Genomic DNA, 72,089 nt, shown 5'->3' with positions numbered 1-72,089 from the left:
CAGGGATCGCCCAATCGTGCCGAAAAATTGTGGACGCAACGTCTTCAATACGTCGCACAAATATTCTCATCCAGGTGTTCGTACAACCATCAAGCTTATAGCAGAACGGTTTTGCTGGCCTGGTATGAATAAAGACGTGAGGGAGTAGGCACGCTCCTGTGTAAGCTGCCAAAAATCTAAGGTTATCAGACACAACAAATGTCCCTTAGGCTCTTTCAAAACTCCTGATGCTCGTTTCGACCACAGTCACCTGAATTTGGTAGGACCATTACCAGATTCGAATAGATACTCTTGCCTCTTGTCCTGCGTAGATCGTTTCACTCGAGGGCTAGAAGCATTATCTATCAAGGACATCACTGCTGGAACAGTGGCCTTCGCTTACAAACGCAATGCGTTCAGTTAAACCTGTTTCCATTCGACCGCAATCAACTGATAGTTTTGTCCAACCTGACTTACGTTATTGTACACGCTTATTCGTACGTCGAGACTCGCATCAACGAACTTTCGAGTCAGCATACGAAGGACTTTTCAAAGTTCTTCAACGCGAACCTAGGTACTGTATAATCGACCGCTGTTCGTTGTAAGAAAATCTGATGGTTAGTTACATGTGTGTGGAGACTCCTCGATTGGGTTAAATGAAGCACTGCAGGACCATTTATTCCCTTTACCCAATCCAAGAGGATTTGTTCACTAAGTTGAGTGGATGCTCCATGATTTCGAATATTGATTTTTCGGATGCAGTGGAAGAACACGTACTGAGACGAGCCGAAAATGCAGAAGATCCACTGAAAGTATAATCTCAGCCATGACAAGAGACGAACAGGCCTTGGGTCCGACTGCACGTCAATTATGCTTGAAGAGGTAGATAAATACTCTGAATGGCCTGAAATCTGTACTGTATGAAGACCGTCTACATCTGAAACACTATTACGTCTCAGACAACTATTTAGTTGGTTCGGAACAACTGATATTTAGGTTTAAGATAACTGGACGTGATTTACGTCGTCAGAGTTTGAGCTCTGTAAACAAAATGGAATCAAACATAATAAAACTTTTCTGTTTCAACCTCAGTTAAATCACCTACATACCGCGGGAATTTGTATGAACCTCCTGGACTCCCATAGTGTACAGGCATCAGCTTCTTGATTTCCGAAGGAACCCGGCTTCACCATGAGGAGTCATAACTCTTTAAAATGAAGTCCTTCTAAATCTCACGGCAGAGTTTAAATGTTTTTTACTTATTTTTCTGGTTAATGCTTTTAGGCCAGTTATTTTCCTACGGGATGAGATCGCTAACCCCATACCCAACGCGGATCCTTTGTGCGGGCTTGGGACCAGAAGTAGCCCTAGAGGGGCTAAAGGCGGAGGTATCTCAATCAGGCGGGCATGCAGAAAAATATGTTGATATTTTTAAGTGACTTCCCTTAAAGATGGGAGGAGAAGATAACGTAGAAGAGGCTCTGCAATAATTTCTAGTTTCTCATAGAATTAGACCTAGTTCAAACTGTCAAGACGGAAAACCACCAACCGAAATAATATTGCACCACCACCAGCACCATCAGAAGTTGAAATGGGAGGAAATGATTCGAAATAATTAGCTGGCTTGAGATCATCAGAGGAACGGAAGCAAATGAAACTTCTTTGAAATATACCCAAAGGTGAAGTCACACAATCAAACTTTGTGAGGGAGGTGATGTGTGAGCGAGAATGATAATGATCGGTTGGTTGCCAAGTCAAACTTGTAGATAGTCTGACAGACGTTAGATGAGTTGCATATTAGCCTACCCTTAATGTTGTTGATTGATTGTTGACTGTTGTTGGTTTGTGTCAGACTATTGTCGATTTTTGGTGTGGACATATATTTACGTTCTAGTCCGGCTAATCACGTGTTCTTGATCTGAGTTGTATTGAAGTCCTGTAGAATAGACACTGGGAGGGAGTCTAGTGCAGATATTCGTCTGAGGCAAATTAACATCTCATTGGTGTAGACAAGGAAACTTCCAACGTCTCAGAAGACATATCAGGCCAGTACAAAAGCCGAGAACGAACAGAACACACGTGCCATACATATCTCACAGCGTCACCAATTAATAGCGGTAAACAAATCCTTGAAATAAATAGTTCTGTAAATCTTCGACATTTGATGCTGACCTCATTAGTCTCGCTGGACTGACCTAGCTGAAGGCACTCGGTCAAGCATCCACATCAGACCACGAGTGGATACGTCGTGCTACTCATTTCCTATAGCCGATATCCAGCTTAGATCAGACGCTTCTCAAAAATAACCTCAAGGCCCTTCGTTTTCACACTTCCAATTTGATTGAGTTGGCATGCTTCGATGATAAAGGTGTTACGTATAAAAGCGATGTCTAACTCCGAATACATGTGGCATCTCTAAATTCTTGGAACTTGTTCATCGAAGCAGTGGTATCCAGAACTTCAATTGACCATTTCAAGAGAAGACTGGAGACTCACAGAAGCTTCGTAAGGCAGGACTGACATAGGCCGTTAGCCTTCTGTCCCTACCACATAAATCTGAATCGAACTAGTGAATCACCGAGTTTCCCCACCAGTTTTCAGTCTTTAGTAATAAAGATAGTAGGTTGGTGAACCTCTGTTAATCCTGACATATTGCCTTCCAGTGAAGGTCCAGCTTCTCCCTGAAAATATTCACTGATGAAGCTGATACCACTTGTTTGGGTAAGGCGTTCCAATCATTGACTACTCGATGAGAAAAACGGGACCCCACTTTAACTTTATTATATCGCGGTTTATGAACCTTCTTGCTATGACCTCAAAGATTATTAGTGCTAGAGGGAGCAAAAAGGTAAGACATATTAACACCCAAATCATAATTAAAGATAAGAAAAGCCAGTATATGGTCACCTCGTGTCGTACGGTACGACAAGGGGAGAAGGTTTAGGTGCTTTAAACGCTCATCATAATGGAGTCTAGAAAGATACTTCGCTAATTTCGGTTACACACACTGGACACGCTCAAGTGAGTTAGTAGCCTTTACCAGAAATGGGTTAGCTGCTTGGATACGGCACTCTAAATGTGGTCTTACGTAGGTGGGATATAAAATTCGAAACGTTTCCTCGTCAAAATATTTGAATTGGATGGGACTAGAAAAGAAGGCCCAGGATAGAGTGGGTTGGAGAATGCTGGTCAGCGGCCTATGCTCCATTGGGAGTAACAGGCGTAAGTAAGTAAGTAAGTAAATGATAGTACTTGAAACATTGTTAGTAGTAGAGATGAATAAAAAAAGAACACAACTAAAAATGAATCTTAAATAAGAGAGATTAGTTCAGCGAAAAGAGTTCTCCCCTTTTCGGCGAATTCATTTTCAAAGCGGTACAATCGCATATATCTATACTTGCTTTCACAGGATGATAATAATACTGATAATAAACTTCACATCTGCATCAGACCCACCACGTTCATCAATGATGCTGCCCAAATACTTAAAGGTTTTTCCATCTTACAAATCTTCTCCGTCAATTGTGATTGGATTGGTGAATTCTGTGTTGTATCGGAGAATCTTGCTTTTCCCTTTTCTAGTCATAGGCTATTGTAAAGAATTTCGACAATGAATTTTAATATTATGGATTAACTGTAATTGCATAAGGATTGATAACCAGGAAGCATCGAAGAGCTTTTTCATCTAAGTATGAAATCTTTCAGCAGTATGTACTGGACAGGGCACTGAACCTACATTTTTTAAGACGAAAGAAAGGCAACTGTATTGCAGACCACTGAATTGATTTTTAATTATTTACATTTTTGAACTCGGTCAATTGGTGACATGACTTGATCAAAAAACAATCCTAATTTAAGTTTTGTTTCCTTCTAAGTAGTCGTTCTGAGTAGTGTACATTAACGGAACTACATGATATTAGATTTACGATTAGTACATATTCTACTTCAATCATTTAGTAATATGCTAGAATAACTACCATTCAATAGTTGTTAAGAAAACTTCCAATTATCTAATCGATTGGATGAAATAAGGGAATTTCTAATCACTCACTCAATAGATTGTTGGAAAACACTATCGAATTTTCTCTGTAATATTTTGTCAAAAGTTATAATTGCACATGATAGACTCAATGAATACGGCCATATCACATGAATAAGTGCACATTTTAGATCAAAACCAAATGATGGAATGAACATTGTTGGTGAATAAACGCTAGTGGTCTGGAGTTAGCTTAATTATCCGAGGGACATATATAGATATCCCTTTGGATAAATGAGTTATATGAGTTTGTAATAGTTTTCATACAGTTAGCTACGACAGTTTTCTATCCGTCTTTTCTTTGTCTTCTAGTTTCAAGCATCAGGTTGAACTTGAGAATATAATAGAAAACTTGAATATGAACATCAACCGGATTGAACGACCTCCTAGTCTAACACCATACACATATTGGTAGTTTCAAATTCATTTTGACTTCCCATTATTACTACAGAATATTTTGTAGGTTTTATGTAGATTGTTTTCGGACATTATTATTATTATCCTTAACAGAAGTACAAAGATTTCTTTATTGATTTTCATGAAAGAAGATTGTTATGTAATTTAGTATATACATTCTGTACTATTTATGAATGATCATTATCAAGGCAGTTGTGTTCAGATAATAGTTGAATAATCACAAGTAATTAAGTACAGTAACTACATAATTTTCAGAATGGGTTTTGTGGAGAGTTTTAGAAATTTCACAGGTTGAAATCATGAGTCAGTTGAAGCTAGAACACCATTGAAAACCTGGAAGCACTGGACGGCCGTTTCGTCCTGGTATGGGACTCCTCAGCAGAGCGCATCCACGATCCTGCACCACGCGGGACTCGAACTCAAGACCTAATTTTCATTTATTTCTCGAATATAACAACAAATTTATTAAAGATATCACATAATCAAATTTAGAAACTAAGTTTCGATTATTTTATCATTAGTTTCAACTAAAAAATTATTATCGTTATAAGCTACAGGTGGAATACAGGACTCACGTTTCGTTCTAATTTGGACTCGTTGACTGGATGCATCTATATCTTGGAGTTGATGTTCACTCTATGACTCCAACCCAGTACCGTTCGCTTCAAACGCCATCACGTTTTCCACTTAGTTATTGAGCCCCTAAAACCACCTGCTTGTTCATTTGCATGAAGTTTTAAATTCGCTTGATGTTGTTTACTTGCACACGTGGGTTGCTATCAGGGCTCAGTAGATAAGTGAAGAACGAGATGGCGTTTGAAGAGAACGGTACTGGGTTCGAGTGCCGGAGTGAACGTCAACTCCAGAATGCAGACACATCCAGCTGACGAGTCCCAAATAGGACGAAACGTGTGTCCTCTATTCTACTGCTAGTCACTGTCCATCTTTGCTTATAAAGGTTGTGACTTAAGGCTATATCGAGGCAATCCGTACAGGATGCACATGTGCTAATAAGAGACTGATCAATTGCACTCCTAAATGACAATTGGAAGATTTCAAGTAAAACAACACCGAGTGAATAATAACCAAAGTTTTAATATCAGCGATGATATAAAAAAAAACAATCAGTCATAGAGAATATGAATCAAGAATCAAGAATTAATTTGTAGGACAAAAGTTATGAAATGATTTTGAAACTTAAGAATCTAAAAGAAAAGATGAGTAGATATACGATTCTGAATCATTTTAATCAAAGTATGAGATCTTGATCAAATATTTGGCATCTACTTACATGTTTAAGTCTAATAGTTAGTGACTTTAAGAAATGATGCCATGGTTGGGTTGGGTTCGGTTACCATCAGATTTCTTACAATCTGTTTCTGTGTCGGTTAACATTGCGCATTAAAGTAGAGGGTGGGGGGGGTTGGATTCATAATAGTGAACAACCATGAATACACAGAAAATAAATGTTAGGATAAGATACATTGAACCACCTATCGAATCCTACAACATTACAAATGAAGAAGTTGTGTTTTTTTTTCAGAACAAAGATTATAATACGTAAATCATAAGCTCAAGTTCAATGAAACTTGAGTAATTCAGATAGAATGTTAATGCAAAGTGTATCATTTAAAGATGATTTACAATGAATTGATCATTTAATCTCAAATCTGATTTACAATAGCACATTAATTGTAAGAAATCTTTGAAGTGTAGAACATACAAATGAATCTAATTTCCATGAAATCATTTCATCAATCAATCAATATTCGAAACAATTCCCAACGTCGCACATGTGAACACATACAATCATATATACGCGGTTGAGGTTGACATTGAGGCCACGGCAATTAAGATTCCCTACCATCCATTTCTAAAAAATTGGTGGACTTGTTTTGCAAGTTTGTGCTCAAGTGATAATGAACAAACATTTTGTTACCTTTAATCATTTTGTAATTAGTCGTAAACTGTTCATCTTTGTAATCTGATTCGTTGAAATCGGAATCGCCTCTAGAGCTGTGATTGGATGTCAGAATTTGCATTTTTACACTTGAAATTTAATGAGAATGAATAATTCTTTTTGTTTCATGTTAGTCTTGTAAGAAATTAAGAGATTTTAAGAAAAAAACACCAAGTTTGTGCTGATGATGTCGTTCAGAAGAACGATGAAAGATCCATGACCGAACCATCCAGCTCAGAGAACAAAACTCCACCAAAACCAACTTCAGTTCAATCCTACTGTTAGTGAATGTGTATAGTGAGATAAATTTTTGATTTCCAATCAAGCGATTTCATGTCAACCATTAATTAAAGTCGTTAGTTATGTTGCCACAACTACTTAGATGTATCACATTAAAAGAAGGTTGAGTGAAAAAGGGAACTGAAAATCGGTTTGACTATTTGATAATAGTGATTATTGAATGAGGTCGGTAGTCAAATGTTGAATACCCAATTAATAAACACATTGAACAAGAACAAACATTGATGCAGAATAGTATGAATCCATATTTGTTATATCCCAGTGAAGATTAAATTACAGGTAACGCCCGAGGCCTATTAATGGACTAATATTCTATAAATATTCTTATTGTAAAACTATTGAATAATTAGATTATGTATATTTATATTCCTCTTATTACAAGCTTTATTTTGACCGATAATTTTCTTATTGTACGATTTACGATTCTTAAGCTATGCTCAGTCTATTATTCACTGTCCCCCTTGTTCACAGCCACTTTTGGCTTATTTGCGTACACATGTTATTTTCTATTTTATGGTACGTTGTGGTCTGTCTGTCTGATTGATATATAAACCGAGCATGTCTGAAATAAACGATCTGATCTGATCTGATCTGCTCTGCTATGATTCGATTCATATTACAGAAGCTGTTATAGTGTTCTGGACTGAAGTGGATGGGCTAGGAGGACATAGGACCAATAAGGACGCTAAACTGCTCATACCGGTTGAACGTCATTGGTTTGACATAGTGCAAAGATTGTATAAGCCGGAACCTGATTGGTTGATAAGTCGCGTGATAGAAAATTCAGACATCCAAGGTCATAACAATATTATTTCGAGGTTTCTCGTCAGCTGTTTACAAATCTCGAAATAATATGAATTCATACTATACTGCATCAATGTTTGTTCTTGCTCTATTCAAATTCATAAAGGGAACCAATTGCATGAAATAAACAAATTATACACCGAAGTGTGTACATAAGTTTGTTTTTTTTAGTAACACAAATGGTCTGTTCATCGGAGAAACAAATCAACTGTGGTTCTGCCTGTAATTTCAACGGCGTTGGTGGTAGTCTACCGTGAAGTACTTGATAAACATGGCTATAAAGTGAACTGCATTGTTCCTCAGACATTCGCCTGACTAACGCAATCACTGTATTCTTCATGCTCGGCTGGCTCACTTGCATTGGAAAATGATTCTCAACTGCAATATGAGTCAGATAAGTATCAGAGTGTAACCACCTAACACAAATTGACTGTACGTTCACATCAGTAATACTGTGTGTACAGCAAGCCAATATATGCCGACATGGCAAACCGTTTTCAATGGAAAATGAACAGGAGCAGCGCATGGAATCGCGGTGTACATTGTAAGTGCCCGTTGCGTCCACAGCTGTGAATAAGTCAACAGACATTACAGACTCCGTTATAGGAGTGCGCAGGTGTCGCTTCAGTACTTGACATGCAGCTCGTGTCAGTCCTTCCTGAAGTCCATGCATTGCTGGCTCTTGACCGATGTTGGCTTTTATCCGGCAATCTGATGTGTATTTCTGTAATCTTGCTTCCATCCAATATCCAGTGCGAAGTAGCACACTGAAAATAGATCTCAGCACCAGTGTTTTTCGACTCAGTTGATGCATCTTCAAAATTCGATGACTTGTCTCAACAAAATTGTAGACCATTTGTGTTTTCTCGGTAATAGGTGGTCTCTGACATATCGAGCAAACGTTCCGTCCGATATTGTTAAAACTACAAAATAATGTTATGCACATTTTGATTTACCTTTCGACCGTTCGACTGAACATCAGCCGAAAAAAGTTGTATAATTTCTGATCGTACCCTCTACATTTACGGTTATTGGGTTAATGTTAGTGGACGGTACACTTACCCTCTTTATCACATTGCGAACAAGGTGTACACGACGCAAAATATGGTGAGCATTGGGATACACCTGCATGATGGCAGCAGCTATTGCAGGTGAATCATCGGTCACAATGATTTATCTAAATGAGTGTTTTTGTAATTTTAAACCGTTATCAGGATGAAACGCGCATGATGATCAAGTAGACTTAATGATTGATATCGTGCATAATGATCAGATGAGTTCTGTGAATGACCAACACAAATTCATGTTTAACTTAATTAGTCTTTCAGTGGAAAAGGTTTATTTATTTTAACAAATTTGAATTATACTACTGAATGATGATTGAGTAGTGATCAATGTTATGCTTGTCTAATTCTTTACTGATCATCGAATCTTATCGATATAACCATTAGTGTAAGTAGTTGAGTTGTTAGTTACTTGGACTTAGTAAATAGAAAACCTTCTTGACGCAAGTTTCATGCTGACTAGCACTAGTCATGTAAGCCTACTCGTAACCCTTAGTGGTACTGATGCTCTCAATAACATTCAGCTTCATATTTTCAGATTTTATTATTGAGATATTTAGGTCACGAGTGATCTTCTGTGAAACTAAGATATTTGAACTGATTAACGTCCAACATGGTGCCTATCTATTCTTTCAAGTATTGACGACGAACGATAAACATTTAGAGCACTTTGTTGGCATTCATTGATTTACACATCTAACTTCAGTGAACATTTCGTTTCAGGATGAACATTTCAGATTGACATGCATGGGTTCTTAGGTTCTTTACGATGCTCCATCTTGAGACTAGGAAGATAATTCTTTAATAAACATTTCGGTGGGGAACATGTGACCAAAACTGACCTCGTGTTTAGCATGGGACTGCATCTCCTTACGATGCTCCACTGACTTGTGGGTTAGACCTTTAGGTCAAAGGCTCGGGGAGTGGCCCCCTAAGATAACCACCTGCTTCGGTTTGGGCACCCGGGCAGTATCACAGCCCACATACAAATGATGAACTCTTTATGTCTATGGAAATTACTTTTGTCGCTTTGAAAAACAATCATTTGATTCAAATTATGATCACCACAATTATTGTCATTATTAATACTAATATTATTATTACTACTATTATTGTCATTATTATTATTATCATCATTATTATTATTATTTTCCACATTTTTCACCCTCTTTTAAACTTATACAGCGGCTCGTCTTTGGTGGAAATTCGACTGTATCTAAACGTTCTCGAGTCACTGTCCGGTTAAAAATTGTATGTTACGACCGAATACGAGGACTGAAGCAGTTTTTCTGAAACCACGTGCACCATTCAAACTGGCTGCCTTCAACGTTCGCACATTTATGCAGGTTGGACACCCGATAGGGCTGTCTATGTCTTTGGAAAGTCTTAATATTGATGTTTGTTGTCTATCCGAGACCCGTATTCAAGACTCTGGTGAAGTACTTCAAATTTGATCTCCATCTGTCGCTTCGAAAAGCTTGTTTTACGTGCGCTTATCCGGGGACCCTGTGGCATCTTCGTCTGGTCTTGCTGGCGTTGGTGTCGCACTAAGCGCTAGAGCTGAGGCAGCACTAGTCGATTGGATCCCCATTAACAGTCGGTTATGTGCTGTTAGATTAGAAAGTTCCATCAAAGTGAGAAGAAACCGGCGTGAGAAACGATGTCTTTTCGTCATCTCCGCCTATGCCCCGACAGATTGCAGCCCGGATGCAATCAAGGATGAGTTTTACCACCAGTTATCAGTTCTTCTCCAGAAAGTGCGTTCGACGGATATTGTAGTACTAGCCGGAGACTTGAATGCTCAGGTCGGGCGTCTAGGCACAGAAGAGAGTCGTTTAGGTGGCCGATGGGGACTCGTTGGTCGCAGGACAGATAACGGGGACCGTCTACTGCAACTTTGCACAGACCACAACCTGTTTCTGGCTAGCACTAACTTTCGGCACAGTCATCGCCGATGTGCCACCTGGCGTCCTCCCTCTGCATCTCAAGCCTGGACTCAGATTGATCACATCGCGATCAGCTACCGCTGGCGTGGTTGTGTACAAGACTGCCGATACTTTTGGAGTACCTATCTGGACTCTGAACATGTCTTGTTCTGCGCCAATCTTGCCTTACTTTTCAGTGGCCAACGAAGTGACCGCCAGCAAAGGATTGATATTAGCAAGCTAGTTGCAACTTCTGTTGCGAATAAGTATCGAACCGAGCTAGCCTCTAGGCTAGCTACCACTCCACCGAAAAGTATAGATAAGCATTGGTTGCAATTGCATGACGCCATGAAAATGGCGGGAACAGTCAGTTGTGGGTTTGCGAAACGTCCCGCTTTTAAGCACTGGGTTTCTTCTGGTTCCTTACAACTCATTGAAGCCCGTCGGTCTACTCCGGGTGACCGTGAGTTTGACCATAAACGAAGGATGTTACGTAAAGAAATTGGGCGAAGCTTGCGTAAGGACCGAGAAGCCTGGTGGTCGATGCGTGCTAACGAGCTGGAAGCAGCAGCTGCATCTGGTAATTACCGAAAGCTCTTCCAGCTCATCCGAGCCACTGGCAGCAAGAAGTCTGGTGTGAGTGAAACAATCTGCGAGGATGATGGGATGCCAATCACTAACATCCATCGACGTCTTGGACGATGGGCAGAATTTTTCGAAGGGCAGTTCAACTGGCCTGCTGCTCCGGCAACATCGGTCAAACTGTCCTGCCCTCCATGGCCGGTGACGACTGATCCACCACACGAGGAGGAAGTCCGCAAGGAACTCCAACTCTTGAAGCGTTACAAATCACCTGGCCCAGATGACTTACCTTCGGCTCTTTTTAAAGATGGTGGTGACTTTCTGACTAAGGAATTGACGACGTTGTTTACAAAGGTTTGGGAACTAGAGTGTGTACCAACGTCATGGAATGAGTCGATAGTTGTCCCTATCTTTAAAAAGAGTTCACGTCGTTCCTGTAACAACTATCGGGGGATAAGTTTACTTCCGATTGCGTCCAAGCTATTGGCTTCCGTCATTCTTCGTAGGTTGTTCAAAAACCGAGAAAGATTGACTCGCGAGGAGCAGGCTGGGTTTCGTTCTGGTCGAGGATGTATTGATCATATCTTCACCCTCCGCCAAATGTTAGAACACCGCCATACTTTTCAAAGGCCAACAATCGTAGTGTTTCTTGACATCAGGGCTGCCTTCGATTCGTTGGACAGGACTGTTCTCTGAGATTGTCTATTGAAGAAGGGTGTGTCTGAGAAGTTTATTAACATCCTAAAAGCCCTATATAAAAACACCTCAGGCAGAGTGAGTTCATACAACCACCTCTCTCCATTGTTCCATTCGAGCAGTGGGGTTAGGCAGGGTTGCCCAATCTCACCATTCCTCTTCAACTTTGCCATCGACGACATCCTGGAAACAGCTCTGATGAATGTAAGTAATGGGGGTGTGGATCTGTTGCCTGGAGAAAGACTTCTCGACCTTGAGTATGCGGACGATAATGCCCAAGGCATACAATACGCACTTAATCAGTTGGCAATCAATGTCCGTAGGTATGGAATGTGCTTTGCACCTTCTAAGTGCAAAGTACGTCTACAAGACTGGCAGGATTCTAATCCTGTACTCACCCTGGATGGTGAGCAGATAGAAGTAGTCGAGAAGTTCGTGTATCCGGGTAGCTGCATAAGTGCTGGTGGGGGTGTGAGTGATGAGATCAATGCACGAATAGTGAAAGCCAGAGCGGCTTATGCCAATCTGGGCCACCTTTGGCGCCTTCGTGATGTTAGTCTGGCTGTAAAAGGTCGGATCTACAACGTGTCGGTGAGAGCAGTTTCGCTCTATGCTTGTGAAACCTGGCCTCTCCGAGTTGAGGACGTTGGACGACTCTCTGTGTGTTTGATCATCGCCGTCTCCGAAGGATTGCTGACATTCAGTGGCAACACCATGTCATTAATTCAGAGGTTCGGCATCGTGTGTTCGGGCACAGAGATGATAATTCATTCGTTGTCACCATCTTGAAACACTGACTTCGGTGGCTTGGACATGTTCTCCGAATGTCGTCCCAGAGAATTCCACGTCGTGCATTATTTGCCGACTCTGTGACTGGTTGGAAGAAGCGGAGAGGTGGTCAGTGTATGACATGGTGTCGTGGTATGAAAGAAAGCTGCAAAGGACTGGCTTGTGTCAGTCGTTCACGACTCCCTGGTTGGGGTCCGAGAGATGGTGCTACACAGTGGCTAGAGACGTTATCAGATATGGCTCAGAATAGAAGCCAGTGGCGATCCTGCTGTAACCTTCTTTTACTTTCTTCATAAAAAGTGGTTGTGTCTCCTTTACCTGAAAGATTTCTTCTGATTGTACCTTTTCGTTCCGTCGTTACTACCGCACTAACTTACTCCAATCTCTTCGTCATTGTGCTCTTTTCGTTTTGCGCTCCTTAGTTTTTATTCTACTTCTCTTCGATTTCTCATTGTTTTGTGTGGCGCATATATATTGGCGCTCTCTTGTACCAATATTCATGTGTTCAAATAAATAATAATAATAATTCACTTACTAGTTTGTATCACAAGCTAATTTCAGTTCAACAACATTGGACTGTTATTTCATCCAAGTATGCAATAAGTCAGAAGTGCGTCATCATGACCTTGGCAATAGTCATCTGTGACAATGAACGACAACTGCGTAATACCGCCATTACACTGAATTTACGAATATGAATCACAAGGTATCAAATCACTGGTCTTAAGATCGACTCTTGTTGAAGTCATGGTTGTTCATTCGTTAAGAGTTCCATATCACCACCAAACATCTGTCTAATACTTCATCCTTGTCAATGGTTATTTAACTGAAAGTCAATTCATGATGTGAGCTAAAACTAAACTTCGTTCAAGTGGATAACTTAATTAAGATATTCAACTGTTTCAGAACACAATTCTGTCTTTGAACCATTCATTACTTCCATTTCTTGTTAATATCCACTTGCGAATTCCTTTCTCATTAACAAATCGTCTATCCATTTGCAGTCATTTCTAAAGACTGAATAAACCGTTTTATGAGTAAACTTGTTTCATAAATAACTACCTAACTAAACACATGTAACAATTTGAATTGCTCTCATATACATAAGAATCAACATAGACACTGTTTAATGAGTTTTAGTGCAATTGTCTTATTGGCAAACAATGAAACTATTTCTTCTCTACCTCTGTGATATTGAACAATGAATTCCTCCTTCAAATATTCATTCGTTTCAACTCACAGTGATCTTTTCTTGAAATAAGTGGATTACAGATTGTTCATTTCAATATTCCAGGTTGAATGTACATTATTCAATCAATTGTCTTATTATTATTATTATTCTTGTTCATTTTGTATTGTTCGTTTGAGTTTTCCCATCGATGTTTAAGACTGCAAGTGATCAGTTTCTTATTGAGAACATTAAGACGAACAATAGAAAAGAGAGTGTAAACTTCACCTGATTGTACAAGCAAGTGACTATCAGATGTTATTAGCTAAGTGGATAATACGATGGAGTTTGATGCAAGTCCCAGAGTGAACACTCAATCTGAGATGCAGGTACATCCAGCTGACGAGTTCCAAAAAGGATAAAACGTGCGTCAAACTGGATCCCACTGCTAGCCACTATCCATCTTTGCCTATAAGGATTGAGACTTTTTAGTTAATTCAACAATAATAAAATGATGTTGAGTGACAGATTGTTCGGAACTATGAAATATGGGAATAACGTTAATCAGTGGCTAGTGAAAAGTCTGTTAACATAACCATAGTCCATACATGATGGCTTATCATCCACTTGATGATTCTGATGGATGGATTGAATAAATGAATAAATAGTTGAAACTACATAGAGCATCCAAATTTATGAATGAGTTATTATTATTGTTTATAAAGTGATTGTTTATCAAATCACTTTAATCGTATTCTATGTAAAAGGACAGTAGGTAGTTAATGTCCAGCCCCTCTAGACCAATTATGGAAGCAGCTGCACACTTTCCAACAAGATGATGTATTGCGTTTGATCGATTTTCTTGAATTCGCCTGATAATGCAAAGGCCTTTGAAAAGCTTGCATTTAAGAATAAGATTTGATAAACTGAAAATTCTGTCCGATTTACCTGATTGAATACACACAAAACACCAATGTCTATCATTTCTGTTACTTCCTATACAATCTTCAAAGTAAAATTTACTATTTTCTATTCTCTGTGTAAATTATTTGAGCATTTAGTTAATGAGCATATTTCTGTTGAACTCAAGTGTCTACAGAAACATCATTGATTATAGTTTGTTGTTGTCTACCACTTCATTTCACCTCGTTAATCAAACAATATGGTATTCTCTTTACTGAATACTGTATGGTGGGCGTAATATGAATCTTAATTAGAATAGAATTTATCGCATTCCAATGATGTGCTTATGTGACTGACCTTCACCTACATTACATTCACGGAAGTAAAATGAGTGAATTTCTCATCTCACAAAACATTGATACTTTTCTAAATATAAAATGACGTGAAAACAATTCATTTGACTGTCAATTCATAGAAAGTCTCACTTTAAATATGAACGAACACTAAGACCATTGGCCATCAAATTTCGAGTGAGTTGACTGGTCGTTTACTCATAGAATCATTTGGTTTTCACCTTCTCTAAAATCAAGAGAATGACATATTAAGAGTATTGACTGAAATCAAAGTGGTGAATAACTATTGTATGATGGTAAATAATTTGATCAGTTCAAAAGTTTTAAGTGTGGAGCTATGGAGATTGTCACATTTTTGATTGAGATCAGGAATCGATGAATGTTAGACAACCATTGAGAACCTGGAATCGTCAATCGGTCGTCTCGTCACAGTACGGAACTCATCAGCAGTGAGATTCGAATCCAGCATCATCGGTCTCACGTGCGAACACTTAACCTGTAGACCATTGAGTCAGCCGGCATCCAATGGTTTTAATGTCTAATTTCAACTAATCCACGGTATTGTGCGACTGTCCACTATTGCCTTCAGTGAGTAAGTGCATTACAACACACATGGATGAAATGCACTGATCACAGCTTCTCACTAGAACTCCATGGAATCCATCTTGAAACCAGTCCTTAGTCATCACATGAAGTGGATTTCAGCGGTTAACATAGCAACAATTTCATCATAGAATAGCAATGTTTGGAGAGTATTTTACAGTCAGAGTAAACTTATGCTTGATATTATCTGTCCACTATTCCGTACACAAATATTTTTGCCGCATATGTGTCCGTAACAGTCTGTTATCGATTATTCTGTGTACATTCACAGTATGTATGCATAGTCCATAGTACATATCTCAAGTCTCGACGTAGTGAGATTTTACGATAAAGAAAATCGGATATAAAAAGCGAACAGCAACGAAAAGCACCTAGTAGTGTGCGTAATTGTGTCGGATATTTTGGGGATCGGTAAGCTGTAAGTGAAACTTGTCGCTTCATGTCTTGTCAATAACTATTGACATCAGCCTAATATCCAAGACGCTCAATACCAGATATATGAAATGAACAATTATTTGAATACACTGCAAATGCTTTTTCAAGCAGACGACTTGAGGAAATAGTAAGTCATTGATCATGATATATTTTATGAGAACCGAAAATATATAAATCAATTGAAAAATGTCAACGCCTTTTACATCACTGACTACATCACAGATCATTTCATGGAATATGGCTGGAGAACAACTTAAACCGAAAAGAGGGAATTAGTATTTGGATCGGCCACAATGAACGGCTACTTACCTACGGCTCGTACTCCTCGAGGAGAGCACAGGTCGCTCACCAGCACACTCCATCTAAACCTGTTCTCGGCAATCCTTTCCACTTCTTACCAGTTGTTATTCATCCTTTTCATATGTGCTTATATTTCACAACGTAATGTGTTCTTTGGAATTCCGATTTTACGTTTCACTTCAGGATTCCAAGTTAAGGCTTGCCTCATGATGCAGTTTGATTATTCACGTGATGTATGTCCTATCCATTTCCATCGTCGTTTCCTAACTTCCTCTTCAGCTGGAGACTGGTTTGCTCTCTACCACAGAAGAATGTTGCTGATGGTATCCAGCCAATGGATGTTGAGTATCCTGCGTAGACAACTATTTATAATTACTTCCACCTTCTTGATGAAAGTTGTAGTAGTTCTCGAAGTTTCAGCTGCGTACAGTAGAACTGCCTTGACGTTCGTATTGAAGATTGTGAATTTGATATGAACTGATGGACAGTTGTTTTGAGCTCCATATGTTGTTCAATTGTATAAATGCGGTCCTTGCTCTGCCAATCCTCGCCTTCACGTCTGCACCTGAACCTCCTTGTTCATCGATGATGCTTCTCAGGTACATGAAAGATTCCACATCTTAGAGAGATTCTTCGCGAAGTATGATTGAGTGGTTGTCCTCGGTGTTGCATTTGACGATGTTGGATTTTTCCTTGTGTATACTGAGATCTACTGATACAGAGACTGCTGCATTTGTTCGTGTGTATGCGATAGGAGGACTAGGTGATCTGCGAAGTCCAAATCGTCTAATTTATTCTGAGCTGTTCATTCCATGCCATGTTTTCACTCATATGTCGAGGTCTCCATAATCCAGTCGACCACCAGAAGAATGAGGAAGGGAGAGAGTGAACAGCCTTGTCTGACTCCGGTCCTTAATTGGAATGCATCTGTCAGCTGTCCTCCATGCACCGATTTGCACTGTAGTCCGTCTGGTGAGATCCGGATAATATTGATAATCTTCTCAGGAACTCCGTAGTGTCGAAGAAGTTTCCATAAAGTCCTCTTATCCACACGATCAAATGCCTTTTCATAATCAATAAAGTTGATATACAGTGACGAGTCCCACTCAACTGACTGTTCGACGATGACCCGTAGTGTCTCAATTTGGTCTGTGCACGATCGATCCTTACGGAATCCAGGCTGTTGATCTCGAAGTTGGGCGTCTACTGAGTCTTTCATCCGGTTCAGCAACATTCTGTTAAAGACTTTCCCTGGGACTGACAGTAGTGTGATGCATAAGTCTAATATACCGACATAATGTATCCAATTTTGTCACAATTTAAGCATTCAGGATCATGAAGAAGATATGAGTTCCGAGAATGCAGTTTGCGACAAGACAAACATTTATTAATCCGTGTTCACCTAATTATGGTGTATCGGAGCTGTGTGTAGAAGTGAGTGGTTATCCGTGCTGAGTAGCTTAGGGGATGACGCGACGATTTTCGAAGTAAACAATACTGAGTCCGAGTACCACAGTGACACACCAACTCTGTGATACAGGTGTAGCCAGCTGACGAGTCCCAAATGGGATGAAGAGACACGCGTCCTGGATTCCACTGATGGCCGCCATCCAACTCCGCTTATGTTATTTGCGAACTAATAGCAATAACGAGGTTACTCGCACGCGATGCACATATAAAATGAAAAGACTGATCATTTTTCAGTCACTAACATTATTGAGAACATTATAACAACCAATGCAATCTTTGTAGAATGTTGTCGCATAATTCCATGATATTTGAATAGATTATTAACACTACAGTGTGCCGTTTTTAAACTATATCACCTTATTTAGCGATACTACGACAGGACTGTTACTAATTTATTGAACCTATATCTTTCCTCATTATTACTTGAGTATCAGCTGAATCCTCTAGAATTTTTCATAATCAGCATTCATAACACCTAATTAACAATAGTCTGTCATCAAGCTTTTACTAAACAGTGAATAATCGAATAACGGAGGAATGAGGTGCCTCGTTAAATGTTGATGCGGTATTCTGACATTTCAGTTTCAAACAACGAACATCGACAATTTCAAATGATATTTTTCAGTGGTGAGACTTCATCAAACTGGACATTCACAACGGATTCATTGTTGATTACAATTGTCACATAATCACGTATACACGATACTGTTAATTCACAAGTGGAATGCTGTAAACTCTTGTAAAACTAATCAGTTTGCACCGAATGAAAACAATCACATAAATACAGAAAACCATATTTTATATTCTACAAACAATCATGAATGTTGTGTGTATTTCCATGAAACAATCAGCAATTCATTGAAGTGACTAACATAATCGAAAGTGTTTTCAATAGAATGAAAAAGGAAAATAACAGAGTCAGCTTGATGAAAACAACAAATAAGAAGGCGTTTGTGCGAATCATGGCATACTTCTCTTCTTTCTGTAAAACCATAACCCTATGACACATCCACTGCATACGACAATGAATGTGACAACAACCGGTACGATAATATACGAGTAATTGCGAGACCTCTTTTGCTCTTCATCCTCTGTCGTATCTGTAGTCACATTCTGAAAAAGCAAAACAGTACAATAATGACTCAATATCGAATATGTACCAAATGAGTTTCAGTGTTTTCAGTAGTTTGCCTCATTTCGTTTCTTAAGTCAGCTTCACTTATTGTTGGAGTTGTTTCTTCTTTTTCTTCGATAAGTGCTGGTTCTCCAGAAACGTCGACAATCGAGCTCTTCAGAAGAATGAAACAGTGGCAATATAACCAAATATTAAATATTTCATCATTCAATATACAGTATTTTCAGTATTGTTGACACAAGTGAATTCAACAAATAGTTACATAATTTACTTCTGTACTGTGTGATCAATGAGTAATGATTTAAGATATCTGCTACCGATTTGACAGTCAATGTGATAAGTACACATTATCCTACAATCAACAAACGACTAATATTTGTGTGATGAAATTTGTTTCCTGGATGTCATATCTTATCACAATCTAAATATTAATCAACAAACGTATAACTGTCTGTTTTATTGATGCAGTTCATACAGGATACACATTTCTCAACAAGGAATCAGAAATACTTATTCTGAACTTGAACTATGAGAGTTTTGGGAACTTGAACTAATCACTCAATCATGCTACACGATTTTCAACAGATTACGCTTTATCATTTAAACTGTTTTCATCGGTATGTTTCAACGGTTTCCGTAAATTTATGGTTTCATATTGGACATCGGAAATCTGTTCACATTCTACGAGCTGAGAAATTGATGTTTCCAGACATTAGCGTTAAACAATGCAGTGAAATGTTCTTCCGAGTAAATAGATTTACAAATATGCTGATATTGAATACAACCAGTGAATTCTACCGATTACTTACTTTATTCCAGCAACCATTGACTTTGAAGTTGTGAGTGCCGTTATCATTACTGGTAATGCACATATTGCCTTGTTCACACCACATACACGGTGTGTTCAAGATTTTTGCGTCTCGACATGCTTTAATCGACTTGTGGTTCGGACAATCTTTGGTGAAAACAATAAGGTGATCGCATTACAAGTTATCGAAGAAAACATTGGTGAATTAAAAAAAACATGTATCTATAACTCAATGATATTTTGGTAATTTCGCAGTTGAGTGACTATTTCATTCACTGTGAGTTTGTCATCATATTGCGCAATGCAAAATTCAGTGCACTTTCAATGTCATTCACATTTCACGACATGATGTTGATGTTGAACAAAACTACGTTCAATAATGAACGATGAGTTTTGACGAGCGAATTTCGTGGATTTCACTGACTCTCGACCTTCAGAAATGTACAGTCTGTGCTGTCACAGCATTGAGTAAGGCGTATTGCACTTAATGTTTGTCGAATTTCATTCCATGATGTCAGTTTTATGACTGAAAGATGGGTTGTATACCTCGCCTTAATATGAAAAGTGGTCAATAAAGTTGAAAACTCACTCAAACAGACCACTTGGAAATCGGTGCAAGAAAGTCAGTTGTTCAAAGACAGAAAATACATTTTCAATAATGTGAATTCAATCGAACAAAACAGAGGAAAGTAACGTTGTTTATCAATTGATCGTTGACGTTTTTCTTGAACAGACTTCAGTCAATCTACTGTGGTGGAAAGTTTCAAACTATATGGCCATACTATATATCCTGTGTGCTTTCAGATCGCACATCAGTCTAGTTAATTCATGAAAAGTCATCCATAATAGATAATACTTTATTCAACGAATATTGACGTCGATCTGAACAATAGATTATGGAATGATTCTCTCAGTTGTCGAAATGTTATTTCAACAGTCTAACATGATGAACTGGACAATGTTCGTGGTTATTCACTGTAAGTACTCACGAAAAAGAAAACGTATTAATTCCATGAAAATCGTTAGTATATTTGATACTGTATTAATATCTCCTGACAGTGATAAATTAAAATCTGACAAGTAACTTGTATACACCTTCAATTTACCGGTCGAGTAGGATAAAGTAAAGATTTTGGAAATTATGCTATTGCATTCAACATATTTAAAATTCCATAGCGTTTCCGCGATTCCGACACCTCGTGGAAATTCACTATCATTTGATCCAAATGAAAAAAATAAATGACACTGTCAAGTCAATGCAAAATTAACTGACAGACTTATATCATCAGATCTATCGTTTTGTGGCATTTTGTCTAAGTAAATTTCATCAAAGTGATGACTTTTATCGTGGTTTGAAATGTGTCTCTAATCATTTTAAATATTCAACAGTGAATAGACGTTTGATGTGACGAGAGTTGAGACTGATGGTTAAATATCATTTAATAAATGATCAAAATTATACATGAACTCTTCAATTTTATGAAATAGAAATTGTGCAACCAAGTGTGAGAATAGTCAACTCTGATAAAATAAGGTTGAACATACCCCCGGCAACTTCATACTCGACCAAAGTTTTAGTTTTGATCCACTTTCGAGGAACACCAATAACAGCGGATATCGGTGCTTGTTCAAATAAGATTTACAGAAAAAGACACTTAAAATATTGATTTCCATTTTAAGTATAACAACGTGCTTGCACGTATAAGGAGCAATCAAAATAAAAAACAGTTTAATATCTTATCATGAATACAATGATGGTCAAACAGCATCCTCACGAAATATGCTTTAAATGAATTTTGGTTTCGAAAGTGATCATCGTCTAACCAGTAAATGAAAAATGATGTCGTTAAGTTTCTGATTTGTGTTATACGCGTGTCAGTGCAACATCTTTAAAAAATATGTTTAACTCGTTAGCAATAATTTCACAAATTATCAACATTGAGGTTTACTGTGAAACGACTCATCAACACATTGCAACAGATCATCAGGTAACTCTTGACCAAATGTTTAATGCACTTTCTCATAGTCAATCAATAAAGACTGCATCCAACCTAATCACTTACACTAAACGCTTGCCTTGGAACTCAGCTTCATCTTTCAACCACCATTTAAGCGTAGCGTGAAGTTTCAGCATTGTGTAAAACAACTATGAGTCCTGTTTGACAAAATATGCTTCCTTTTGTATTGAGTAGTATAAGAAAAGGGACTACAGGTTTGACGAATTGAACAGTGAGTGAGTAAGTGAATAAAATAATGGCTGTATCATCTACCTAATTTCGTTGTTCATATATCCCTATCTGGATCAGTCAATCGGTAAACATATGCGAAATATTCCTCCAAATATCCAATGACGCTTTATCTCATGTGACATGACATGTGTTGATATACAGAAAATAAGTTACAAAAAGAATGTAACATTAGTCTAACAGATGGTTGTTCATGTATTTCAGTGTAAATCAGAATATAAATGACATTTGTTACCTCCTACTTGACACAGGAATTGACGGTTAACGACCGATTCCAATTCATTTTCCCTGATTTCCTCAGAAACCTGAAAAGTTGTAATGAATGTCTGAGTCAAGATCTGTCAACACACTAACACCTATCACAAAATCAACCAACCATTGAAGTAATGTGTCGTCATTCACATAATCTTATACAAAGACAAATTATCATACTCACAGTAAGCATGCTGATCGTCTCAGTTTCCTTAAAACTATGTTCCATCTAGTCTAAAAACATATTCTGACTCACCTCATTTGTCAACTTCAGAGAAGTTAGATAAACGATCTATCTATCTATCATGGACTGAGGTGGTATAATGTGAGATGAATATCCACGTCGGTTGATAGAAATGTGCTTGTGAATGACTGAAATGTTGCTGCACGTGAATGTGTAGTCATGTGGTGTGGTTGTGTTGATGTGCTCACTTCCATCCATTAGTGCTTGTTTCCAAAGAGAATGCATTCCATAATGTGTTCTGATTACCTCGAAACAATAAAGACTGATTCAGTTTAACACACATGACACCTTTCATCTTAAAAGCCCATGACGAATTATACCTTTAGCTCTCCTACAATTACTTACGTTCCCAAGACCGGATAAAGAAGGAGGGTTGAGCAAATTTAGTCACGAACATGAAAACGCTTCACACACTCAGGGAGTTGCACTAATGCTGTTCAAAGTAGCACGAAATGCACTTGTAGGATGGGAATCTCACGGACTCAGGATCATCAAAGCATCGTTCAACGCAAATAAGAACGGGATCACGATGAATGCTTTTCAATCATATGCACCCACCGATGATAGCAACGACGACGATAAAGATCAGTTCTACGATAAGCTGCAATCAATCATAGCGAAGTGCTAAAGACGAAACTTCATCATCCTAATGGGAGATCTAAACGCGGTAGTCGGAATACACAACACCCCATATGAAGATATCGTGAGACGACATGGATTGACTGGGAGAGAGAAACGAAACTGGAGAAAGATTTGCAAATCTATATGCATTCAACAAATTGGTCATAGTTGGCACAATATTTCCACAAAGCTACATGGATCTCACCGCATCACACCACAGAGAACCAGATAGATCATATTCGCCTAAACAAAAAATCCTAAGGACAATGGAAGATGTGAGAAGCATGAGGGGAGCTGACAGAACTTCAGATCACCAGACTACCTCGTTGTGGCAAATTTAAAACTGGAGCTGGAAAGTTATCAAAGAAGCACTAGCGTCAACGTGTTAAGAGGTGTCAGGAGGCGGCAGCAAGCATCTCTATAGAAACACTAGACAATTTTGAAGGAAGGAAGAACAAGAACACAGCAACTAATAACAGCCGAACACGAGCAGAGATAGTCAAGACACAAGTTGAGTACACAGAAGCAAACAAGCAAGTGAAGAAGAGCATTAAAGCCGACAAGTAGAAATACTAGGAAGAACTAGCAACGACAGGGGAGAGAGCTGCAAGAGAAGGAAATATGAAACAACTATTCGATACAACGAAGAAACTTGCAGGGAAATATTCTAAACCAAAGAGACCGGACAAAGAAGAAAAGACAATCATCAAGATTCAGGAATCGAGGAGTAGATAGATAGAGTACATTGAGGAACTGTTGAATAGACCAGCTATATTGAATCCACCTACCTATAAATGTCACCCCACCAACGACCGAAGAAATCAGAATGACTATCAGACAAATCAAGAGCGGGAAAGCAGCAGGACCTGACAATATACCAGCTGAACAATTGAAGTCATATATTGAAGTAACTGCGAATATGCTCCAACATCTATTGAAGAAGAACTGGGTGGACGACGAAATACCGACGGACTGAAAAGAAAGGTAACTCATCAAGATACGAAAGAAAGGAGATGTGAGCAAATGTGAGGACTACATATGCATCACACTACTGTCAGTACCAGGGAAAGTCTCTAACAGAGTGTTGCTGAACCGGATGAAAGACGCAGTAGACACCCGACTTCGAGATCAACAGCCTGGATTCCGTAAGGATCGATCGTGCACAGACCAAATTGAGACACTACGGATCATCGTCGAACAATTATTTGAGTGAAACTCGACACTGTACATCAACTTCATTGATTATGAAAAGGCATTTGACAGAGAAGACAGGAGGACGTTCTTCGACAATCCTCAGTTCCTGAGAAGATTATCAATATTATTTGGAACTCATCAGACGGACTACAGTGCAAATTGGTGCATGGAGGACAGCTGACAGATGAATTCCAAGTAAGGACCGGAGTCAAACAAGACTGTATACTATCTCCCTTCCTCATTCTTCTGGTGGTCGACTGGATTATCGAGACCTCGACATATGAGTGAAAACATGGCATGGAATGAACAGCTCAGAATAAATTAGACGATTTGGACTTCGCAGATCACCTAGAATTCCTATCGCATACACACGAACAGATTCAGATGAAGACAGCCAGTGTAGCAGCAGTCTCTGTATCAGTAGATCTCAGTATACACAAGGAAAAATCCAACATCGTCAAATGCAACACCGAGGACAACCACTCAATCATACTTCGCGAAGAATCTCTCTAAGATGTGGAATCTTTCATGTACCTGAGAAGCATCATCGATGAACAAGGAGGTTCAGATGCAGACGTGAAGGCGAGGATTGGCAGAGCAAGGACCGCATTTATACAATTGAACAACATATGGAGCTCAAAACAACTGTCCATCAGTTCATATCAAATTCACAATCTTCAATACGAACGTCAAGGCAGTTCTACTGTACGCAGCTGAAACTTCGAGAACTATCACAACTGCCATCAAAAGGTTCAAGTATTTATAAATAGCTGTCTACGCAGGATACTTAACATCCATTGGCTGGATACCATCAGCAACAGCCTTCTGTGGCAGAGAACAAACCAGCATCCATCTGTAGAGGAAGTTAGGATAAGACATACATTACGCAAATCGTCAAACTGCATCACGAGGCAAGCCCTAACGGAAGAGCGGAAGTCCAAAGAACACATTACGTTGCGAAATATAAGCACATATGAAAAGGATGAATAACAACTGGAAATATGTGGAAAGGATTGCTGAGGACAGGTTTAGATGGAGTGTGCTGTTGAGCGACGTGTGCTTTCCACGAGGAGTAACAGGTTTAGATAATTAAGTAAGTAAGAGGATTATGTAAATGAAACAAGAATGCATCTTTCAAGATGAATGTCAAATGCTTATTTGTCTAGGGTATGCTACACGCTTATTTTCATATTGAAACAATAAATCTTCAAGCTTCTAATTAGATCTGATGCTTGTGGATATATATTCGCATTGACGCAATATTATCTATAATTACTCATGAAACAATCGACTTTAAGTACACATGACGTGAGCCGTTGACTGTTTGTTCACAAAGAGAACTTGGCAATTTAATTGTTTGTGTAACACATTGGTAAATCAGTCGATCAGATGACTCTGATCACAATATTTGTTAAAGATGAGAATTGAATAGCCTTATATATATCGTCTTAACAATCTCATAATTTGAAAGAATAATATATAAGTATGACTGTGTATTGAGTAAATGTTTGAATGAATGAGATGTTCACAGAAATGGCTTTGCAATGCACACAGATGTACCTATTTTTATAAACAGACTTCTCATCATGTTTCTTTAAAGTATGTCAACGAAGATGAATCTCTGTATTCGTCTGTCCACAAGTGGAATGAGACTGTGACTTGATTTATCCACAATAATCTATCTATTACTCGTCAAATCTAGTATGTTCGTGCTGATTTCAACTGTTCTTCAGGTCTCAATCAATGTGTTCAAACAATCCGTGGATTCCATATAGAGTTTCCGTCTAATTTTTCAGAATGTTCACGCTTTATAACTTCAGTCAATTTTTGAAAAGAATTCAGTTACGCGTGCCGATTGGAAAACGTGAGAGTAATTACAGTTAATGATGGTGTAAGTGTTAATATGTCACATGTTTTCAAACAATCATTTAATGAATACATACTTTTACCATCAATGTTTCGGTGAAAAATGCTTCGGACAGCTAATAATTCCTCTGAAATAGCGAAAGGAAAAATAAGTTGTGTTTAAGTATTTGCATTACGAATACCCGCCCCTTTTAAAAACATGCATTTCAACACAGAATGAGTTTGGACACCAGCTATCATCTTCTTTTCAACGTTTAAATAAACCAGTTCAAGTAAATGAGAGTTTGAAGGATCCTTATCATTATTATTATTATTTCAACGACGAGATGAACATTTCAATGTCGACAACTGAGAAAAATATTTTACTTCTAGAACGTCGGTTCTAACACATTTTGCTTAACTAAGATACCGTTGATATCCTACCGACAATGCACATACGAAATTATTTTCCGAGATCCTGTTATTCCAATGTTTTCTCTATTTACCTAGCTATTATGCAGAAATGCTACTCCAATATCATTAATCACGATAACTGAGTGAGTGAATTAACTTCGTTTTTATGTTCTAGGTGTTCTGGTTCGAATCAATCATGTTGTATTAGCAGGTTGTCAATGGTTGTTCGTTGACTAGATGTTTAAGAAAGCGCATGAGTTCTAACTTCATGATTATACGAATATGATAATCAAGAAAATGTGACGAGAGACACTAAACGTTTAAGAACTAAGTAAGTGACAGTAAAGATTTAGAGGACATCGCACATAACATGAAAGTTCACGTGCTTCAATGATGCAAACTGACTTCCCACACAACATGGCTTATTGTTGTAGCTGTAGTTAGATTCAATTCATTGAATCTACCACGAAGTGTCATAGTGGTGAGATACCTGTTTTGTGGTAGTTTGAACAGACAGTAGAGCAGGTGGTTTTCACTTGAGTGACTGCATCATTAGATCTGTTATCTATGCTCAATCAATTAGTGCCTATTTCGAAAGTAAATCACTGTTTTATTCCACGTTTTCATTGGACAATAATACGTGTTGTGAACACATTTTAGGCTACCGAATCATAGAAACAAAATAATCACTGTGTACTGCTGGGTTTTCACGAAATAACCAAGTAAAGTAATGAATCGTTTACGCAAAAAGAAAGTGAGAAATGAACAACAAGACGAAATATCAATGGATGATTAAATAACTCACTCTCATTCGAAATCTGATATTCAGGCACACCACCCTTTTCTAAGTCAGTGTAAATCGTTCCCAATCCATTTTCTATTTTCATTTCTATTGTACCTGTGTTTATTGAATGAAAATATGTAATTTGATTGACAATCTGCAGCGAATGAAGGAAACACTTTGAAATAAACTGGAGACTAAACTGAATTGTATGAACCGTGTGAATAAGCAAAACTCAGTAACAATTTGTGTTCGAAGAAAATCATTCTCTTACCATAACTGTGAATCTTTAGTACACTGACGTTTGTGCCATAGAATTTAAACGAGAATTTCAGAGGGACTTCCTGAAAATATACAAACATATGAATTAATACCTTCATTACAAACTGACGTCAACTCACCTCGTCAGCAGCCAATTTTACAAACTGTTCATCTACAACTGGAGAAGGCTGATTACGGCGGATTGTCTGGAAATAGTAGTAATAGTGAGACTGAATATGTGTATTAGGACCTGACTGATTACTTACGTATTCATGTGAGTCGTTTCCAAAAATTAATTTGCTATAAGTCGCTAGTCCAGAATTCTCACAAATTTCATGACAATCAAAAAATGTTGAAATTATTACGATGACCAAACTGAGCAGTATGAACTGGCCAGATGAAAAAGTATATCTGAAATTGTTCAGATGAACAAAACAACGTTATCTCATTAGATCACATTGAAATTCATATAACACGCTCATTTGTCTCAACTGTGCAGTCAACACTCACCTGATCATATTGTCCAAAACGATAATAATTCTTGTTAGATCTTGTTGAGTATATATAGATTTTTAAGTGCTAGTTTGTTTCTTTCTGATAGGATGGTTCAAAGTGTGATCAGTTAGACGATCAAAATTCATAAAGCCATACGATCATTGTTAACCAATCATCATGTTGGTAGATGAACACATCGTTATGCAGTATTCTTCTAGCTAGCTATTGACGCATATCAGCTGACGCATTTCCACTGTTGGTTGAAATTCTTCACCCCTATTGATGATAACCATTTTTGGATATCACTAGTATTCCTTTACTTCACTAAGTGATTAGTGAACTTTTGCTTCAAAATGTGTGCTCATATATTCACGAACAAACATTCTGTTGCTTTCAATAATCATCTATGAATTTATTGTCAATGATTCATTGTTTCTATTTGGTTGATTAAATTAATATTGGCACAAACTCCTTTGAATGGATGTCTAAATTTACATTTTTACATTTGAATATTACTTCAATCAAATTAATTCTATCTGATGATTCCATCATTGTCGAATGTGGAATTATAACTTGTGAACAAAGTCACATCAATTCTATTTGTCCAAGGTATATTTAGTCTACGCTAAATACAATGGATTAGTTAGATGGTGGTTGTAGGTAGTCGACAGGAAACCCTGGATCCGGGTTTCGTGCTACTTGGCACTCGTCAACAAAGTGTACCTGTAATCTTGAGGAAACTGATGCTCCTTGACGTATTCGATCCCGTGTCACTCAACCACTATCGAATCTCACAAAAGTGCACGCACTGTCGAGTCATCTAGACTGGTGGCCACATGGGAACGTGTTCGATAGCATTCGACCTGCACCAATTATAAGGACTTGACACACATGACATTGATCACCATCCAGTGATCAATCAATTGTGATAATGAATTAATTATTGATGAATGAATAACAGTCTACACTTTCGAAAACGAATGGTAATTTCAGTGAAAGAAACTAAGACTATTTATGTTTTGATTATATTTGCAAAGAGTAATCCTTCGTATTGTGAAGGTGAATTCTGCACTTCAAAATGCTGTCGACAATCATAAACATTTTCCATTCTCGTGTATTACAATATGTAGTTGAATGAACGGCTCATCAGCATTACAATTATATTCAGTGGTACATGAAACTGTACCACTAATATGTGGTCTGTTACCACATGACTATTGGTTCTTCTTATTAGTACTATCATCAGTGTAAGTAGTAGAAGGCTTATGTAATCATATAACTTATTCACTAAGGCTTGATAAGAATTCACCTGAGTGTTAGATCAGTCATTGATATCCATGGAAATCCTGTTGATTGGAATAGTAAACTAATCTCATAGAATGATTATCAAATTCTCTTCATAGTATAAGTCCACATTAATGTCCACTGAAACTTGATGATTAGGTTTAATAAACATTTCAAGTTTATAAATTATTTTATTCAGTATTCATTGAATTCCACTGAGTATTAAGGGAGTTCATGTTCAGTAATAAAAACTATATATCGATGACATGATTCCATTCACTAAGATAACATATAATGCATATCAGTGAATGCAAAAATATATTAGTGTACCGGAGAAAACACAAGGGTCAGTAATGACAGAGCTGAACGTATTATTCACTTTTTCACTCATCATCAGAGTACAACAGCGAATTTCTCGAATCTAATTATTTTCTGCACAGCATACATTCAATGTGCTTCACTTAATTCGAGAACTGCCATGTTGTATCTTCTCATTAAAGCAACATTTGAGACATATACCTCGTGACTTCCAAACAATTTCGACATTCATGAAGTGGATACATAATACTCCAAATGATGATCTTGCATATTTCGCAATGCTGAATTCGTATGATGTAAATGATATTTTCTGGTCAGCAATTTTAAGACCAAGTATAAAGGAACAATTAGTTTATACAAACACCACTGACTTTCAAATAGTTTGCAAGTAAGAATAAGATTTGATAAACTGAGAATTCTGTCCGATTTACCTGATCGAATACACACAAAACACCAACGTCTATCATTTCTGTTATTTTCTATACAATCTTCAAAGTAAAATTTACTATTTTCTATTCTCTGTGTAAATTATTTGAGCATTTAGTTAATGAGCATATTTCTGTTGAACTCAAATGTCTTTAGAAACATCATTGATTATAGTTTGTTGTTGTCTACCACTTCATTTCACCTCGTTAATCAAACAATATGGTATTCTCTTTACTGTATGCTGTATGGTGGGCGTAATAGGAATCTTAATTAGAATAGAATTTATCGCATTCCAATGATGTGCTTATGTGACTGACCTTCACCTACATACATTCACGGAAGTAAAATGAGTGAATTTCTCATCTCACAAAACATTGATACTTTTCTAAATATAAAATGAAGTGAAAACAATTCATTTGACTGTCGATGCATAGAAAGTCTCACTCTAACTATGAACGAACACTATGACCATTGGCCATCAAATTTCGAGTGAGTTGAGTGGTCGTTTACTCATAGAATCATTTGGTTTTCACCTTCTCTAAAATCAAGAGAATGACATATTAGGAGTATTGACTGAAATCAAAGTGGTGAATAACTATTGTATGATGGTAAATAATTTGATCAGTTCAAAAGTTTTAAGTGTGGAGCTATGGAGATTGTCACATTTTTGATTGAGATCAGGAATCGATGAATGTTAGACAACCATTGAGAACCTGGAATCGTCAATCGGTCGTCTCGTCACAGTACGGAACTCACCAGCAGTGAGATTCGAATCCAGCATCATCGGTCTCACGTGCGAACACTTAACCTGTAGACCATTGAGTCAGCCGGCATCCAATGGTTTTAATGTCTAATTTCAACTAATCCACGGTATTGTGCGACTGTCCACTATTGCCTTCAGTGAGTAAGTGCATTACAACACACATGGATGAAATGCACTGATCACAGCTTCTCACTAGAACTCCATGGAATCCATCTTGAAACCAGTCCTTAGTCATCACATGAAGTGGATTTCAGCGGTTAACATAGCAACAATTTCATCATAGAATAGCAATGTTTGGAGAGTATTTTACAGTCAGAGTAAACTTATGCTTGATATTATCTGTCCACTATTCCGTACACAAATATTTTTGCCGCATATGTGTCCGTAACAGTCTGTTATCGATTATTCTGTGTACATTCACAGTATGTATGCATAGTCCATAGTACATATCTCAAGTCTCGACGTAGTGAGATTTTACGATAAAGAAAATCGGATATAAAAAGCGAACAGCAACGAAAAGCACCTAGTAGTGTGCGTAATTGTGTCGGATATTTTGGGGATCGGTAAGCTGTAAGTGAAACTTGTCGCTTCATGTCTTGTCAATAACTATTGACATCAGCCTAATATCCAAGACGCTCAATACCAGATATATGAAATGAACAATTATTTGAATACACTGCAAATGCTTTTTCAAGCAGACGACTTGAGGAAATAGTAAGTCATTGATCATGATATATTTTATGAGAACCGAAAATATATAAATCAATTGAAAAAATGTCAACGCCTTTTACATCACTGACTACATCACAGATCATTTCATGGAATATGGCTGGAGAACAACTTAAACCGAAAAGAGGGAATTAGTATTTGGATCGGCCACAATGAACGGCTACTTACCTACGGCTCGTACTCCTCGAGGAGAGCACAGGTCGCTCACCAGCACACTCCATCTAAACCTGTTCTCGGCAATCCTTTCCACTTCTTACCAGTTGTTATTCATCCTTTTCATATGTGCTTATATTTCACAACGTAATGTGTTCTTTGGAATTCCGATTTTACGTTTCACTTCAGGATTCCAAGTTAAGGCTTGCCTCATGATGCAGTTTGATTATTCACGTGATGTATGTCCTATCCATTTCCATCGTCGTTTCCTAACTTCCTCTTCAGCTGGAGACTGGTTTGCTCTCTACCACAGAAGAATGTTGCTGATGGTATCCAGCCAATGGATGTTGAGTATCCTGCGTAGACAACTATTTATAATTACTTCCACCTTCTTGATGAAAGTTGTAGTAGTTCTCGAAGTTTCAGCTGCGTACAGTAGAACTGCCTTGACGTTCGTATTGAAGATTGTGAATTTGATATGAACTGATGGACAGTTGTTTTGAGCTCCATATGTTGTTCAATTGTATAAATGCGGTCCTTGCTCTGCCAATCCTCGCCTTCACGTCTGCATCTGAACCTCCTTGTTCATCGATGATGCTTCTCAGGTACATGAAAGATTCTACATCTTAGAGAGATTCTTCACGAAGTATGATTGAGTGGTTGTCCTCGGTGTTGCATTTGACGATGTTGGATTTTTCCTTGTGTATACTGAGATCTACTGATACAGAGACTGCTGCATTTGTTCGTGTGTATGCGATAGGAGGACTAGGTGATCTGCGAAGTCCAAATCGTCTAATTTATTCTGAGCTGTTCATTCCATGCCATGTTTTCACTCATATGTCGAGGTCTCGATAATCCAGTCGACCACCAGAAGAATGAGGAAGGGAGAGAGTGAACAGCCTTGTCTGACTCCGGTCCTTAATTGGAATGCATCTGTCAGCTGTCCTCCATGCACCGATTTGCACTGTAGTCCGTCTGGTGAGATCCGGATAATATTGATAATCTTCTCAGGAACTCCGTAGTGTCGAAGAAGTTTCCATAAAGTCCTCTTATCCACACGATCAAATGCCTTTTCATAATCAATAAAGTTGATATACAGTGACGAGTCCCACTCAACTGACTGTTCGACGATGACCCGTAGTGTCTCAATTTGGTCTGTGCACGATCGATCCTTACGGAATCCAGGCTGTTGATCTCGAAGTTGGGCGTCTACTGAGTCTTTCATCCGGTTCAGCAACATTCTGTTAAAGACTTTCCCTGGTACTGACAGTAGTGTGATGCATAAGTCTAATATACCGACATAATGTATCCAATTTTGTCACAATTTAAGCATTCAGGATCATGAAGAAGATATGAGTTCCGAGAATGCAGTTTGCGACAGGACAAACATTTATTAATCCGTGTTCACCTAATTATGGTGTATCGGAGCTGTGTGTAGAAGTGAGTGGTTATCCGTGCTGAGTAGCTTAGGGGATGACGCGACGATTTTCGAAGTAAACAATACTGAGTCCGAGTACCACAGTGACACACCAACTCTGTGATACAGGTGTAGCCAGCTGACGAGTCCCAAATGGGATGAAGAGACACGCGTCCTGGATTCCACTGATGGCCGCCATCCAACTCCGCTTATGTTATTTGCGAACTAATAGCAATAACGAGGTTACTCGCACGCGATGCACATATAAAATGAAAAGACTGATCATTTTTCAGTCACTAACATTATTGAGAACATTATAACAACCAATGCAATCTTTGTAGAATGTTGTCGCATAATTCCATGATATTTGAATAGATTATTAACACTACAGTGTGCCGTTTTTTAAACTATATCACCTTATTTAGCGATACTACGACAGGACTGTTACTAATTTATTGAACCTATATCTTTCCTCATTATTACTTGAGTATCAGCTGAATCCTCTAGAATTTTTTCATAATCAGCATTCATAACACCTAATTAACAATAGTCTGTCATCAAGCTTTTACTAAACAGTGAATAATCGAATAACGGAGGAATGAGGTGCCTCGTTAAATGTTGATGCGGTATTCTGACATTTCAGTTTCAAACAACGAACATCGACAATTTCAAATGATATTTTTCAGTGGTGAGACTTCATCAAACTGGACATTCACAACGGATTCATTGTTGATTACAATTGTCACATAATCACGTATACACGATACTGTTAATTCACAAGTGGAATGCTGTAAACTCTTGTAAAACTAATCAGTTTGCACCGAATGAAAACAATCACATAAATACAGAAAACCATATTTTATATTCTACAAACAATCATGAATGTTGTGTGTATTTCCATGAAACAATCAGCAATTCATTGAAGTGACTAACATAATCGAAAGTGTTTTCAATAGAATGAAAAAGGAAAATAACAGAGTCAGCTTGATGAAAACAACAAATAAGAAGGCGTTTGTGCGAATCATGGCATACTTCTCTTCTTTTTGATGGAGTTTTGTTCTCTGAGCTGGATGGTTTGGTCGTGGAGCTTTCATCGTTCTTCTGAACGACATCATCAGCACAAACTTCAGACTTCAATCTGAAGTTTGTGCTGATGATGTCGTTCAGAAGAACGATGAAAGCTCCACGACCAAACCATCCAGCTCAAAACAAAACTCCATCAAAATCATCCACCTGAGCTACAAATCTTCTCCACCATACTTCTCTTCTTTCTGTAAAACCATAACCCTATGACACATCCACTGCATACGACAATGAATGTGACAACAACCGGTACGATAATATACGAGTAATTGCGAGACCTCTTTTGCTCTTCATCCTCTGTCGTATCTGTAGTCACATTCTGAAAAAGCAAAACAGTACAATAATTACTCAATATCGAATATTTACCAAATGAGTTTCAGTGTTTTCAGTAGTTTGCCTCATTTCGTTTCTTAAGTCAGCTTCACTTATTGTTGGAGTTGTTTCTTCTTTTTCTTCGATAAGTGCTGGTTCTCCAGAAACGTCGACAATCGAGCTCTTCAGAAGGATGAAACAGTGGCAATATAACCAAATATTAAATATTTCATCATTCAATATACAGTATTTTCAGTATTGTTGACACAAGTGAATTCAACTAATAGTTACATAATTTACTTCTGTACTGTGTGATCAATGAGTATTGATTTAAGATATCTGCTACCGATTTGACAGTCAATGTGATAAGTACACATTATCCTACAATCAACAAACGACTAATATTTGTGTGATGAAATTTGTTTCCTGGATGTCATATCTTATCACAATCTAAATATTAATCAACAAACGTATAACTGTCTGTTTTATTGATGCAGTTCATACAGGATACACATTTCTCAACAAGGAATCAGAAATACTTATTCTGAACTTGAACTATGAGAGTTTTGGGAACTTGAACTAATCACTCAATCATGCTACACGATTTTCAACAGATTACGCTTTATCATTTAAACTATTTTCATCGATATGTTTCAATAGTTTCCGTAGATTTACGGTTTCATATTGGACAGCGGAAATCTGTTCACATTCTATGAGCTGAGAAATTGATGTTTACAGACATTAGCGTTAAACAATGCAGTGAAATGTTCTTCCGAGTAAATAGATTTACAAATATGCTGATACTGAATACAAACTGTGAAGCCTACCGATTACTTACTTTATTCTGGCAACCATTGACTTTGAAGTTGTGAGTGCCGTTATCATTACTGGTAATGCACATATTGCCTTGTTCACACCACATACACGGTGTGTTCAAGATTTTTGCGTCTCGACATGCTTTAATCGACTTGTGGTTCGGACAATCTTTGGTGAAAACAATAAGGTGATCGCATTACACGTTATCGAAGAAAACATTGGTGAATTAAAAAAAACATGTAACTATAACTCAATGATATTATGGTAATTTCGCAGTTGAGTGACTATTTCATTCACTGTGAGTTTGTCATCATATTGCGCAATGCAAAATTCAGTGCACTTTCAATGTCATTCACATTTCACGACATGATGTTGATGTTGAACAAAACTACGTTCAATAATGAACGATGAGTTTTGACGAGCAAATTTCGTGGATTTCATTGACTGTGAACTTTCAGGAATGTACATACTGTGCTGTCACAGCATTGAGTAAGGCGTATTGCACTTAATGTTTGTCGAATTTCATTCCATGATGTCAGTTTTATGACTGAAAGATGGGTTGTATACCACGCCTTAATATGAAAAGTGGTCAATAAAGTTGAAAACTCACTCAAACAGACCACTTGGAAATCGGTGCAAGAAAGTCAGTTGTTCAAAGACAGAAAATACATTTTCAATAATGTGAATTCAATCGAACAAAACAGAGGAAAGTAACGTTGTTTATCAATTGATCGTTGACGTTTTTCTTGAACAGACTTCAGTCAATCTACTGTGGTGGAAAGTTTCAAACTATATGGCCATACTATATATCCTGTGTGCTTTCAGATCGCACATCAGTCTAGTTAATTCATGAAAAGTCATCCATAATAGATAATACTTTATTCAACGAATATTGACGTCGATCTGAACAATAGATTATGGAATGATTCTCTCAGTTGTCGAAATGTTATTTCAACAGTCTAACATGATGAACTGGACAATGTTCGTGGTTATTCACTGTAAGTACTCACGAAAAAGAAAACGTATTAATTCCATGAAAATCGTTAGTATATTTGATACTGTATTAATATCTCCTGACAGTGATAAATTAAAATCTGACAAGTAACTTGTATACACCTTCAATTTACCGGTCGAGTAGGATAAAGTAAAGATTTTGGAAATTATGCTATTGCATTCAACATATTTAAAATTCCATAGCGTTTCCGCGATTCCGACACCTCGTGGAAATTCACTATCATTTGATCCAAATGAAAAAAATAAATGACACTGTCAAGTCAATGCAAAATTAACTGACAGACTTATATCATCAGATCTATCGTTTTGTGGCATTTTGTCTAAGTAAATTTCATCAAAGTGATGACATTTGTCGTGGTTCAAAATGTGTCTCCAATCATTTTAAATATTCAACAGTGAATAGACGTTTGATGTGACTAGAGTTGAGATTGATGGTTAAATATCATTTTATAACTGATCAAAATTATACATGAACTCTTCAATTTTATGAAATAGAAATTGTGCAACCAAGTGTGAGAATAGTCAACTCTGATAAAATAAGGTTGAACATACCCCCGGCAACTTCATACTCGACCAAAGTTTTAGTTTTGATCCACTTTCGAGGAACACCAATAACAGCGGATATCGGTGCTTGTTCAAATAAGATTTACAGAAAAAGACACTTAAAATATTGATTTCCATTTTAAGTATAACAACGTGCTTGCACGTATAAGGAGCAATCAAAATAAAAAACAGTTTAATATCTTATCATGAATACAATGATGGTCAAACAGCATCCTCACGAAATATGCTTTAAATGAATTTTGGTTTCGAAAGTGATCATCGTCTAACCAGTAAATGAAAAATGATGTCGTTAAGTTTCTGATTTGTGTTATACGCGTGTCAGTGCAACATCTTTAAAAAATATGTTTAACTCGTTAGCAATAATTTCACAAATTATCAACATTGATGTTTACTGTGAAACGACTCAGCATCACATTGCAACAGATCATCAGGTAACTCTTGACCAAATGTTTAATGCACTTTCTCATAGTCAATCAATAAAGACTGCATCCAACCTAATCACTTACACTAAACGCTTGCCTTGGAACTCAGCTTCATCTTTCAACCACCATTTAAGCGTAGCGTGAAGTTTCAGCATTGTGTAAAACAACTATGAGTCCTGTTTGACAAAATATGCTTCCTTTTGTATTGAGTAGTAGAAGAATAGGGACTACAGGTTTGACGAATTGAACAGTGAATGAGTAAGTGAATAAAATAATGGCTGTATCATCTACCTAATTTCGTTGTTCATATATCCCTATCTGGATCAGTCAATCGGTAAACATATGCGAAATATTCCTCCAAATATCCAATGACGCTTTATCTCATGTGACATGACATGTGTTGATATACAGAAAATAAGTTACAAAAAGAATGTAACATTAGTCTAACAGATGGTTGTTCATGTATTTCAGTGTAAATCAGAATATAAATGACATTTGTTACCTCCTACTTGACACAGGAATTGACGGTTAACGACCGATTCCAATTCATTTTCCCTGATTTCCTCAGAAACCTGAAAAGTTGTAATGAATGTCTGAGTCAAGATCTGTCAACACACTAACACCTATCACAAAATCAACCAACCATTGAAGTAATGTGTCGTCATTCACATAATCTTATACAAAGACAAATTATCATACTCACAGTAAGCATGCTGATCGTCTCAGTTTCCTTAAAACTATGTTCCATCTAGTCTAAAAACATATTCTGACTCACCTCATTTGTCAACTTCAGAGAAGTTAGATAAACGATCTATCTATCTATCATGGACTGAGGTGGTATAATGTGAGATGAATATCCACGTCGGTTGATAGAAATGTGCTTGTGAATGACTGAAATGTTGCTGCACGTGAATGTGTAGTCATGTGGTGTGGTTGTGTTGATGTGCTCACTTCCATCCATTAGTGCTTGTTTCCAAAGAGAATGCTTTCCATAATGTGTTCTGATTACCTCGAAACAATAAAGACTGATTCAGTTTAACACACATGACACCTTTCATCTTAAAAGCCCATCCTGGCTGCCTGTATTCCGAATGGGTGAATTAATAAATTCTGGCATTAGAACAGTTACACACATTCAAGAGTGGACTCTTCAAACATCTGATCTTCAGAAGACGTACCGAAGCTTGACAATATTTAATTGTTCCTTTGTAGTGTGGTGTGAGCTACTTATATCCATATAAGAATTATATGACTTTAGGCAGGAACAGAATGTCTGGCACCAGAGAGACAAGGAGATCGAGCAGTAAAGATTGAAAACAGAATGCAATTTGTATGAAAATGCAAGAACAATGCAGTCTGAGTTATTTTAAGACAATTGGTGGACATTTTGCAAATTAAGCATTTACTATATGATTGTTAGATTTTATTAACAAGTTCTGTAATTTCCTATCAAATATATTCGATTGCTCTCACTCATGTTCTTGTTCATAAAAGTTGTACCCTGACGTACACTGTTTGTACTTAGTCGGCGCGAAGACACCAGAATATCTTCAGGTGACTCCTTACCATTCACTCTTTTATAAAAGTGCTAGAATAAAGTGTGTCACAAAAGGATTGTTAATGGCATCATATAGTCTGTATGCACATGAACAAATGTTGATCTCTTTCTGTCGTCTTCAATGTACATCAATGCATTCGACTGTATTGAATTGCATTAAATAGTGTAATAATCTGAAGGACGTGAAACAAAACAACTGTGACATTTAACTGTGCGACTTACGTTCTCATAATAAACAGATATCTTCCCGCTCGGATGTATGAGATTTAACACCTTCAATTCAACATCTGCAACAAGAAGACCGTCGTTATTTAAAATTTCAGGAATTTATGATGAACATGTTATTGTCAGATGTGACATTGTATGTGTCTACCCACACAGTGATCAGATTTAGGCAGATATTTACCGCGTTATCCCAAATGATTTCTTTAGTTGAATTCGAAGTAAATATAGTCTGCTGAACGTCATGCAATTATACCTTTAGCTCTCCTACAATTACTTACGTTCCCAAGATCGGATAAAGAAGGAGGGTTGAGCAAATTTAGTCACGAACATGAAAACGCTTCACACACTAATGCTGTTCAAAGTAGCACGAAATGCACTTGTAGGATGGGAATCTCACGGACTCAGGATCACCAAAGCATCGTTCAACACAAATAAGAACGGGATCACGATGAATGCTTTTCAATCATATGCACCCACCGATGATAGCAACGACGACGATAAAGATCAATTCTACGATAAGCTGCAATCAATCATAGCGAAGTGCTAAAGACGAAACCTCATCATCCTAATGGGAGATCTAAACGCGGTAGTCGGAATACACAACACCCGATATGAAGATATCGTGAGACGACATGGATTGACTGGGAGAGAGAAACGAAACTGGAGAAAGAATTGCAAATCTATATGCATTCAACAAATTGGTCATAGTTGGCACAATATTTCCACAAAGCTACATGGATCTCACCGCATCACACCACAGAGAACCAGATAGATCATATTCGCCTCAACAAAAAATCCTAAGGACAATGGAAGATGTGAGAAGCATGAGGGGAGCTGACAGAACTTCAGATCACCAGACTACCTCGTTGTGGCAAATTTAAAACTGGAGCTGGAAAGTTATCAAAGAAGCACTAGCGTCAACGTGTTAAGAGGTGTCAGGAGGCGGCAGCAAGCATCTCTATAGAAACACTAGACAATTTTGAAGGAAGGAAGAACAAGAACACAGCAACTAATAACAGCCGAACACGAGCAGAGATAGTCAAGACACAAGTTGAGTACACAGAAGCAAAAAAGCAAGTGAAGAAGAGCATTAAAGCCGACAAGTAGAAATACTAGGAAGAACTAGCAACGACATGGAAGAGAGCTGCAGAAGAAGGAAATATGAAACAACTATTCGATACAACGAAGAAACTTGCAGGGAAATATTCTAAACCAAAGAGACCGGACAAAGAAGAAAAGACAATCATCAAGATTCAGGAATCGAGGAGTAGATAGATAGAGTACATTGAGGAACTGTTGAATAGACCAGCTATATTGAATCCACCTACCTATAAATGTCACCCCACCAACGACCGAAGAAATCAGAATGACTATCAGACAAATCAAGAGCGGGAAAGCAGCAGGACCTGACAATATACCAGCTGAACAATTGAAGTCATATATTGAAGTAAGTGAAAAGAAAGGTAACTCATCAAGATACGAAAGAAAGGAGATGTGAGCAAATGTGAGGACTACATATGCATCACACTACTGTCAGTACCAGGGAAAGTCTCTAACAGAGTGTTGCTGAACCGGATGAAAGACGCAGTAGACACCCGACTTCGAGATCAACAGCCTGGATTCCGTAAGGATCGATCGTGCACAGACCAAATTGAGACACTACGGATCATCGTCGAACAATTATTTGAGTGAAACTCGACACTGTACATCAACTTCATTGATTATGAAAAGGCATTTGACAGAGAAGACAGGAGGACGTTCTTCGACAATCCTCAGTTCCTGAGAAGATTATCAATATTATTTGGAACTCACCAGACGGACTACAGTGCAAATTGGTGCATGGAGGACAGCTGACAGATGCATTCCAAGTAAGAACCGGAGTCAAACAAGACTGTATACTCTCTCCCTTCCTCATTCTTCTGGTGGTCGACTGGATTATGGAGACCTCGGCATCTGAGGAAAACATGGCATGGAATGAACAGCTCAGAATAAATTAGACGATTTGGACTTCGCAGATCACCTAGAATTCCTGTCGCATACACACGAACAGATTCAGATGAAGACAGCCAGTGTAGCAGCAGTCTCTGTATCAGTAGATCTCAGTATACACAAGGAAAAATCCAACATCGTCAAATGCAACACCGAGGACAACCACTCAATCATACTTCGCGAAGAATCTCTCTAAGATGTGGAATCTTTCATGTACCTGAGAAGCATCATCGATGAACAAGGAGGTTCAGATGCAGACGTGAATGCGAGGATTGGCAGAGCAAGGACCGCATTTATACAATTGAACAACATATGGAGCTCAAAACAACTGTCCATCAGTTCATATCAAATTCACAATCTTCAATACGAACGTCAAGGCAGTTCTACTGTACGCAGCTGAAACTTCGAGAACTACTACAACTGCCATCAAAAGGTTCAAGTATTTATAAATAGCTGTCTACGCAGGATACTTAACATCCATTGACTGGATACCATCAGCAACAACCTTCTGTGGCAGAGAACAAACCAGCATCCATCTGTAGAGGAAGTTAGGATAAGACATACATTACGCAAATCATCAAACTGCATCACGAGGATAGGACATACGGATTACGCAAATCATCAAACTGCATCACGAGGCAATCCCTAAGCACATATGAAAAGGATGAATAACAACTGGAAATATGTGGAAAGGATTGCTGAGGACAGGTTTAGATGGAGTGTGCTGTTGAGCGACGTGTGCTTTCCACGAGGAGTAACAGGTTTAGATAATTAAGTAAGTAAGAGGATTATGTAAATGAAACAAGAATGCATCTTTCAAGATGAATGTCAAATGCTTATTTGTCTAGGGTATGCTACACGCTTATTTTCATATTGAAACAATAAATCTTCAAGCTTCTAATTAGATCTGATGCTTGTGGATATATATTCGCATTGACGCAATATTATCTATAATTACTCATGAAACAATCGACTTTAAGTACATATGACGTGAGCCGTTGACTGTTTGTTCACAAAGAGAACTTGGCAATTTAATTGTTTGTGTAACACATTGGTAAATCAGTCGATCAGATGACTCTGATCACAATATTTGTTAAAGATGAGAATTGAATAGCCTTATATATATCGTCTTAACAATCTCATAATTTGAAAGAATAATATATAAGTATGACTGTGTATTGAGTAAATGTTTGAATGAATGAGATGTTCACAGAAATGGCTTTGCAATGCACACAGATGTACCTATTTTTATAAACAGACTTCTCATCATGTTTCTTTAAAGTATGTCAACGAAGATGAATCTCTGTATTCGTCTGTCCACAAGTGGAATGAGACTGTGACTTGATTTATCCACAATAATCTATCTATTACTCGTCAAATCTAGTATGTTCGTGCTGATTTCAACTGTTCTTCATGTCTCAATCAATGTGTTCAAACAATCCGTGGATTCCATATAGAGTTTCCGTCTAATTTTTCAGAATGTTCACGCTTTATAACTTCAGTCAATTTTTGAAAAGAATTCAGTTACGCGTGCCGATTGGAAAACGTGAGAGTAATTACAGTTAATGATGGTGTAAGTGTTAATATGTCACATGTTTTCAAACAATCATTTAATGAATACATACTTTTACCATCAATGTTTCGGTGAAAAATGCTTCGGACAGCTAATAATTCCTCTGAAATAGCGAAAGGAAAAATAAGTTGTGTTTAAGTATTTGCATTACGAATACCCGCCCCTTTTAAAAAACATGCATTTCAACACAGAATGAGTTTGGACACCAGCTATCATCTTCTTTTCAACGTTTAAATAAACCAGTTCAAGTAAATGAGAGTTTGAAGGATCCTTATCATTATTATTATTATTTCAACGACGAGATGAACATTTCAATGTCGACAACTGAGAAAAATATTTTACTTCTAGAACGTCGGTTCTAACACATTTTGCTTAACTAAGATACCGTTGATATCCTACCGACAATGCACATACGAAATTATTTTCCGAGATCCTGTTATTCCAATGTTTTCTCTATTTACCTAGCTATTATGCAGAAATGCTACTCCAATGTCATTAATCACGATAACTGAGTGAGTGAATTAACTTCGTTTTTATGTTCTAGGTGTTCTGGTTCGAATCAATCATGTTGTATTAGCAGGTTGTCAATGGTTGTTCGTTGACTAGATGTTTAAGAAAGCGCATGAGTTCTAACTTCATGATTATACGAATATGATAATCAAGAAAATGTGACGAGAGACACTAAACGTTTAAGAACTAAGTAAGTGACAGTAAAGATTTAGAGGACATCGCACATAACATGAAAGTTCACGTGCTTCAATGATGCAAACTGACTTCCCACACAACATGGCTTATTGTTGTAGCTGTAGTTAGATTCAATTCATTGAATCTACCACGAAGTGTCATAGTGGTGAGATACCTGTTTTGTGGTAGTTTGAACAGACAGTAGAGCAGGTGGTTTTCACTTGAGTGACTGCATCATTAGATCTGTTATCTATGCTCAATCAATTAGTGCCTATTTCGAAAGTAAATCACTGTTTTATTCCACGTTTTCATTGGACAATAATACGTGTTGTGAACACATTTTAGGCTACCGAATCATAGAAACAAAATAATCACTGTGTACTGCTGGGTTTTCACGAAATAACCAAGTAAAGTAATGAATCGTTTACGCAAAAAGAAAGTGAGAAATGAACAACAAGACGAAATATCAATGGATGATTAAATAACTCACTCTCATTCGAAATCTGATATTCAGGCACACCACCCTTTTCTAAGTCAGTGTAAATCGTTCCCAATCCATTTTCTATTTTCATTTCTATTGTACCTGTGTTTATTGAATGAAAATATGTAATTTGATTGACAATCTGCAGCGAATGAAGGAAACACTTTGAAATAAACTGGAGACTAAACTGAATTGTATGAACCGTGTGAATAAGCAAAACTCAGTAACAATTTGTGTTCGAAGAAAATCATTCTCTTACCATAACTGTGAATCTTTAGTACACTGACGTTTGTGCCATAGAATTTAAACGAGAATTTCAGAGGGACTTCCTGAAAATATACAAACATATGAATTAATACCTTCATTACAAACTGACGTCAACTCACCTCGTCAGCAGCCAATTTTACAAACTGTTCATCTACAACTGGAGAAGGCTGATTACGGCGGATTGTCTGGAAATAGTAGTAATAGTGAGACTGAATATGTGTATTAGGACCTGACTGATTACTTACGTATTCATGTGAGTCGTTTCCAAAAATTAATTTGCTATAAGTCGCTAGTCCAGAATTCTCACAAATTTCATGACAATCAAAAAATGTTGAAATTATTACGATGACCAAACTGAGCAGTGTGAACTGGCCAGATGAAAAAGTATATCTGAAATTGTTCAGATGAACAAAACAACGTTATCTCATTAGATCACATTGAAATTCATATAACACGCTCATTTGTCTCAACTGTGCAGTCAACACTCACCTGATCATATTGTCCAAAACGATAATAATTCTTGTTAGATCTTGTTGAGTATATATAGATTTTTAAGTGCTAGTTTGTTTCTTTCTGATAGGATGGTTCAAAGTGTGATCAGTTAGACGATCAAAATTCATAAAGCCATACGATCATTGTTAACCAATCATCATGTTGGTAGATGAACACATCGTTATGCAGTATTCTTCTAGCTAGCTATTGACGCATATCAGCTGACGCATTTCCACTGTTGGTTGAAATTCTTCACCCCTATTGATGATAACCATTTTTGGATATCACTAGTATTCCTTTACTTCACTAAGTGATTAGTGAACTTTTGCTTCAAAATGTGTGCTCATATATTCACGAACAAACATTCTGTTGCTTTCAATAATCATCTATGAATTTATTGTCAATGATTCATTGTTTCTATTTGGTTGATTAAATTAATATTGGCACAAACTCCTTTGAATGGATGTCTAAATTTACATTTTTACATTTGAATATTACTTCAATCAAATTAATTCTATCTGATGATTCCATCATTGTCGAATGTGGAATTATAACTTGTGAACAAAGTCACATCAATTCTATTTGTCCAAGGTATATTTAGTCTACGCTAAATACAATGGATTAGTTAGGTGGTGGTTGTAGGTAGTCGACAGGAAACCCTGGATCCGGGTTTCGTGCTACTTGGCACTCGTCAACAAAGTGTACCTGTAATCTTGAGGAAACTGATGCTCCTTGACGTATTCGATCCCGTGTCACTCAACCACTATCGAATCTCACAAAAGTGCACGCACTGTCGAGTCATCTAGACTGGTGGCCACATGGGAACGTGTTCGATAGCATTCGACCTGCACCAATTATAAGGACTTGACACACATGACATTGATCACCACCCAGTGATCAATCAATTGTGATAATGAATTAATTATTGATGAATGAATAACAGTCTACACTTTCGAAAACGAATGGTAATTTCAGTGAAAGAAACTAAGACTATTTATGTTTTGATTATATTTGCAAAGAGTAATCCTTCGTATTGTGAAGGTGAATTCTGCACTTCAAAATGTTGTCGACAATAAATAACATTTTGCATTCTCGTGTATTACAATATGTAGTTGAATGAACGGCTCATCAGCATTACAATTATATTCAGTGGTACATGAAATTGTACCACTAATATGTGGTCTGTTATCACACGACTATTGGTTCTTCTTATTAGTGCTATCATCAGTGTAAGTAGTAGAAGGCTTATGTAATCATATAACTTATTCACTAAGGCTTGATAAGAATTTACCTGAGTGTTAGATCAGTCATTGATATCCATGGAAATCCTGTGGATTGGAATAGTGAACTAATCTCATAGAATCATTGTCAATTTGTCCTCATAGGATAAGTCCACATTCATGTCGATTGAAACTTGATGTATTTCATATGATGATTAGGTTTAATAAACATTTCAAGTTTATAAATTATTTTATTCAGTATTCATTGAATTCCATTGAGTATTAAGGGAGTTCATGTTCAGTAATAAAAACTGTATATCGATGACATGATTCCATTCACTAAGTTAACGTATAATGCATATCAGTGAATGCAAAAATATATTAGTTTACCGGAGAATACACAAGGGTCAGTAATGACAGAGCTGAACGTATTATTCACTTTTTCACTCATCATCAGAGTACAACAGCGAATTTCTCGAATCTAATTATTTTCTGCACAGCATACATTCAATGTGCTTCACTTAATTCGAGAACTGCCATATTGTATCTTCTCATTTCAGCAACATTTGAGACATAGACCTCGTGACTTCCGAAGAATTTCGGCATTAACGAAGTGGATTCATAATTCTTCAAAATGATGATCTTGCATAATTCACTATTCTGAATTAGTATGATGTAAACGATATTTTCTGGTCAGCAATTTTTAGACCAAATATAAAAGAGCAATTAGTTTACACAAACACCACTGACTTTCAAATAGTTTGCAATTAAGAATAAGATTTGATAAACTGAGAATTCTGTCCGATACACACTTAACACCAACCTCTATCATTTCTGTTACTTCCCATACAATTTTCAGAGTAAAATTTACTATTTTCCATTCTCAGTGTAAATTATTTCAGCGTTTAGTTAATGAGCATATTTCTGTTGAACTCAAGTGTCTACAGAAACATCATTGATTATAGTTTGTTGTTGTCTACCACTTCATTTCACCTCGTTAATCAAACAATATGGTATTCTCTTTACTGTATGCTGTATGGTGGGCGTAATATGAATCTTAATTAGAATAGAATTTATCGCATTCCAATGATGTGCTTATGTGACTGACCTTCACCTACATACATTCACGGAAGTAAAATGAGTGAATTTCTCATCTCACAAAACATTGATACTTTTCTAAATATAAAATGACGTGAAAACAATTCATTTGACTGTCGATGCATAGAAAGTCTCACTCTAACTATGAACGAACACTATGACCATTCGCCATCTAATTTCGAGTGAGTTGAGTGGTCGTTTACTCATAGAATCATTTGGTTTTCACCTTCTCTAAAATCAAGAGAATGACATATTAAGAGTATTGACTGAAATCAAAGTGGTGAATAATTATTGTATGATGGTAAATAATTTGATGGGGGATTATGGAGATTGTCATATTTTTGATTGAGATCAGGAATCGATGAATGTTAGACAACCATTGAGAACCTGGAAGCGTCAATCGGTCGTCTCGTCACAGTACGGAACTCACCAGCAGTGAGATTCGAATCCAGCATCAACGGTCTCACGTGCGAACACTTAACCTGTAGACCATTGAGTCGGCCGGCATCCAATGGTTTTAATGTCTAATTTCAACTAATCCACGGTATTGTGCGACTGTCCACTATTGCCTCCAGTGAGTAAGTGCATTACAACACATATGGATGAAATGCACTGATCACAGCTTCTCACTAGAACTCCATGGAATCCATCTTGAAGCCAGTCAGTAGTCATCACATGATATGGGGTCCCATACTGACCGGTGCATCCAGGTTTGCGATGATGTTCAAGTTTTGATTTATTCTTGAATTTAACTTATAAATTACTTCAATCTCCATAAACCCACATTGTAGTACGTTGATCTTCAATCGGTGTTTTACATTCTTAGTATATTTTGTAGAGAATAACATAATAAAATGGAGAAAGTGATGATTATTATTCATCCTTATATTCTTCTCTTACCACTTGGTTACTACGTAAACTCATCTGATAATTACAGTCTCGAATCACTTCATGACACAATCTGTTCCATCCTTCTATAGATAAGTATTTCCCATATAACGAATGTATAGCTTAAATAAGTGATTTCGTCGAAAGGTAAATTTCCGTCGCTCAATTCTCCTTATTATGTTTACTCAATGGCATAACGGGCTATTTGAATTACTTCAAGAATATTTCTTATTATTAACTTATAATACTGCCGAACACTTTCTTTAGACTCTTAATTGAATGAGGCGATCGAAGAATTGTGAAATCAGTCCTTATTCTGTCCAACAAGCATAAAAAGTATTTCTATTTTTAGAAAAGATGGATAGTGGTTATGATTGGAATCCAGTTTGACGTTTGATTCGTCCTATTTGAGACTCGTCAGCTGAATGTATCTGTATTTCTGAATTGATGTTCACTCTGTGACTCGAACGCCATCGACGCAATACGTACAGTATTCACACATGCTAATAAGAGGCTGACCAATTTCAGTCCTAAACACCAACCACAAGATTCAAATAAACAATACCAAGTGAATTTTTAACTTCACCTCACTGCACAAGCGAGTGGATATCTGGACTCAGTAGCCAGGTAGTGTTTGAAGACAACGATACTGGGCTCGAGTCCTGGAGTGGACAGCGATGTGCTGTAAATATGTGCTCAATAAATTTATCATCAGTACTTAACCAGCTAGAAAACAGTCTGTGTAAATGGACAGTTTATTTGTTATGAAAATGATAACAAAAACACGTTCAATTTATGGTAACACAAACCAACTTTTACTAATTACTTTGAATGTTCTAAGTAGCATACAAATGTATTTCTAATGACTCTTATCAAGAGTATTGAGATTTCTCTTTAAGAAAAAGAACAAGCTAAGAAGTTAAAAGTTCATTTCTGATCTTGATTACCTCGTTCATACATAATATATATTAATCGACTTTTTCATGTTTTATTTCAACTTGTTTCATTCTAACTTCTTGTTTTTCTTACTTTCATCAACTTGTTCTTATTAAATGGTGGTTAGATGTAGTCGACAGGAAACCCTGGACCAGTGTTTCGTGCTACTTGGCATTCGTCAGCAAGGTGTACCTGTAAACTTGAGGGAACTGGTGGCCACATTGCAACATGGTCGATAGCACTCGATCTGCACCAATAATAAAGACTTGACACGCATGACATTGATCACCACCCAGTGATCAATCAATTGTGATTTGTTCTTATTCCATTGTTGGTGATCAAGTATTTTGATTATTCTGTGTTTGTATAACAACATATTGTTCAATATTCAATAGTGATGATGTTCTTTATTCCAGTTATACTTTCTATTCATTATTTTTAGATGAAGTCAGAAAGTGAACTACATACACTTATAATCTATAACTAAGTTAACAATTCTGGTTCCGACTGAAATTGAGCAAATAATCGAGATACTTTGCATTAGATGAGGAATATGCTAAAGGTTGAGCGTTTGCAAGTGAGTCTGATATTTCCTGTGTTCGAATCTGGTGAGGTGAGATCTTGGGTGCGCACTGGGGAGTCCCACAATAGAACGTATATATATATATATATGAGAATATATTTTGTTAAAGTACTAATTTCATGGGGAAATGTAAATAAAGAATAACCAAGATGATGTAATAGAAAGACTATATTGCTAGGTTACGAACAATAATAACAATAGACTTAATAATTTGGTAACAAATTATAAAGTGGATGTAATAAGATGAATAAAGTGCTTTTGTTACTTTTGTTCATTAAAGGTCATAGAGGTGTAAGGAATAAGTAAAGTGATATCATGAGCACCTATGAATAAGACCATGTGAATGAGACATATCTGTAAAGGGGAAATGTAGTAATAATACCAATGATCACAGATTCATTGAAATCGCACGTATTTCGAATGATCATTAATTTGGCTATGAATTAATTAGTAGTAGTTAGTAATAGATTAAGATTTAAAATTCTGTTTTTGTCTCCTTATAAACCATATAAACGTTTAACATAGATATGAAATGATCTATTAAGTAAGTGTAAGCATTTGTTGATACTTAAGTGTTGCTTTGAATCATAACGATTGCCCATCACTTTTAACTCATTTCTCTATGTTAAGACCATGTCCCCACCTTCGTTTCCACTGATACCCTTCTGGCCAGACAAAATCGAAGCCGGATCCTGCTACTCAGAAACCGACTTCTACGGACACAGTGAGAACGATACACGTGCACATTTCCCCACAGTAGTCAAAGCACTACCGCGGGAATTTAACAGGCACGTTACACCTAGTATGTTTACTAGTGATGTTTCCGAACCTTACGAAACGATGAAACGTTCTATTCTTAGACGCGTAGACCTAACCGATAGACAAAGGTTAGACCAACTCCTTAATAATATCGACCCACAACACAGACATGTTGCAAAGAATGCGAGAGATTATCGGTCAAAATATCTTCTATGGTGGCCTATTCAAACAACTTTTCTTATCAAAACTTCCTCAACAGGTGCAAGCTGTGGTGGTCTCCTTTCAAAACAACGCCTCAGAGGAGCTGGCTGCATCTGCCGACCGCATTTTAGAAATCACGAAATCTAATGCCGAGGATTTTCAGTCAAAGAAAAGCCTCAAACGACTCAGAATGAAATAACAGAGTTATATCATACACTTACATGTTATCTTAAGTTTCGTAACGACTGTGAACGGCCACACACCCTGCGTAGAAGCACTTTACGTAGGCGATCTGTCTCTAGACCGTGAGAGACTGATAACCTCGACTGGTATCATAGCCAGTATGGAAATTCTTCCAAAAATTGCAGAAAACCCTGCAATTTTTCCATTTCAAAAACGACTAACTCGAAAAAGAACTCGGGAAACTTCCAAGCCGGCACGCGTTAACGGCAACCGTAGCCGGCGAACATAGCCGTCTGTTGTAAGTCACAGATGTGACAACAAGAGTCCGGTACCTCGGCGACACTGGCTCAGAAGTTAGCGTTCTTCCAGCGAATTCCAACGACCGACTCCACGAATCGACCCCAAACTTACAAGCGGCAAACGGAAAACCGATCGCTACGTATGGCAAAAGGTACGTTCACCTTAACGTGGGTTTACGCAAACCCATTCACTGGATCTTCGTTGTTGCAGATGTTTCTATGCCAATTATTGGTATGGATCTTCTACAACACTATAGTCTGCTCATCGATACGCGCAAGCGGAGGCTAGTAGACGGAAAGGCTAATTTATCCGTTTGCGTAACTTCTTTTTCTGATTGCAGATTATCTCCAGTCACAATTAAGCACACGATAGACACATTCTATCAACCACTACTCGATAAGTATACTGGGATACAACAAACGCAACCGAAACAACCGTGTGTAACCAGCAACGTTACAAATCACATCACGACTGCAGGACCACCTGTATTCTCCATAGCACGACGACTAGCTCCTGAAAAGCTAAGGTTGGCGAAAAACGAATTCGATCACATGATAGACTTAGGAATCATACGACAGTCAAATAGCCCATATGCATCTCCGTCGCACATGGTCCCTAAAAAGAACAGCAACGATTGGTGTCCAACTGGTGACTATCGGCGATTGAACGCGAAAACCATTCCCGATCGTTACCCGTTGCCTCACATTCACGATTCGACAGCTACCTTGAAAGGTAAAACTGTCTTTTCGAAAATCGACTTGGTTAAAGCGTACAACCAAATCCCCATGGCTACTGACGATATTCCGAAAACAGCTATCATAACTCCCTTCGGACTCTACGAATTTTTGCGAATGCCTTTCGGTCCAAGAAACTCTGCACAAGCCTTCCAAAGGTTCATAGACGACAATTTTCGGGGTTTCAATTTCGTACATGCGTATGTTGACGACTGCCTAATCGCAAGTCCGGACAAAGAATCGCATCTCCAGCATCTGGATCATGTTTTCGACCGATTACAAAAACATGACACTACTGTAACCATTAAGCAATGTCAGATCGGAACTGACTCATTAGACTTCTTAGGACACACATAGATGCTCAAAGTCTCCGACTTCTTGGAACCAATGAGGCGGTCATTCGGAGTCACCCAGAACCGACCACCATCAAGCAATTGCGCACGTTTAACGGCCTTGTAAGTTTCTATAGAAGATTCATACCGAAATGCGCTTTACTTATGAAACCACTAACCTACCAAATTCGTGGAAATGTGAAATGAATCAAGCTGGACGAAACCGCACTTAAAGTATTCTCCGCAATTAGGGATTTTATCGCTGAAGCAATAATGCTTACTCATCAGGACGCTGAAGCGCCCTTAATATCGCAGTAGACGCATCCAACTCAGCAATCGGAGGAGTCTAACAACAATGGGATAACAACTCCTGGCAACCATTGGCATTTTTCTCTAGACTTTTGCTAGACACTGAATTGAGGTGCAGCACATTCGGTGGGGAACTCCTAGCTATGTATTATGCTGTAAGGCACTTTCAACACTATATCAAAGGCCATAAATTCACTGACCATAAACCGCTTACCTTCTGTTTAAGCTCCTCATCAGACAAGTACTCACCTCGTCAGTCTCCACAACTGGACTACATTTCGCAGTTTACTTCAAGCGTTCAACACATTTATGGAGCAAACAGTGTAGTCGCAGACACCGTGTCTCGAACAACTGCCTTGAACAGTTTCCAAGGAATCGATATTCTAAAACTCGCTTCAAAAAGAAGGTACTGATCTTCAGCACGAGTTATCGTCCACAACCCTTAAGCAGCGCATGAAACAGATGGGAACAGGTAAGGAAACCTTACTTTGTGACACATCTACAGGCAGGGATCGCCCAATCGTGCCGAAAAATTGTGGACGCAACGTCTTCAATACGTTGCACAAATATTCTCATCCAGGTGTTCGTACAACCATCAAGCTTATAGCAGAACGGTTTTGCTGGCCTGGTATGAATAAAGACGTGAGGGAGTAGGCACGCTCCTGTGTAAGCTGCCAAAAATCTAAGGTTATCAGACACAACAAATGTCCCTTAGGCTCTTTCAAAACTCCTGATGCTCGTTTCGACCACAGTCACCTGAATTTGGTAGGACCATTACCAGATTCGAATAGATACTCTTGCCTCTTGTCCTGCGTAGATCGTTTCACTCGAGGGCCAGAAGCATTATCTATCAAGGACATCACTGCTGGAACAGTGGCCTTCGCTTACAAACGCAATGCGTTCAGTTAAACCTGTTTCCATTCGACCGCAATCAACTGATAGTTTTGTCCAACCTGACTTACGTTATTGTACACGCTTATTCGTACGTCGAGACTCGCATCAACGAACTTTCGAGTCAGCATACGAAGGACTTTTCAAAGTTCTTCAACGCGAACCTAGGTACTGTATAATCGATCGCTGTTCGTTGTAAGAAAATCTGATGGTTAGTTACATGTGTGTGGAGACTTCTCGATTGGGTTAAATGAAGCACTGCAGGACCATTTATTCCCTTTACCCAATCCAAGAGGATTTGTTCACTAAGTTGAGTGGATGCTCCATATTTTCGAAGATTGATTTTTCGGATGCAGTGGAAGAACACGTACTGAGACGAGCCGAAAATGCAGAAGATCCACTGAAAGTATAATCTCAGCCATGACAAGAGACGAACAGGCCTTGGGTCCGACTGCACGTCAATTATGCTTGAAGAGGTAGATAAATACTCTGAATGGCCTGAAATCTGTACTGTATGAAGACCGTCTACATCTGAAACACTATTACGTCTCAGACAACTATTTAGTTGGTTCGGAACAACTGATATTTAGGTTTAAGATAACTGGACGTGATTTACGTCGTCAGAGTTTGAGCTCTGTAAACAAAATGGAATCAAACATAATAAAACTTTTCTGTTTCAACCTCAGTTAAATCACCTACATACCGCGGGAATTTGTATGAACCTCCTGGACTCCCATAGTGTACAGGCATCAGCTTCTTGATTTCCGAAGGAACCCGGCTTCACCATGAGGAGTCATAACTCTTTAAAATGAAGTCCTTCTAAATCTCACGGCAGAGTTTAAATGTTTTTTACTTATTTTTTCTGGTTAATGCTTTTAGGCCAGTTATTTTCCTACGGGATGAGATCGCTAACCCCATACCCAACGCGGATCCTTTGTGCGGGCTTGGGACCAGAAGTAGCCCTAGAGGGGCTAAAGGCGGAGGTATCTCAATCAGGCGGGCATGCAGAAAAATATGTTGATATTTTTAAGTGACTTCCCTTAAAGATGGGAGGAGAAGATAACGTAGAAGAGGCTCTGCAATAATTTCTAGTTTCTCATAGAATTAGACCTAGTTCAAACTGTCAAGACGGAAAACCACCAACCGAAATAATATTGCACCACCACCAGCACCATCAGAAGTTGAAATGGGAGGAAATGATTCGAAATAATTAGCTGGCTTGAGATCATCAGAGGAACGGAAGCAAATGAAACTTCTTTGAAATATACCCAAAGGTGAAGTCACACAATCAAACTTTGTGAGGGAGGTGATGTGTGAGCGAGAATGATAATGATCGGTTGGTTGCCAAGTCAAACTTGTAGATAGTCTGACAGACGTTAGATGAGTTGCATATTAGCCTACCCTTAATGTTGTTGATTGATTGTTGACTGTTGTTGGTTTGTGTCAGACTATTGTCGATTTTTGGTGTGGACATATATTTACGTTCTAGTCCGGCTAATCACGTGTTCTTGATCTGAGTTGTATTGAAGTCCTGTAGAATAGACACTGGGAGGGAGTCTAGTGCAGATATTCGTCTGAGGCAAATTAACATCTCATTGGTGTAGACAAGGAAACTTCCAACGTCTCAGAAGACATATCAGGCCAGTACAAAAGCCGAGAACGAACAGAACACATGTGCCATACATATTTCACAGCGTTACGAATTAATAGCGGTAAACAAATCCTTGAAATAAATAGTTCTGTAAATCTTCGACATTTGATGCTGACCTCATTAGTCTCGCTGGACTCACCTAGCTGAAGGCACTCGGTCAAGCATCCACATCAGACCACGAGTGGATACGTCGTGCTACTCATTTCCTATAGCCGATATCCAGCTTAGATCAGACGCTTCTCGAGATATCAATGAACTTTCAAAAATAACCTCAAGGCCCTTCGTTTTCACACTTCCAATTTGATTGAGTTGGCATGCTTCGATGATAAAGGTGTTACGTATAAAAGCGATGTCTAACTCCGAATACATGTGGCATCTCTAAATTCTTGGAACTTGTTCATCGAAGCAGTGGTATCCAGAACTTCAATTGACCATTTCAAGAGAAGACTGGAGACTCACAGAAGCTTCGTAAGGCAGGACTGACATAGGCCGTTAGCCTTCTGTCCCTACCACATAAATCTGAATCGAACTAGTGAATCACCGAGTTTCCCCACCAGTTTTCAGTCTTTAGTAATAAAGATAGTAGGTTGGTGAACCTCTGTTAATCCTGACATATTGCCTTCCAGTGAAGGTCCAGCTTCTCCCTGAAAAATTCACTGATGAGGCTGATACCACTTGTTTGGGTAAGGCGTTCCAATCATTGACTACTCGATGAGAAAAACGGGACCCCACTTTAACTTTATTAGATCGCGGTTTATGAACCTTCTTGCTATGACCTCGAAGATTATTAGTGCTAGAGGGAGCAAAAAGGTAAGACATATTAACACCCAAATCATAATTAAAGATACGAAAAGCCAGTATATGGTCACCTCGTGTCGTACGGTACGACAAGGGGAGAAGGTTTAGGTGTTTTAAACGCTCATCATAATGGAGTCTAGAAAGATCCTTCACTAATTTCGGTTACACACACTAGACACGCTCAAGTGAGTTAGTAGCCTTTACCAGACTTGGGTTAGCTGCTTGGATACGGCACTCTAAATGTGGTCTTACGTAGGTGGGATATAAAATTCGAAACGTTTCCTCGTCAAAATATTTGAACGCTCGGCGAAGTGACCATAACGCACGAAAACCTTTGACAGCGGCTGCATCGCAATGCAAGTATTTATGTTCTTGAACGCATGGGAGAGGTTTGCCATCAATAGTATGATGGTAACTATTACCGTGACCGGTGTACATTAGCACACTCTCCCTAGAATTGATTTTTAAGCCGCAAACTCGAGCCCATCTAACTAAATCGTCTAAGTCAGCTTGAAGATCCACATGATCAGCCGCACTTTTTATTGTTCTCCAGATTTTTACATCATCCGCAAACAATAATGTCGACGACCTAAATAACAGCGGTAACTTATTAACGTAGAAAAGGAAGAGCAGAGGGCCTAAGATGGTGCCTTGGGGTACACCACTTTTGACCGGATTCCAATCGGATAGCGTTCCGTTGACCCTCACTCTCTGTCTGCGGTCACATTAGAAGTTTTCTATCTACTCCTGTACAGTACCTATTATTCCGAATCTCGTGAGCTCAAACAACCAAGCATATGCCAAAAATATAGTTCAAATATTTATTCACTTCCTTATTTTGTATAAGCGTTATATTCCCTATTATCTTTTATTGAATGTTGAGAGCCTTTGTTTGTCTGAACAGATAAACCCACGCTCCACTTTGACTGCGCGAAGATCAAAATAAAGACCTATTCACTACATGTCTGGTTTCTTCTATCAATAGCACGAGGGTTACCTGAAGGCACGAAACTGGTGAGCTCGACGTGATATTAATAGAAGAAACCAGACGAGTAGTGAATAGGTCTTTATTTCGATCTTCGCGCAGTCACAGTGAAACGTGGGGTCATTTAATTAGACAAACAAAGCCTCTCAACATTCAATATAAGGTAATAGGAAATATAACGCTTATACAAAATAAGGAAGTGAATAAATATTTGAACTATATTGTTTTGGCATATGCTTGGGTGTTTGAGGTGAACTCTTAACCAACCAAACAAAGCTGTTACAACCTAAGTGTGAAAGCTTGTCAAATGCTTTGCTAAATTATATGAATATCACATCGACAGACAGACGTTTATCAAAGGCTGCTGTTCAATCCTCTCTCGCATTAAGTAAGTTAGTCAAGCATGCAGTTGGATGATCTAGACTTCGCAGACGATCTGGCACTTCTATCCCAAACGCAACAACAGATGCAGGAGAAGACAAACAGTGTGGCAGCAGCCTCAGCAGCAATAGGTCTCAATATACACAAAGGGAAAAGCAGGATTCTCCGATACAACACAGCATGCACCAATCCAATCACAATTGACGGAGAAGATTTGTAAGATGTAAAAACCTTTACGTATTTGGGCAGCATCATTGATGAACAGGGTGGATCTGATGCAGATGTGAAGGCGCGGATCGGCAAAACAAGAGCAGCATATTTACAACTGAAGAACATCTGGAACTCAAAGCAACTGTCAACCAAAACCAAGGTCAGGATTTTCAATACAAATGTCAAGACAGTTCTACTGTATGGGGCAGAAACCTGGAGAACTACAAAAGCCATCATCCAGAAAATACAGGTGTTTATTAACAATTGTCTACGCAAAATACTTCAGATCCATTGGCCGGACACTATTAGCAACAGCGCACTGTGGGAGAGAACAAACCAGATCCCAGTGGAGGAAGAAATCAGGAAGAAGCGCTGGAAGTGGATAGGACACACATTGAGGAAAGCACCCAACTGCGTCTCAAGACAAGCCCTCACATGGAATCGTCAAGGCCAAAGGAGGTGAGGAAGACCAAAGAACACATTACGTCGGGAAACGAAGATACACATGAGAAAATTGAACAAGAATTGGATGGAACTAGAAAAGAAGGCCCAGGACAGAGTGGGTTGGAGAATGCTGGTCGGCCTCCTGTGCTCCAATGGGAGCAACAGGCGTAAGTAAGTAAGTAAGTAAGTAAATGATAGTACTTGAAACGTTGTTAGTAGTAGAGATGAATAAAAAAAGAACACAACTAAAAATGAATCTTAAATAAGAGAGATTAGTTCAGCGAAAAGAGTTCTCCCCTTTTCGGCGAATTCATTTTCAAAGCGGTACAATCGCATATATCTATACTTGCTTTCACAGGATGATAATAATACTGATAATAAACTTCATATCTGCATCAGACCCACCACGTTCATCAATGATGCTGCCCAAATACTTAAAGGTTTTTCCATCTTACAAATCTTCTCCGTCAATTGTGATTGGATTGGTGAATTCTGTGTTGTATCGGAGAATCTTGCTTTTCCCTTTTCTAGTCATAGGCTATTGTAAAGAATTTCGACAATGAATTTTAATATTATGGATTAACTGTAATTGCATAAGGATTGATAACCAGGAAGCATCGAAGAGCTTTATCATCTAAGTATGAAATCTTTCAGCAGTATGTACTGGACAGGGCACTGAACCTACATTTTTTAAGACGAAAGAAAGGCAACTGTATTGCAGACCACTCAATTGACTTTTAATTATTTACATTTTTGAATTCGGTCAATTGGTGACATGACTTGATCAAAAAACAATCCTAATTTAAGTTTTGTTTCCTTCTAAGTAGTCGTTCTGAGTAGTGTACATTAACGGAACTACATAATATTAGATTTACGATTAGTACATATTCTACTTCAATCATTTAGTAATATGCTAGAATAACTACCATTCAATAGTTGTTAAGAAAACTTCCAATTATCTAATCGATTGGATGAAATAAGGGAATTTCTAATCACTCACTCAATAGATTGTTGGAAAACACTATCGAATTTTCTCTGTAATATTTTGTCAAAAGTTATAATTGCACATGATAGACTCAATGAATACGGCCATATCACATGAATAAGTGCACATTTTAGATCAAAACTAAATGATGGAATGAACATTGTTGGTGATTAAACGCTAGTGGTCTGGAGTTAGCTTAATTATCCGAGGGACATATATAGATATCCCTTTGGATAAATGAGTTATATGAGTTTGTAATAGTTTTCATACAGTTAGCGACGAGAGTTTTCTATCCGTTTTTCTTTGTCTTCTAGTTTCAAGCATCAGGTTGAACTTGAGAATATAATAGAAAACTTGAATATGAACATCAACCGGATTGAACGACCTCCTAGTCTAACACTATACACATATTGGTAGTTTCAAATTCATTTTGACTTCCCATTATTACTACAGATTATTTTGTAGGTTTTATATAAATTGTTTTCGGACATTATTATTATTATCCTTAACAGAAGTACAAAGATTTCTTTATTGATTTTCATGAAAGAAGATTGTTATGTAATTTAGTATATACATTCTGTACTATTTATGAATGATCATTATCAAGGCAGTTGTGTTCAGATAATAGTTGAATAATCACAAGTAATTAAGTACAGTAACTACATAATTTTCAGAATGGGTTTTGTGGAGAGTTTTAGAAATTTCACAGGTTGAAATCATGAGTCAGTTGAAGCTAGAACACCATTGAAAACCTGGAAGCACTGGACGGCCGTTTCGTCCTGGTATGGGACTCCTCAGCAGAGCGCATCCACGATCCTGCACCACGCGGGACTCGAACTCAAGATCTAATTTTCATTTATTTCTCGAATATAACAACAAATTTATTAAAGATATCACATAATCAAATTTAGAAACTAAGTTTCGATTATTTTATCATTAGTTTCAACTAAAAAATTATTATCGTTATAAGCTACAGGTGGAATACAGGACTCACGTTTCGTTCTAATTTGGACTCGTTGACTGGATGCATCTATATCTTGGAGTTGATGTTCACTCTATGACTCCAACCCAGTACCGTCCGCTTCAAACGCCATCACGTTTTCCACTTAGTTATTGAGCCCCTAAAACCACCTGCTTGTTCATTTGCATGAAGTTTTAAATTCGCTTGATGTTGTTTACTTGCACACGTGGGTTGCTATCAGGGCTCAGTAGATAAGTGAAGAACGAGATGGCGTTTGAAGAGAACGGTACTGGGTTCGAGTGCCGGAGTGAACGTCAACTCCAGAATGCAGATACATCCAGCTGACGAGCCCGAAATAGGACGAAACGTGTGTCCTCTATTCTACTGCTAGTCACTGTCCATCTTTGCTTATAAAGGTTGTGACTTAAGACTATATCGAGGCAATCCGTACAGGATGCACATGTGCTAATAAGAGACTGATCAATTGCAGTACTAAATGACAATTGGAAGATTTCAAGTAAAACAACACCGAGTGAATAATAACCAAAGTTTTAATATCAGCGATGATATAAAAAAAAACAATCAGTCATAGAGAATATGAATCAAGAATCAAGAATTAATTTGTAGGACAAAAGTTATGAAATGATTTTGAAACTTAAGAATCTAAAAGAAAAGATGAGTAGATATACGATTCTGAATCATTTTAATCAAAGTATGAGATCTTGATCAAATATTTGGCATCTACTTACATGTTTAAGTCTAATAGTTAGTGACTTTAAGAAATGATGCCATGGTTGGGTTGGGTTTGGTTACCATCAGATTTCTTACAATCTGTTCCTGTGTCGGTTAACATTGCGCATTGAAGTAGAGGGTGTTGGGGGGGGGTTGGATTCATAATAGTGAACAACCATGAATACATAGAGAATAAATGTTAGGATAAGATACATTGAAACACCTATCGAATCCTACAACATTACAAATGAATAAGTTGTGTTTTTTTTCAGAACAAAGATTATAATACGTAAATCATAAGCTCAAGTTCAACGAAACCTGAGTAATTCAGATAGAATGTTAATGCAAAGTGTATCATTTAAAGATGATTTACAATGAATTGATCATTTAATCTCAAATCTGATTTACAATAGCACATTAATTGTAAGAAATCTTTGAAGTGTAGAACATACAAATGAATCTAATTTCCATGAAATCATTTCATCAATCAATCAATATTCGAAACAATTCCCAACGTCGCACATGTGAACACATACAATCATATATACGCGGTTGAGGTTGACATTGAGGCCACGGCAATTAACACTCCCTACCATCCATTTCTAGAAAATTGGTGGACTTGTTTTGCAAGTGTGTGCTCAAGTGAAAATGAACAAACATTTTGTTACCTTTAATCATTTTGTAATTAGTCGTAAACTGTTCATCTTTGTAATCTGATTCGTTGAAATCGGAATCGCCTCTAGAGCTGTGATTGGATGTCAGAATTTGCATTTTTACACTTGAAATTTAATGAGAATGAATAATTCTTTTTGTGTCATGTTAGTCTTGTAAGAAATTAAGAGATTTTAAGAAAAAAACACCAAGTTTGTGCTGATGATGTCGTTCAGAAGAACGATGAAAGATCCATGACCGAACCATCCAGCTCAGAGAACAAAACTCCACCAAAACCAACTTCAGTTCAATCCTACTGTTAGTGAATGTGTATAGTGAGATAAATTTTTGATTTCCAATCAAGTGATTTCATGTCAACCATTAATTAAAGTCGTTAGTTATGTTGCCACAACTACTTAGATGTATCACATTAAAAGAAGGTTGAGTGAAAAAGGGAACTGAAAATCGGTTTGACTATTTGATAATAGTGATTAGTGAATGAGGTCGGTAGTCAAATGTTGAATACCCAATTAATAAACACATTGAACAAGAACAAACATTGATGCAGAATAGTATGAATTCATATTATTTCGAGGTTTCTCGTCAGCTGTTTACAAATCTCGAAATAATATGAATTCATACTATACTGCATCAATGTTTGTTCTTGCTCTATTCAAATTCATAAAGGGAACCAATTGCATGAAATAAACAAATTATACACCGAAGTGTGTACATAAGTTTGTTTTTTTTAGTAACACAAATGGTCTGTTCATCGGAGAAACAAATCAACTGTGGTTCTGCCTGTAATTTCAACGGCGTTGGTGGTAGTCTACCGTGAAGTACTTGATAAACATGGCTATAAAGTGAACTGCATTGTTCCTCAGACATTCGGCTGACTAACGCAATCACTGTATTCTTCATGCTCGGCTGGCTCACTTGCATTGGGAACTAATTCTCAACTGCAATATGAGTCAGATAAGTATCAGAGTGTAACCACCTAACACAAATTGACTGTACGTTCACATCACTAATACTGTGTGTACAGCAAGCCAATATATGTCGACATGGCAAACCGTTTTCAATGGAAAATGAACAGGAGCAGCGCATGGAATCGCGGTGTACATTGTAAGTGCCCGTTACGTCCACAGCTGTGAATAAGTCGACAGACATTACAAACTCCGTTATAGGAGTGCGCAGGTGTCGCTTCAGTACTTGACATGCAGCTCGTGTCAGTCCTTCCTGAAGTCCACGCATTGCTGGCTCTTGACCGATGTTGGCTTTTATCCGGCAATCTGATATGTATTTCTGTAATCTTGCTTCCATCCAATATCCAGTGCTAAGTAACACACTGAAAATACATCTCAGCGCCGGTGTTTTTCGACTCAGTTGATGCATCTTCAAAATTCGATGACTTGTCTCAACAAAATTGTAGACCATTTGTGTTTTCTCGGTAATAGGTGGTCTCTGACATATCGAGCAAACGTTCCGTCCGATATTGTTAAAACTACAAAATAATGTTATGCACATTTTGATTTACCTTTCGACCGTTCGACTGAACATCAGGCGAAAAAAGTTGTATAATTTCTGATCGTACCCTCTACATTTACGGTTATTGGGTTAATGTTAGTGAACGGTACACTTACCCTCTTTATCACATTGCGAACAAGGTGTACACGACACAAAATATGGTGAGCATTGGGATACACCTGCATGATGGCAGCAGCTATTGCAGGTGAATCATCGGTCACAATGATTTATCTAAATGAGTGTTTTTGTAATTTTAAACCGTTATCAGGATGAAACGCGCATGATGATCAAGTAGACTTAATGATTGATATCGTGCATAATGATCAGATGAGTTCTGTGAATGACCAACACAAATTCATGTTTAACTTAATTAGTCTTTCAGTGGAAAAGGTTTATTTATTTTAACAAATTTGAATTATACTACTGAATGATGATTGAGTAGTGATCAATGTTATGCTTGTCTAATTCTTTACTGATCATCGAATCTTATCGATATAACCATTAGTGTAAGTAGTTGAGTTGTTAGTTACTTGGACTTAGTAAATAGAAAACCGTTCTTGACGCAAGTTTCATGCTGACTAGCACTCGTCATGTAAGCCTACTCGTAACCCTTAGTGGTACTGATGCTCTCAATAACATTCAGCTTCATATTTTCAGATTTTATTATTGAGATATTTAGGTCACGAGTGATCTTCTGTGAAACTAAGATATTTGAACTGATTAACGTCCAACATGGTGCCTATCTATTCTTTCAAGTATTGACGACGAACGATAAACATTTAGAGCACTTTGTTGGCATTCATTGATTTACACATCTAACTTCAGTGAACATTTCGTTTCAGGATGAACATTTCAGATTGACATCCATGGGTTCTTAGGTTCTTTACGATGCTCCATCTTGAGACTAGGAAGATAATTCTTTAATAAACATTTCGGTGGGGAACATGTGACCAAAACTGACCTCGTGTTTAGCATGGGACTGCATCTCCTTACGATGCTCCACTGACTTGAGGGTTAGACCTTTAGGTCAAAGGCTCGGGGAGTGGCCCCTAAGATAACCACCTGCTTCGGTTTGGGCACCCGGGCAGTATCACAGCCCACATACAAATGATGAACTCTTTATGTCTATGGAAATTACTTTTGTCGCTTTGAAAAACAATCAATTGATTCAAATTATGATCACCACAATTATTGTCATTATTAATACTAATATTATTATTACTACTATTATTGTCATTATTGTTATTATCATCATTATTATTATTATTTTCCACATTTTTCACCCTCTTTTAAACTTATACAGCGGCTCGTCTTTGGTGGAAATTCGACTGTATCTAAACGTTCTCGAGTCACTGTCCGGTTAAAAATTGTATGTTACGACCGAATACGAGGACTGAAGCAGTTTTTCTGAAACCACGTGCACCATTCAAACTGGCTGCCTTCAACGTTCGCACATTTATGCAGGTTGGACACCCGATAGGGCTGTCTATGTCTTTGGAAAGTCTTAATATTGATGTTTGTTGTCTATCCGAGACCCGTATTCAAGACTCTAGCGAAGTACTACAAATTTGATCTCCATCTGTCGCTTCGAAAAGCTTGTTTTACGTGCGCTTATCCGGGGACCCTGTGGCATCTTCGTCTGGTCTTGCTGGCGTTGGTGTCGCACTAAGCGCTAGAGCTGAGGCAGCACTAGTCGATTGGATCCCCATTAACAGTCGGTTATGTGCTGTTAGATTAGAAAGTTCCATCAAAGTGAGAAGAAACCGGCGTGAGAAACGATGTCTTTTCGTCATCTCCGCCTATGCCCCGACAGATTGCAGCCCGGATGCAATCAAGGATGAGTTTTACCACCAGTTATCAGTTCTTCTCCAGAAAGTGCGTTCGACAGATATTGTAGTACTAGCTGGAGACTTGAATGCTCAGGTCGGGCGTCTAGGCACAGAAGAGAGTCGTTTAGGTGGCCGATGGGGACCCGTTGGTCGCAGGACAGATAACGGGGACCGTCTACTGCAACTTTGCACAGACCACAACCTGTTTCTGGCTAGCACTAACTTTCGGCACAGTCATCGCCGATGTGCCACCTGGCGTCCTCCCTCTGCATCTCAAGCCTGGACTCAGATTGATCACATCGCGATCAGCTACCGCTGGCGTGGTTGTGTACAAGACTGCCGCTCCTTTTGGAGTACCTATCTGGACTCTGAACATGTCTTGTTCTGCGCCAATCTTGCCTTACTTTTCAGTGGCCAACGAAGTGACCGCCAGCAAAGGATTGATATTAGCAAGCTAGTTGCAACTTCTGTTGCGAATAAGTATCGAACCGAGCTAGCCTCTAGGCTAGCTACCACTCCACCGAAAAGTATAGATAAGCATTGGTTGCAATTGCATGACGCCATGAAAATGGCGGGAACAGTCAGTTGTGGGTTTGCGAAACGTCCCGCTTTTAAGCACTGGGTTTCTTCTGGTTCCTTACAACTCATTGAAGCCCGTCGGTCTACTCCGGGTGACCGTGAGTTTGACCATAAACGAAGGATGTTACGTAAAGAAATTGGGCGAAGCTTGCGTAAGGACCGAGAAGCCTGGTGGTCGATGCGTGCTAACGAGCTGGAAGCAGCAGCTGCATCTGGTAATTACCGAAAGCTCTTCCAGCTCATCCGAGCCACTGGCAGCAAGAAGTCTGGTGTGAGTGAAACAATCTGCGAGGATGATGGGATGCCAATCACTAACATCCATCGACGTCTTGGACGATGGGCAGAATTTTCGAAGGGCAGTTCAACTGGCCTGCTGCTCCGGCAACATCGGTCAAACTGTCCTGCCCTCCATGGCCGGTGACGACTGATCCACCACACGAGGAGGAAGTCCGCAAGGAACTCCAACTCTTGAAGCGTTACAAATCACCTGGCCCAGATGACTTACCTTCGGCTCTTTTTAAAGATGGTGGTGACTTTCTGACTAAGGAATTGACGACGTTGTTTACAAAGGTTTGGGAACTAGAGTGTGTACCAACGTCATGGAATGAGTCGATAGTTGTCCCTATCTTTAAAAAGAGTTCACGTCGTTCCTGTAACAACTATCGGGGATAAGTTTACTTCCGATTGCGTCCAAGCTATTGGCTTCCGTCATTCTTCGTAGGTTGTTCAAAAACCGAGAAAGATTGACTCGCGAGGAGCAGGCTGGGTTTCGTTCTGGTCGAGGATGTATTGATCATATCTTCACCCTCCGCCAAATGTTAGAACACCGCCATACTTTTCAAAGGCCAACAATCGTAGTGTTTCTTGACATCAGGGCTGTCTTCGATTCGTTGGACAGGACTGTTCTCTGAGATTGTCTATTGAAGAAGGGTGTGTCTGAGAAGTTTATTAACATCCTAAAAGCCCTATATAAAAACACCTCAGGCAGAGTGAGTTCATACAACCACCTCTCTCCATTGTTCCATTCGAGCAGTGGGGTTAGGCAGGGTTGCCCAATCTCACCATTCCTCTTCAACTTTGCCATCGACGACATCCTGGAAACAGCTCTGATGAATGTAAGTAATGGGGGTGTGGATCTGTTGCCTGGAGAAAGACTTCTCGACCTTGAGTATGCGGACGATAATGCCCAAGGCATACAATACGCACTTAATCAGTTGGCAATCAATGTCCGTAGGTATGGAATGTGCTTTGCACCTTCTAAGTGCAAAGTACGTCTACAAGACTGGCAGGATTCTAATCCTGTACTCACCCTGGATGGTGAGCAGATAGAAGTAGTCGAGAAGTTCGTGTATCCGGGTAGCTGCATAAGTGCTGGTGGGGGTGTGAGTGATGAGATCAATGCACGAATAGTGAAAGCCAGAGCGGCTTATGCCAATCTGGGCCACCTTTGGCGCCTTCGTGATGTTAGTCTGGCTGTAAAAGGTCGGATCTACAACGTGTCGGTGAGAGCAGTTTCGCTCTATGCTTGTGAAACCTGGCCTCTCCGAGTTGAGGACGTTGGACGACTCTCTGTGTGTTTGATCATCGCCGTCTCCGAAGGATTGCTGACATTCAGTGGCAACACCATGTCATTAATTCAGAGGTTCGGCATCGTGTGTTCGGGCACAGAGATGATAATTCATTCGTTGTCACCATCTTGAAACACTGACTTCGGTGGCTTGGACATGTTCTCCGAATGTCGTCCCAGAGAATTCCACGTCGTGCATTATTTGCCGACTCTGTGACTGGTTGGAAGAAGCGGAGAGGTGGTCAGTGTATGACATGGTGTCGTGGTATGAAAGAAAGCTGCAAAGGACTGGCTTGTGTCAGTCGTTCACGACTCCCTGGTTGGGGTCCGAGAGATGGTGCTACACAGTGGCTAGAGACGTTATCAGATATGGCTCAGAATAGAAGCCAGTGGCGATCCTGCTGTAACCTTCTTTTACTTTCTTCATAAAAAGTGGTTGTGTCTCCTTTACCTGAAAGATTTCTTCTGATTGTACCTTTTCGTTCCGTCGTTACTACCGCACTAACTTACTCCAATCTCTTCGTCATTGTGCTCTTTTCGTTTTGCGCTCCTTAGTTTTTATTCTACTTCTCTTCGATTTCTCATTGTTTTGTGTGGCGCATATATATTGGCGCTCTCTTGTACCAATATTCATGTGTTCAAATAAATAATAATAATAATTCACTTACTAGTTTGTATCACAAGCTAATTTCAGTTCAACAACATTGGACTGTTATTTCATCCAAGTATGCAATAAGTCAGAAGTGCGTCATCATGACCTTGGCAATGGTCATCTGTGACAATGAACGACAACTGCGTAATACCGCCATTACACTGAATTTACGAATATGAATCACAAGGTATCAAATCACTGGTCTTAAGATCGACTCTTGTTGAAGTCATGGTTGTTCATTCGTTAAGAGTTCCATATCACCACCAAACATCTGTCTAATACTTCATGATTTTCAATGGTTATTTAACTGAAAGTCAATTCATGATGTGAGCTAAAACTAAACTTCGTTCAAGTGGATAACTTAATTAAGATATTCAACTGTTTCAGAACACAATTCTGTCTTTGAACCATTCATTACTTCCATTTCTTGTTAATATCCACTTGCGAATTCCTTTCTCATTAACAAATCGTCTATCCATTTGCAGTCATTTCTAAAGACTGAATAAACCGTTTTATGAGTAAACTTGTTTCATAAATAACTACCTAACTAAACACATGTAACAATTTGAATTGCTCTCATATACATAAGAATCAACATAGACACTGTTTAATGAGCTTTAGTGCAATTGTCTTATTGGCAAACAATGAAACTATTTCTTCTCTACTTCTGTGATATTGAACAATGATCTCCTCCTTCAAATATTCATTCGTTCCAACTCACAGTGATCTTTTCTTGAAATAAGTGGATTACAGATTGTTCATTTCAATATTCCAGGTTGAATGTACATTATTCAATCAATTGTCTTATTATTATTATTATTCTTGTTCATTTTGTATTGTTCGTTTGAGTTTTCCCATCGATGTTTAAGACTGCAAGTGATCAGTTTCTTATTGAGAACATTAAGACGAACAATAGAAAAGAGAGTGTAAACTTCACCTGATTGTACAAGCAAGTGACTATCAGATGTTATTAGCTAAGTGGATAATACGATGGAGTTTGATGCAAGTCCCAGAGTGAACACTCAATCTGAGATGCAGGTACATCCAGCTGACGAGTTCCAAAAAGGATAAAACGTGCGTCAAACTGGATCCCACTGCTAGCCACTATCCATCTTTGCCTATAAGGATTGAGACTTTTTAGTTAATTCAACAATAATAAAATGATGTTGAGTGACAGATTGTTCGGAACTATGAAATATGGGAATAACGTTAATCAGTGGCTAGTGAAAAGTCTGTTAACATAACCATAGTCCATACATGATGGCTTATCATCCACTTGATGATTCTGATGGATGGATTGAATAAATGAATAAATAGTTGAAACTACATAGAGCATCCAAATTTATGAATGAGTTATTATTATTGTTTATAAAGTGATTGTTTATCAAATCACTTTAATCGTATTCTATGTAAAAGGACAGTAGGTAGTTAATGTCCAGCCCCTCTAGACCAATTATGGAAGCAGCTGCACACTTTCCAACAAGATGATGTATTGCGTTTGATCGATTTTCTTGAATTCGCCTGATAATGCAAAGGCCTTTGAAAAGCTTGCATTTAAGAATAAGATTTGATAAACTGAAAATTCTGTCCGATTTACCTGATTGAATACACACAAAACACCAATGTCTATCATTTCTGTTACTTCCTATACAATCTTCAAAGTAAAATTGACTATTTTCTATTCTCAGTGTAAATTATTTGAGCATTTAGTTAATGAGCATATTTCTGTTGAACTCAAGTGTCTACAGAAACATCATTGATTATAGTTTGTTGTTGTCTACCACTTCATTTCACCTCGTAAGTGAAACTTGTCGCTTCATGTCTTGTCAATAACTATTGACATCAGCCTAATATCCAAGACGCTCAATACCAGATATATGAAATGAACAATTATTTGAATACACTGCAAATGCTTTTTCAAGCAGACGACTTGAGGAAATAGTAAGTCATTGATCATGATATATTTTATGAGAACCGAAAATATATAAATCAATTGAAAAAATGTCAACGCCTTTTACATCACTGACTACATCACAGATCATTTCATGGAATATGGCTGGAGAACAACTTAAACCGAAAAGAGGGAATTAGTATTTGGATCGGCCACAATGAACGGCTACTTACCTACGGCTCGTACTCCTCGAGGAGAGCACAGGTCGCTCACCAGCACACTCCATCTAAACCTGTTCTCGGCAATCCTTTCCACTTCTTACCAGTTGTTATTCATCCTTTTCATATGTGCTTATATTTCACAACGTAATGTGTTCTTTAGAATTCCGATTTTACGTTTCACTTCAGGATTCCAAGTTAAGGCTTGCCTCATGATGCAGTTTGATTATTCACGTGATGTATGTCCTATCCATTTCCATCGTCGTTTCCTAACTTCCTCTTCAGCTGGAGACTGGTTTGCTCTCTACCACAGAAGAATGTTGCTGATGGTATCCAGCCAATGGATGTTGAGTATCCTGCGTAGACAACTATTTATAATTACTTCCACCTTCTTGATGAAAGTTGTAGTAGTTCTCGAAGTTTCAGCTGCGTACAGTAGAACTGCCTTGACGTTCGTATTGAAGATTGTGAATTTGATATGAACTGATGGACAGTTGTTTTGAGCTCCATATGTTGTTCAATTGTATAAATGCTGTCCTTGCTCTGCCAACCCTCGCCTTTACGTCTGCACCTGAACCTCCTTGTTCATCGATGATGCTTCTCAGGTACATGAAAGATTCCACATCTTAGAGAGATTCTTCACGAAGTATGATTGAGTGGTTGTCCTCGGTGTTGCATTTGACGATGTTGGATTTTTCCTTGTGTATACTGAGATCTACTGATACAGAGACTGCTGCATTTGTTCGTGTGTATGCGATAGGAGGACTAGGTGATCTGCGAAGTCCAAATCGTCTAATTTATTCTGAGCTGTTCATTCCATGCCATGTTTTCACTCATATGTCGAGGTCTCCATAATCCAGTCGACCACCAGAAGAATGAGGAAGGGAGAGAGTGAACAGCCTTGTCTGACTCCGGTCCTTAATTGGAATGCATCTGTCAGCTGTCCTCCATGCACCGATTTGCACTGTAGTCCGTCTGGTGAGATCCGGATAATATTGATAATCTTCTCAGGAACTCCGTAGTGTCGAAGAAGTTTCCATAAAGTCCTCTTATCCACACGATCAAATGCCTTTTCATAATCAATAAAGTTGATATACAGTGACGAGTCCCACTCAACTGACTGTTCGACGATGACCCGTAGTGTCTCAATTTGGTCTGTGCACGATCGATCCTTACGGAATCCAGGCTGTTGATCTCGAAGTTGGGCGTCTACTGAGTCTTTCATCCGGTTCAGCAACATTCTGTTAAAGACTTTCCCTGGGACTGACAGTAGTGTGATGCATAAGTCTAATATACCGACATAATGTATCCAATTTTGTCACAATTTAAGCATTCAGGATCATGAAGAAGATATGAGTTCCGAGAATGCAGTTTGCGACAGGACAAACATTTATTAATCCGTGTTCACCTAATTATGGTGTATCGGAGCTGTGTGTAGAAGTGAGTGGTTATCCGTGCTGAGTAGCTTAGGGGATGACGCGACGATTTTCGAAGTAAACAATACTGAGTCCGAGTACCACAGTGACACACCAACTCTGTGATACAGGTGTAGCCAGCTGACGAGTCCCAAATGGGATGAAGAGACACGCGTCCTGGATTCCACTGATGGCCGCCATCCAACTCCGCTTATGTTATTTGCGAACTAATAGCAATAACGAGGTTACTCGCACGCGATGCACATATAAAATGAAAAGACTGATCATTTTTCAGTCACTAACATTATTGAGAAGATTATAACAACCAATGCAATCTTTGTAGAATGTTGTCGCATAATTCCATGATATTTGAATAGATTATTAACACTACAGTGTGCCGTTTTTAAACTATATCACCTTATTTAGCGATACTACGACAGGACTGTTACTAATTTATTGAACCTATATCTTTCCTCATTATTACTTGAGTATCAGCTGAATCCTCTAGAATTTTTTCATAATCAGCATTCATAACACCTAATTAACAATAGTCTGTCATCAAGCTTTTACTAAACAGTGAATAATCGAATAACGGAGGAATGAGGTGCCTCGTTAAATGTTGATGCGGTATTCTGACATTTCAGTTTCAAACAACGAACATCGACAATTTCAAATGATATTTTTCAGTGGTGAGACTTCATCAAACTGGACATTCACAACGGATTCATTGTTGATTACAATTGTCACATAATCACGTATACACGATACTGTTAATTCACAAGTGGAATGCTGTAAACTCTTGTAAAACTAATCAGTTTGCACCGAATGAAAACAATCACATAAATACAGAAAACCATATTTTATATTCTACAAACAATCATGAATGTTGTGTGTATTTCCATGAAACAATCAGCAATTCATTGAAGTGACTAACATAATCGAAAGTGTTTTCAATAGAATGAAAAAGGAAAATAACAGAGTCAGCTTGATGAAAACAACAAATAAGAAGGCGTTTGTGCGAATCATGGCATACTTCTCTTCTTTCTGTAAAACCATAACCCTATGACACATCCACTGCATACGACAATGAATGTGACAACAACCGGTACGATAATATACGAGTAATTGCGAGACTTCTCTTGCTCTTCATCCTCTGTCGTGTCTGTAGTCACATTCTGAAAAAGCAAAACAGTACAATAATGACTCAATATCGAATATGTACCAAATGAGTTTCAGTGTTTTCAGTAGTTTGCCCCAATTCATTTCTTAAGTCAGCTTCATTTACTGTTGGAATTGTTTCTTCTTTTTCTTCGATAAGTGCTGGTTCTCCAGAAACGTCGATAATTGAGCTCTTCAGAAGAATGAAACAGTGGCAATATAACCAAATATTAAATATTTCATCATTCAATATACAGTATTTTCAGTATTGTTGACACAAGTGAATTCAACTAATAGTTACATAATTTACTTCTGTACTGTGTGATCAATGAGTATTGATTTAAGATATCTGCTACCGATTTGACAGT

The 72,089-nt window shown here is 38.2% G+C and overlaps 1 protein-coding gene across 1 annotated transcript; it reads right to left on the bottom strand.

Moving 5' to 3' along the window:
• Positions 1-27,202: 27,202 nt before the first annotated feature.
• Positions 27,203-44,658, bottom strand: MS3_00010252 (uncharacterized protein; the record flags this gene model as incomplete). Its single annotated transcript, XM_051218611.1, has 12 exons — positions 27,203-27,207; positions 27,352-27,444; positions 27,602-27,671; positions 27,729-27,794; positions 37,894-37,956; positions 39,165-39,229; positions 42,782-42,832; positions 43,904-43,996; positions 44,154-44,223; positions 44,281-44,370; positions 44,407-44,551; positions 44,651-44,658. The coding sequence occupies 12 exons, from the start codon at positions 44,656-44,658 to the stop codon at positions 27,203-27,205; spliced, it is 819 nt and encodes a 272-aa protein (XP_051075573.1).
• Positions 44,659-72,089: the final 27,431 nt, after the last annotated feature.

This window comes from Schistosoma haematobium, chromosome 1 (assembly GCF_000699445.3).
Source record: "Schistosoma haematobium chromosome 1, whole genome shotgun sequence".
In the NCBI taxonomy this organism is placed as follows: Eukaryota; Metazoa; Platyhelminthes; class Trematoda; order Strigeidida; family Schistosomatidae; genus Schistosoma; species Schistosoma haematobium.
This window is presented reverse-complemented; position numbering and strand designations above follow the sequence as displayed.